The following is a 72,089-nucleotide window of genomic DNA, read 5'->3' as shown; positions in this document are numbered from 1 at the left end:
GTTTTCAAAATCTTTTATAGTTATCTTAATTATGCCCAAATTGAAGAAATAAGTTATGTAATATTTGAATATACTTTAATTTAATTTGTCTATGAGCTCCGATGGTATTGAATTTAAGAGTCTATTTTAGGACCTAAATAATCAACAAAAGAATCGTATTTTGAACAAGTCCTTCTCGTCGATAATATTATAAAATTAAAATGAAATTGATTATTACCAACCAGAACGTAAGGTTGTTATTGAAACAAAATAGAATTAATATATATACACATGTATTATATTTTATATAAGTGAGGGCTATTCGGAAAGTAAGATAACCATCTATGTAAGATATGTAACGGTCCAGGATTCTTTCTTTAATTGTAATCAATTGAAGAAGTCCTCGTCGGGAGCCATATATACAACGATATTGTATATTTAATCTATAAATTACTTCCATTTTTAATTGTAATTATTTTGGGCAACGGTGCTTAAAAGTGAACAATATGTTATGAAGAAGAAGAAGAAGGAATGAAAAAATATATGCTGAGATAGATTGATGTTCATGTAATGGCAGTGGTTATATTTGTAATAATAATAATATAATTAATGTAATTGTTTGTTTCTTATTGCTATGACAACATAAAGATTATTATTCATGGAGTTTTGAGAATAAAAGTTAATTATTCTATATATTTGACGAGCCTAATTTCCCAAGTAATATATGTAACAAAAAAATCTTAAATAACGTTACAAAATTTATTACCATTTCCGGTTGAATTAACTAGAGAAAATATCAACCGTGCAATTTAACTTCTTCGCCTAGAATACACATGACATTGTTACTTTCTAATAACTTTTGTATATTTAAAAGGATTTTTGTATTATGTAATTTATGAAATTAAATGATATTTTAATATTATTTTAAACTGGTTTATTATTCTAATTTTCTGTGGTGGATTTGTTCGATTTAACCGTTTTGTAAATAAACCGAACCATTCAGCTTGAATATTGTCTCACCTGGAGCCACAACACTGCATTATACAAGGTATTCCTTAAATGTCTGAACTGGTTACATTTCTCTTATTCTACTTTTTCCCCTTTCTTTCGTGTGGGGAAATAAATTACGTCACAAACACAGGGGTAAAGGTGAGGGTGAACGAAGATAGACACTGTTAACCTACTTCTAAAAATATTTATGAAGTCCACACTTTCTAAAAAAATATGTATATAGTGCGGAAAGATAAGCATGGGGATGGTGTGACGTCACCATTCCCCAACCTTTCCAGATCCACTTTTACCCCTCGTCACAAGTGAAGCCAAATGTCCCTTTCTTTCAAAAGAGGAAGTGATAAAGATTCACTGAAATGTTTACTAGTATTAACAGAATGTTTCGACTATTGTTTCTAATCATTTGTACTATTCAAACTATTTCTTTACTCGAGCATTTATTTATTATTTTGTTCGAACAAAAATTTCAAACAATTATTTTGTTTTATAGATTATTGAAAAATCCAATGATATTTGAAGAACAACAAGGTACGAGAGAGAAATCAACAATCTATTCTAGTAAAGTTTTTGGAATTCAAATTTACAAATATGACATTCTTCTTCTGCTGCTGCTGTGAAGTGCCACAAACGCGACAAAGAAAATATTTTCACTGTCTTGAACAAAGACTCTTTCAGAGAAGTAGTGCTCCCGGAATTAGGAAGTGACGTTCACTTCTACCCGTGGTATGTAGGAGAAAATTTTGACAAACCCAGCTAAAAGTAGTAGCTTAATGAAACTTCCAAGATAGTTTCCTTTCATCAAGTATAGTAATATCCTAAAGTTACCGAACATCCCTCTTAAGCTTCATTCGATTTGACTGCCATATCGAATTTGGCCGCCACCGTCTACAGAACAATTGATTTCTTACCCTAGGTTCAATTTTATGGTCTTGGAACTTTTAACAAATATATTTGAATCACTGATTGGAAAAAGGGAATAAGTGCATCAGACCTAAGTTTTCAATAACGCTAAAAAACCTTCTAGAGGCGTTGTTTGTATTTGTTGCAAAAAGTGTATAATTGATTACTTGTAGCAAAACAAGTAACAAACACTAAGACAACAAGAAGAATCTTGTATTGCAGCCCTGGAATTGGTTAGAAAAGCTTAAAAATGGAAAAAATATTCCCTTTTTCCAATCAATTAAAGTTGGGTGCAATTGTAATTGTGTGTAGGGTATGTAATGTGCAGTTTGATAGAAAGCTATGAAAATATACATGTTGAATGCAATGTTGTATGTTAATCTTGGATATATGTATTCGAAATATCACGCATATTAGGCTTCTAACACTTTTATTGTCACCGTTCGTTTTTCTGTACAGCACATGTTATTCGTACAGCAAGAAAAGTAATACAATAGACAACTGAACAAAATACGTAGCAAAATACGTTGTCACAGTAGAATGGGTTTACATAGGGTCCTATCCGTCTGCATCTTCTTCTTCTACAGTTTCTTGATCAGTGGTTTTCCATGAACAAATCATCCTATAAAACTGTTTGTATTGGTCAGGTATGTGTTTGATGATTTGTGAAGAATCGTTGATCTTTTTCTGATTAATCGAGACTTGCCAATCGTATGCCTTTGACGTTGGCAGTGCAACGTTTGTGACATTACTTTTGAGTAATCGAAAAATATCAGTTCTTAGTCCATTGATAAACTTATGAGCTTGGACATAACCTGGAGATTCTGCTTTGTAAACAGTGTCTCTATTTACTTACTTGGAATTTCACTGTTTTGTCCACAATGGTACCTGAAGATTTCTAAGGCGGTTACCACCAATGTTTAAAATCTAAGATTTCTTCATTGACAACTTCGTAAACCTGAAATGGAGGATCAGTATTTGTTGCATTCGTAATCATGTGGTTATACTGTGCTGGTAAATAAATGCGATTGTGTCGTTTGAGTTCTGGTTTGATTACAGCAAAATTTCGGTCACATGGTAAAAACTGTGACCTCTGACAGGCAAATATTGGTGTATAGTGGGAACCGTTATGATACGGTCAGGCTGAAAAGCATTCATGTCATTGAATGATTGCAGTTTTGACCACCACTTGTATCACTGAAAACATGTAAATCTGTAACTGATTGGAGCAAAAAGTTCTCCATAGATTGTGCAATGCAAAAACAAGGCGAAGTATCGTAACGAAAGCAGAGGGCTCTGGTGGTTGTCTACTTACACACAGTCTCACAGTTGTGGTCGTGTCCTGTAGTGACTGTAAGAAGGAAATAAGAAACGTAGTTATTCCCTTTTTCTAATCAGCAAGAGATTTTGCCTTCTACATTGGTCACATAGAGTTGCCCAAACATTCCAATTTTCTACTCAACGATGCAACTATCTTAAAGGAACACATCTGCTATCTCAGGTTAAAATCGCAAAAAATTGTACTTATTCCCTTTTTCCAATCAGTGGTTCATTTAGTAAATTAAAATTTACTTTGTTTGATATAGGTATATTTTATCTCTGTAGATCAGTTAGATATAAAGTTACAAATGGTAGAGTAGGCTGGTATCGTTTAACCCTGTGTTTTTTTAAGCGTATTTTTCTGATTATACATATAATATTTACATAAATAAAAAAAATGAAGATAATACGTATGTCAATATGTCATAATTACAATTGATATATGAAAAATATGGTATCTTTGGGTATACGGAATTTCTCTAAACTTTTTTTGCAAAATAATCCGTTAAGAAACTGTTATTTAAGCGAAATACACTTTTTATAAACGATAGAAGTAATTTATAGTACATAAAAGACGAAAATTAACCCATCCTTCGCACAGTATTTTTTGGGACATAAACAATACGGTTGGGTTGGATCAGACCCACTGTTGCTTCAAATGCAAAAGGTCGTTGAAACAACGAGTTTTAAGAAGCACGTTTATATCTTAAGTTTCATATATTAAACTCTGTTTATTTCAGAACAGGAAAGGTACTTATTACACTAAAAATCTAACAAGAAAAAGAATCATAAAGATTCTTCGAAAATTGAAGAACTTCGAAAGATTCATAAAAATAACGTATAATTTGAGAGTAGTTCAACACTAAGACAGCGCCAACATGTCACTTTCATGCAGTTGTTTCTTGATTCCCAAAATGTGATTTTCTTACGATTAATGCATATGTCTGAGTAAAATAATCTCAAATATAAACAGTTATTTACTCAGATGATACACTGCATCAATGTATTATGTCCATTTCTTCTGATTCAAGCCTTCTTTTGAGGTCCACACGTCAATTAAGGCGACACCACTTCGCTTTCCTTGCTTAAGGACGTGTCCCATCTGGAGTTGATACATTGCCATTTCATTTTCTGCTTTCTTCTGTTTCAAAAGATCTATGAATCTGTATATATTTTAGTGCAACAACTTATGAGTATATTCAACAAATCTACTACGAATCCTGAAGAACTAGTGAAAGTGGGATAACATTTCCAATTACACTCTTATACATCGCATTAGGGTGACGCAGGCTTTGTCGATACTTCACATACAGAAGACTTATTTTCCTTATCCCTCAGTTTTACCCATAAGAGAAAGTGCAAGCAGACAACATGTATTGAAGGTGTATAATCAGGAGTAAACTTGGCTGGAACAAGATATTCCAGCAATTGATTGGGGATCGGAGGGAAAAATGAAGAATGCTATCCAATTAGTTGTTGAACATAAAAGCACCAAACTCTTTACTGAAGTTGGTGTATTGCAAATGTACAGCAAAACTTTCATGTACTTAGTCCAACTGTTCATGTTCCAGATTATTTTACTAAGACATGTGCATTAATTGTAGGGAAATCACATTTTGGGAATCAAGAAACAACAGGATGAAAGTGACATGTTGGCGCTGTCTTAGTGTTGAACTACTCTCAAATTATACGTTATTTTTATGAATCTTTCGAAGTTCTTCAATTTTCGAAGAATCTTTATGAATCTTTTTCTTGTTAGTTTTTCAGTGTAATAAGTACCTTTCCTGTTCTGAAATAAACAGAGTTTAATATATGAAACTTAAGATATAAACGTGCTTCTTAAAACTCGTTGTTTCAACTACTTTTTACATATGAAGCAACAGTGGGTCTGATCCAACCCAACCGTATCGTTTATGTCCTAACAATATACCGTGCGAAGGATGGGTTAATTTTTGTCTTTTGTGTACTATAAATTATTTCTATCGTTTATTAAAAAAAAAAGTCAATTTTGTTTAAATAACGTTTTCTCTACGGATTACTTTGCTAAACAAGTTTAGAGAAAGTTCCGTATACCTAAATGTACCATATTTTTCATATATCAATTGTAATTATGACATATTGGCATTCATATTATCTTCATTTTTTTTTACTTATGTAAATATTATATGTATAATCAGAAAAATACGCTTGAAAAAAAAAACGCCAAGTTAAACGATACAAGCCTACTCTACCATTTGTAACTTTATATCTAACTGATCTACAGAGATAAATTATACCTATATCAAACAAAGTAAATTTTAACTTACCAAATATATTTGTTGTAAGTTCCAAAACCATAGAATTGAACCTAAGGTAAGAAATCAAGGAAAACATTATTGTTCTGTATACGGTGGTGGCCAAATTCGATATGGCAGGCAGTCACATCGAACGAAGCTTAAGAGGGATGTTCGGTAGCTTTAGGATATTGCTATATTTGATGAAAGGAAACTATCCTGGAAGTTTCATTAAGCTACTACTTTTTGCTGGGTTTGTCAAAATTTTCTCCTACATACCAGGGGTAAAAGTGAGTGGAACGCGGTGGGACGCCATCCTCCCACTTCGAAGAAATATGAACGGCGTCCCTCCAGTTCCTAAAATAATACAAAGGGTAAACATAAGCATGTGGATCGGCGTGATTTTATGCCGCTACCTACCACCCCCCTACATTTTCAGATCCACTTTTACCCCTGCTACATACTGGAGTATTTAATAAGAGTGCAAAAATGGTTTCAAGAGGAAATGTTAATTATTAATGAGGTGCAGGACTACCAACGTATGTGAGCTAAACAAAGTTTTAAAAGAAATTCAAATTTCGCCTAATAAGAAAATAAATTACTTTGTGTCATCGTTTTGATTGGCGTTTGCATAGCTAGGAGGTATTAGACAAATCTTGAATAGGCGAAACTTGAAGCTCCGGTCGGTGGTGCTCTTGTCCCCCTCAAGCGAAGTCTGAAATGACGCTCCTGAACATAATATGCAACGTGTAACAGAAAGGTCGGGACAGTATACACTTGCGATTGTCGAGAAGTACGCTTGCTTGCAATTTCAAAGAACAAGAAATAAGTTTCTAATAATGTTAAAAGATATATTGAACTAACAAAATAAAGTTGCCTCCCACTCCTAAGGGGAAGGAGAGAGCAACTTTAAAATTTCAGGTAGATACCACCTATTTTCATTGCAGGTTCAGATTATGTAACCAAAAATACGCAACTTTTATTTGAATGTACTTTTCCGTTATCCTTCTAGATGACGCTTTGATCGCAGAAACATGAGTATACGTACTTCACTTAAGGTTGGTAATAAACTAAATATCTCGAGAAATACACTTGCAATTTAAAAGAACACGAAATAAGTTTTCATCAATATTAAAAGATCTATTCAACTAAGTAAAATAAAGCTGACCAATCCCAGTATAATAATGATACTTTGTTTCATTCCAGCAGTGAAATCTTTTTAATTGGCATTACTGACAACTTAACTGATTTTTGTTTGATTTCGAAGATCAAGGAAATCACTTGATAACATTCTCTATTGATAAAAGAAATTTGAGTTTTACGTTCCACGAGTATGCTGGGACGGCTAAAGGAGATAATGATGAGGAACGAAATGACGGAATGAAGAAAGTAGGAGGAAACGGGAGAACCCCAGGAAACCCACGCATACGTTTGTCCACCACAAAAGTTCACTTCGCCCAAGCTGGGATCGAACCAGGGACCCCAAACAACAAAGGTGAACGCTCTACCACTGAGCCACTACGGCCTGCAAGAGCAATTTAACGAATTGTATACATTATTCACATAAAATAATGTAAATAATCATGCAGGTGCTTATCACATGAATGTTTATTAAATGCTTGTTATTTCTTTTATCTTCTTATTTCTCATGTTTTTAGTTTGCCTATGTTTAGTTTACATGGTAAGAGGATTATACCATTGTAAGCCTAAAATTGCATGTTGACACCATTGCTAAGAAAGATGTAGAAGTAAAAATAGAAATACAGATAATTGTGACAGTTCCTAACAGTGTTTCTTCCAGACATGTTTTTGGGGAAGCATAGCCCCTCGGAGCTCTGAGAGTGCCCCCCTCCCCCGGAGAAGACCAGAATAATTCATCTATAATATAATAATAAATACAATAGTACGTATAAAACTATTATGTGAATACTAACATTTTTTTCTGAAAGAAACACTGGTTCCTAATTTAATGCCACTGTTTTCTTGTTATTTAGTGCACGGCTATTCGATGCATTCGCAACGTGTTTCTATGGCTCATCCGTACTCTTGGAATACGCTGACCATGTATTTAAATTTGGATGGCTAATCACAATGCACTGCAAACGCGAAATCAATAATAAAAAAACGAGAAAAATACGTCGGCTCGAGCGTATTTTGTGCGTTTCGGAACAATAGACCACTTGCTGTTTCGGAATCAGTAAAATTGTCTAAAGGAAAGATAGGTTGCCAGGCAAGGGGATTTTTTAGCAAGGAATAGCTGCTTGGAAGACGCTTTGAGCAGAGTATAGGAACTCTGTTATTATAAAGTACGTGCGTGTATGACAAAAGAAAATTCACGAAAATACAAGGAAATTCTGAAAAATTAGCTAATCACAGAAAAATCTATGTAACACAATAGGGTTATTTCTCGTGATTCGCATGAATGAGAATAAGGGTGTGGCAGTAAGGCCTGGAAACCCTGATTGGCTCAGAGGATGATTTATAACTGGCGAAAGTAAAATTACCGAGTAGCCACCTAGGTCGTGTTCGCTGCAGGAGTAACTTATCGGAAATGCATCCTCGTTTAACCATACACTTATACATGAAAGATAAGAATCAAGCAGAATATAGTGAAAGCGTTTTATCTCTGATTTAATTTGTGTTTACAAAACTTGAATATAATGAAATGAAATAAAATCTTTGAGTTTTACGTCCCACGGTTATGCCGGTTAGGATAAAGGAGACGGTGATAATGAGTAATGAATGAAATGATGGAATGAAGAAAGTGGGAGGAAACGGGAGAACCCCGAGAAAACCCACGTACACGGTGTTTGTCCACCACAAATTTCACTTGGCGAGGGCTGGGATCGAACCCCGGACCCCAAGCACCAGAGGTGAACGCTCTACCACTGAGCCACCGCGGCCCCTTGAATATAATGAATTATAGACAACAAAATAATTTGACTACTAAGAAGAAGAATGATCATTAAGATAAATACATATAACTTTTACGAATCACACAGAAGGTTCAAAAGTTTATCCATCATACTCATACTCATACTTTTCTTGACGGTTTTTCTTTGTTGCTTTAAGTACCGGGCCGGAGCCCTTGCCTTACATTTGTTTTGTTTATTGTCGTGTGGTTTTGCGTGCGTATTTGTTGTGAGAGAGGACGCAACTGTCGCGCTCCTCTTTTGCTGTTCCTATGTCATATTATTTGTTGTGCTCTTTAGGGGTGCGGCATCTTGTAGATTTGTCTTCTTGGATTTGCCGTTCCTATGGTGGCTATGTGTTGGTGTGGCGAGGCTCTGATTGTCCTCCAAAAGTTGGCTGTTCGGTAGATTCGGTAGTCATGTAGAAATGGGAGTTCCAAATCTTCATGTAATTGTTCGAGGCGAGTGTCTCTCGAGTGTCCTGTGATGGCCTTGGCTACTCTGTTCTGGATGACTTGTAATTGTCTGAGGTGCGTGTTTGCTGCGTGTTGCCATGCAGGGTGGGCATACATCATGACGGGACGAATGCTCATCTGATAGATGTGGCGTTTGGTTTTCAGGGTGAGGGAGGGGGAGAGGAGTAGCGGTAGCAAGGCTTGATGGCGTTGGCTGGCTTTCTTGGCGATGGAATGTATGTGTGGTGCAAATGTTAGCTTCCTGTCCAGGACTATTCCGAGATATTTGGCATCTTCTCTATTGTGGAGGGGTGTTCCAGCCATGGTGATCCTGACGTGAACCCTTCTTCTGTTTCTCGTGAAGTTTACCACGGAGGTCTTCTGTTGGCTGACTTTAATCTTCCATTCTTCAGTCCATCGTTGGAGAAGTTCGGCGTGTAGGCTAAGGTATAGTTGAGCGTATCTGATGTTTCCATGGCTGGCAAAGATTGCCGTGTCGTCTGCAAATGTTGCTACCGCTGTGTTGGGGGTTGTGGGAATGTCCGCCGTGTACATGGCGTAGAGGGTTGGGGATAGGCAAGATCCTTGGGGGACTCCTGCTAGGATAGGTCTGGGGGGTGTTAGGTGTCCTGCATGGGCAACACGAAAGGTTCTTCCCTGTAGAAAGGATTTGATGGTCCTCAGAAGGTAGTGGGGAGTTCCCTGGAGCATCATCTAGTGGATGAGTCCTTCGTGCCACACCTTGTCGAATGCTTTCTCTATGTCGAGAAAAAGCCCCAAGGTGTGGCCTCCCTCGTTGAATCTGTCACATATCTTCTCTACCACCCGTACCAGCTGCTGTTCCGCGCAGTGCCCTTTCCGGAAGCCGAACTGGTGGTCCGGGATGATGTCGTGATCTTCGTTGAACTGCTGTAGTCTGCTCTGCAGTACTCTTTCAAACACCTTGCTGGTATGAGAGAGCAGGCTGATAGGGCGGTAGTTGGCCGGGTTTGTTCTTGCCGTTCCTGGTTTGGCCAGCATTATGACTTCTGCTTCTTTCCAGGCTTCTGGGTAGTGTCCGGTTCTCATTATGGGGCGTTGCACAATTTACAGAGTAGGACCAAGGCCTTTCTCGGGAGGTGCTTCAGTGCCTGCGGCGTCACTCGGTCTAGACCTGGAGCCCGGTGTGCGTTGATCCTTTTGATGATTGCTTGTATCTCCCTCGGTGTCGTGAGGGCTTCTGGAGGAAGTGGGTCTTCTGTTCGGATGTGGTGATAAGATCTGAATACTGCTGCAGAAGTGATTGCTGAGGTATTGGTAGCGTTGATCTGGAAGGTGGTTTCCAGGGTCTGGGCGAAAAGTTCTGCCTGTTTTTCCGGTTCATGTATTATTCCTTGTGGAGTTTGTAGTGTGAGTGTTCTGGAGTTAGCTGCTGGTCTTGTGATGTTTTTCACTAACTTCCAGAATTGCCTGCTGGGTGCCTCTAGCTCCTGGAGGTGGAGATTCCAGTCTCTGATTTTTATTCGAAGAAGCCTTTTCCTGACCCTGGAAACAAGATGGTTCCAAAGTGTTTTGTACTGGGGAATTCTAGTATGTTGCCACTGCTTTCGGGCCCAACGCTTCAGGTGGATCAAGGCTGTGGTGCGTCGTTCTTCCGGAGTGGTCTGGTGTGTTGGATGGGTCGTTGTTGAGGTGGTAGATGCGATGGCAAAGGGTGAGTTGATTGCTGCGGTGAGGGACGCAGTGGTGGCCTCTATGTCTTCAGTTGTTTCTATTATCCGGCGTGTATCTAACATGTCGCTGAGCAAGGATCTGTAGTGGTCCCAGTCTGTTGTGCGCAGGGTTGGAAGAGTTCGAGCTGTGAAGTGGTAGCTTATTGCGATTGTTTGCAGTACAGGTAGATGGTCCGAGTCGAGTCCTTGGATAACCTGGGGTACATCTAGGATTGCCAGATTCGCCGTCAGTACCATGTCCAGTATGTCAGGCATCCCGCCGTTCCTTGGATAGTGAGTGGGTTCCGTTGGAGCCGTGGGAGTAAAATCTATAGTATTTAGGGCTTGATGTAAGATCCTTCCGTTTGCATTTGAGACGTTGGAGTTCCACGCCGGATGCTTGCTATTGAGGTCTCCTCCTAGCAGAATCTGTTGTCCCAGTTGACGCAGAGCTTGCAGATCCAAAGGGTTGAGGTTATTGTAGTGTGGTTTGTAGGCTGATATTATTATGATCGGTCCGTTTGCTGAGTGGAGGGTGATGCCTGTGGCTTCCAGAGATTGTAGGGTAGGGAGAGGGAGGGGTCATACGGAATACTATTTTTGATTAGGATTGCGGTTCTTCCGAGGGGTCTGTCTGGGCGGTCGGTTCGGATGGTGCAGTAGTTGCGGATTTTAAGGGTGAGGTGTGGCCCAAGTTAAACCATTTTATATAAGCTAGGAGCAATCAGAGTTTTACTGAGACGGTAGTATTAAAATTAAGATACGTAGATACATACTATAAATTATTAAGCAGAAAGATAAAACAGTGATTAACTCTGTCACTTGAAAAAAAAAAAAGCGTTTAGAATGAAATCAATCTGTAGTTAAAGGAATCAATAAAACCGAGAAAAAGATCAGTCAATGAGCACCATCTCACGAACTTCAATTCAATGGAATTCTTACAATCCATTCCCGGTCGATCTATATGTACAGAGTATATTATTCAAATCAATTTTATGGCTGGACTATATGGTTAGCGTATAAACCATTGGTATAGGAGACATAGATTCGATTCTCGAGTCCTCATTCCATAAGGGTCTTCGTAAAATTTGCGAATCACACGCAGCAGCACAACGCAAATAATGCAACAAGTAATTACAATTCCTTTGATAACTATCACATAATTTTCGTTTGTTGGAGCAAAGTACTACGGAATGAGGTCTCCGATGGAAACTCACGTGTTTCGTATGCTATGTTAAGCTGCTACGCTAATTCTAAAAGACATATTTACTCTGCTTCCCTCACCCATTTCAGAATTTTTTTTTAAAAAGTTATATATTGCACATCATAGGAAAAGTCGGTCATTACACCAAAAGTAATTCTCAATGTAATTTTGCGTAGTGATGATCAGGCCTACAAATGTTCTCTTTTATATTAAATTTTGTTGACAATTGAAAGTTGTAAGAAATAAGAACTGGTGCCTTCAAGTTATTTGGTTATTTTAAGAGAATAGCGTAACAGTTTGTTGTACACTAATAACTTGTTAATTAAAAGTTGATTCACCGAGACTAAAACGATTAAAATAAATCATAATATTAAGTCAGCCGATAACGTATTTAGTTATGAATTAAATAACCTTGTGCTGGTAATGTTTTCGATACCTGGGTATTATTAGTGATGATATGAAGTGTGAATGTGAAATAAATGCAAGGATAAAAAGAGTCATATAGAATATATTTTTGGGACGCTGATTCCGTTTTTGCTGGTGGAAAGATAAAGGATCATATGGAAACTCGCTGTAGAAAACAATGTAAGTGCACCTTGCAATTGTTTCATATATTTTATTTTTTCAACGCGTTTATGTTTTAGTTAGATTTTCATACTTCGTTATATGGAAGGTTGTATTTCTAAACAACAATATTTTCTGTTTTGAAACTCTTGGGCACAATTTATGTTTTGTCTCTAGTGTTACAGTAACTATTGTTTTTCACACTTACATTGTTTTCTGCAGCGAGTCTTCAATTACTTTTGCGGCACTAAATCCGTTTTTTGGTAGAGAAATAAAGGGTCATACAGAATGTATTTTTGGACACGAAACCCGTTTTTGGTAGATAAATAAAGGATCATACGAAATGTATTTTTGGGACACTGAATTAGGTTTTCATAGAGAAATAAATTGTCACTGGAATATATTTTTGGAATGTTGAATCCGTTTTTGGTGGAAAAATATAAAGGGTCATACAGAATCTATTTTTGTGGTACTGAATCCGTTTATGCTGGAGAAATAAAGGCCATACTGAATGTATTTTTGGGGCACTGAATCCGTTTTCTGTAGAGAAATGAAGGGTTGCTGGAATGTATTTTTTGGAACGGTGAATCGGTTTTTGGTAGAAAAGTAATAAAGGTCATGCGCAATATTTTTGGGCGCTGAAACGATTCGAAATACGTTTCGCGCCATACTGTACAACTGTTTCTGTTTGAATTTAGTCGTCGTTGAAAGCGGAAATGATTGATTTCTACCACTTCAGGTTTGGATAAACTATTAATGGAGGAAAAAGAACGTTTTCTCTGGATGCTGAATTGATTCGAAGAAACCTCTTTCTCACTAGCCCTATCTCTTACCATTTGATTCTAGTACCTGTCCATTGACAGACGGACAGATATAACCATTCTATAAGACTTCCTTCTCTTATGCATAGCATAATTTGGAAGTCTAAGTGAGTATCTGGGTAGCCATATCTTTTATACGCTGTAATAATAGAGAGTTTAATTAAATGAAATGACATCTTTGAGTTTTACGTCCCACGGTTATGCCGGTTAGGCTAAAGGAGATGGTGATTATGAGAAATGAATGAAATGAAGAAATTGGGAGGAAACGAGAAAACCCACGCACACCGTGTTTGTCCACCACAAAGTTCACTTGGCGGGGGCTGGGATCGAACCCGGGACCCCAAGCACCAGAGGTGAACGCTTTGCCACTGAGCCACCGCGGCCCAGAGCTTAATTAAATTTATTTAAGTACAAATACACATTTTTTAAAAAATAAACCTTATATTCTATACTTACTACGACTATTTAGATACAAGATAATTTTTTGTTATCTTCTAACTAACTGAAAGGACAAATAGGTCGAAGCTAACAGGTAAGGGGAAGCATTTTTAAACTTTTCTACGCTATTCAGTTGCTTATGATAATCTTTTAGAAAAAATGTAACTTTTCATATTCAGCCAAAAATGTTCGTGAAAGCATATAAAGAGAGAGTAAGAGGGATACAAAAGTGCATTATTAATACTACTAGTAAGCCTAATACAGTACTTATAATGAAAGTGCTATTAGTAGTCTTATGTATGGATATAGGAAAAGCGAGAGACCTACTTTACTTTCGTTGCTGACAAAGTCTCTCAATAACTTTTGGAAAGTTTCCACCACCGAAGTTCACTTCTAAAGGAGAATTACCTCTTTCGAACTTCAGCAACATAAGGACTCGAGAAGCAGCTGATTTCAACTTCTTGGCGGAGAGTTATAATGTATGAAGTACACTCTTGTATATATGTGTGTGTGTTACTCAAGTTAATTACTTTGCCCAGCATCTACTAAACTATGGAATAGCACTAAAGAGCTAAAGAAAACGAATATATTCACAGGTTTCTGAGAGAGAATTTGATGGAGTTTGTAAGGTAAAGTTTTCAGGATCACTTTGATAGTTTAAAGCAATATAATTATTTCACACAAATCCATACCAAAACAATGAGGTTATTACAGTGACAATCCGGAAGTAAATATATATATATGCGTTGACATTTCTACACTTAATTGTGATGTCGGTTATTATGGTTACAATAGGCACCTCCGGTGTGGAAGACACAGGTTCGATTCTCTATGAGCTGATGTTCATCAGATCGGATATTTAGCTGCATGTTCAAGCCTCATATACACTAGTCTTGGCACTAAAAAGGAATTCAAAATCAACTAACCATCTGGGTAATGTTTATTTAATATTGTCCGTTCACTCTAGGATGGAAAATTGTTTACAAACAACAATTGTAGTGCGAGCGTCAACACCTTGCTTCTCACCCCTACATGGTTAATTCACATGTTGCCAGGCACATGAATCGCCGAACCGAATGTACCTACTTCTGCACAGTTATAGAACAATTATTATTACTACATAAATTGCTGCTTTTGGGATGACTGAGATATTAACGTTATGACAAATCGAGTTAGTTATTATGTAATACAATCTTACATATAATGCACACTCAATTTTGTATATACAAGTGTTCTTGTTCGAAAGTGTGCGAAAACCTTGTACGCCTGGCAATATTGGAAGCATGCAGTTTGTATTGTAAACAATAAACAGAGATCGCGAAGACCGTTAGGTTCGCTGGACAACGTTGTTTTCATGATAAGGCGACAGAAATATCTTGTACTGATTGTAAACAGAGACTGTGAATTTCGATGCCAGTATAGGTGGAAATATTCTCGCCAAATTATTGCCTGTTGATGAAGGTTTGCAATGATGCAAACTGCCAAGTCTAGAATTTCATATTAATTGAACGAGCTTTGAGAAGGATTAGTATGATGCAATAATTATAAATACTAACAACCAGAGACTTAAAGTGTTAGGAAATAAAGCATGCTGCTGTAAGAAGAATATAATACAGATTGAATTACGTGTTCAAAGTACATATAAAGCGAATTTTAACATGTAAATATTTTAAAGCAGTACGCATTTACCCTGTTTGGGTGCCCTTACCAGACACTGCCCAACACAAAAAAAAGGCATTAAAATAAGTAGATCGAGCGTGGGCATGAACCCAGCTCTGGCTGGTATTTCTTATTAAGGTTTTCCTCAGGACCACGAGGTGAATGCCTAGACGATAAGGACTAGATGTAAGGCAGGAGCGGATTCAGGACGGACTTTTTTTGGTGGGGGGCGGTGGGTTTGAGTACTGCTACTTAGACCTACTTTTAAGAGCTCCAAACTCTGGGATGGGTTTTATTTATATATATAAAATAAGAAATTTTTCTCTCCGGGGGGTCCGATCATCCCTGGATCCGCTACTGCTGTAAGGGCAGAATTGGGCCAAACACTGAGGCCCCAGAATTGGCGGGAAATATATTACGCCAGAATGTTGCCAAAACTTCCACAAATATTTTGGTGGTGGGTTCCGATATCCCTTTTTCGTTTATATGTGTTTGAATTCATTATGAAGTAAATGTAGAAGTATTTCTTTCGTTCTCTTTCTTTCTTTCTTTCTTCTCATCTTTTTCATCCTCGCTCTCTTTTCCCCACCTTCTTAAAATATGAATACTATCCTCCTGTAAGATTGTTTTTCTCCACGACCCAAGGTTTAAAGAGACCAACCTGATATAGTTGACTATTAGCAGAACTGTACCAATAAATTCACATCAGAGACAGCGCCGTAAGTTAGATTTTTTCTGGGGGGCAAGCATTAATACGTGTATTTGGGTTTCCTAGAAAAAGTTTTTTCTCATTCTAGGGCCCTCCTCTTTCTATCTTTCTCTTACTATTTATGTCCCCCCGGCCTGTAGGCCGTCCCTCACGGCAAGGTCTGCGGGGCCGTTACTTACGCCCCTTCCATACATGACAAATTAATTCAGGGGATAATATTGACAAACCTCAAAACCATACGAATAAATGTTATTTCTAGGGTCCCCAATAGTACACGTTTTTCACTGAAGTGGGCCCACGACTCACTTTTGTTTTATTTACCTTTTATGCGCTGCTTTATGTAATGTAGTGAAACAGGGGCGTCATTTAGGGGGGCAGGGAGGGGCATTTGCCCCCCGTGAGTTTGAGATGTATATAATTTTATCAATAGAATAGTAGTAAATCCGTGAAAAACGCGAAATTTTACTTATATCAAGGGGTGTTGCCCCCCCCAAGCAAAATCTGAAATGACGCTCCTGTAGTGAAACTGTTTGATGCTTCATTTATAATTTCATGTTCATATCGTATATGGATTAAGAAACTTTTGCCTCAAAATGGGCCCCTTCGAACGGCGGGGAACCTTCCTGGAGGCCAGTGGCACCTTTCCTGTCCCACACAAGTTACGGGCCTTGATTAGAGAAGAAGTAAACTGTTTCGAAATTTACGCAACTTGCAAATACCAAACCCTACTAGTGCTAAAGTTGATGAGTTAGTACCACTGTTACCACTGCTATAAGGGGAAAGAAGGGGAAGGACTGCTAAGATTCGCTAGCCAGGTTTTGTGTCAAAACACAGCGCCAAGCTACAGTAAACGGACAATAGCATTCAGTATTCTATATACCTAGCTTTCTGCGAATGTTTAACGCTGCCAGGATCGCAGCTATTTATTACCATTAACAGGCAAACTTGAGTAGGAGTTGTGAGGCAGATGAAGTTATATAAGTGTTTCCGAGGCATAAAATCATATGATTAGTGAATCATTTTTTTCTTATTTATTTATTGTTTCATGCAGACTCAATATATATATATATATATATATATATATATATATATATATATATATATATATATATATATATATATATATATATATATATACCTTTCTTCTATTAGCATAAATTTATCTCTAAATATTTAAAGCAAATGGCTGCCATCTCGACTGATACTCGGGCGAGCAACAGCGACTGGTTTTCTAGGTTAAAATAACAATGAATTCTTAATACATAAAGGCTATATACAATAGTTCTCGATGCCAAAGATATTGGCAACTCGGACTAGACTTCATACATAACACAAGTTAGAAGTTCACTAAACTTTGGGGATATGCTGTGCTCCTGCTATTAACGATTCTGCCTTTGTTTTTAAGAAGCGATCTAGCACGCACTCAGAAATTTTTATTGGGAGGGGTCCAAACTTTTGGGAGGTCCAAAACAAGCCACTGTCTATGTAGCATTGAACAGGTATTATTCTGCATCCGAAAACACGATAAGTAATTGTAAAATACTTCCACCTATAAATTCAGAGAAACGTGATAGAACTAGATTGTTTTTATATGAGAAAGAGTACAGATAAACTGTAAAATATTTTCTTGCTAAATCAATCATTTCACTGTCAAACACAATGGCGTATTTAGTGGGGTGGCTTCCGGGCTTAAGCCCCACCCGAAATCTTACTTAGTATAGTAAAGTAAATGAAATATCTTGCAGAATTTTCACATTCCCAGGCAAAGCCCCTCCCCCCCGAAAGTTAGCAAAGCCCCTCCCGAAACACAATCGTAAATACGCCACTGATCAAACAAGTATAGTCTTATTGAGAAAGTGTACAAAATGTATGTCAGGAAATTTTGGGGGTGTTTGGACCCGGTGGACACACCGTGGATGCGCCTCTGGAAGCGATATAAAGAATTTCTACTGTATAATGCAGATTGAAATAAGAAATATATGTAACTAGAGCCCGGATTTCCATGCACAATCAAACCCCGAGATATGCATGCAAATATGCACGAAAAATATCAAAAATATTCACTAAAATTTTTAACATATACACTGAAATATACACTAAGAGAATAAAAATTTCAATTTCTTATAAAAATATCTTATCTTAATCACTTCTGTTGCTTAAATTATATTGTCTTTCTCAGGATTTCTTCTCTAAACCCTCTGGATTTATCAGTGAGAAAGTTTTGTAGATCGAAAAATTAATTGACGAAGTCACTGGTGCGTGTGAAAAACACAAAATGTCTTCCTGTGTTACGTCCTCTTTCAATTCCATGTTTTCACCAATAAGTATACATTTTCAATGTCACAGATTGTTTTGAATCCGGGATTTCTGCCTAATACTCTGCAAAGTTTATCTGACACTATTTTCGCAACACTGAGTTTCACTGGATAAAATCTGCGATAATTCGCCTAAAAAGGAGAGTGAATGCTGCAATGCATTGTTACGGATTCCAACTGTCTGATAATTTCAGTTATTCTTGAGAAGTGGTTGTGTTTCTACTTTTAGAGAAACATTTTTGTGACACTAAGTAGTGGCTGCATCATCGGGATTTAGTGAGTTTACAACTGTCTTCACTTGTTTAAGTTATTTATATAATACGACACAGCTTTTAGCGACGAGCCTCATCGGTTAAAAGTAGTAGCGAAGGTAGCTGGTAGCAGAACATTTTTCAGAACTTCGGGGGGGCGCGATGGCTCAGTGGTAGAGCGTTCACCTCCGGTGCTTGGGGTCCCTGGTTCGATCCCAGCTCGCGCCGTGTGGACTTTGTGGTTGACAAACACCGTTCTCGTGGGTTTTCTCGGGGTTCTCCCGTTTGCTCCCACTTTCTTCATTCCACCATTTCACTCATCATCACCGTCTCCTTTAGCCTAACCGGCATAACCGTGGGACGTAAAACTTAAAGATTTCATTTCACTTCATTTCATTTTTTGCAACTTTCAGAAAGATACGTACGTGCGATGGAGCTTTCGCCAATACTTTCATTACATTTGGTACAAGTGCGTCTACTTTCCGATTTTGGCATCTGATTGTTTCTGCTACGCGATGAAGATAGTGTGCAAGACAAGGCAGGTGGCCTAATTTAGGATATAACACTTTATTCTGTTATTCTATGCATGTTATTCTACATCTGCGTTTGTAAAGTAATTCAGTTCACTTTAAATATAACCTATTTTCTTGTGATATACCCTGGAATATGCTAGTATGTAGGAATAAAGTTCGGAAATATGCAGTATCCTGCAAAGTTTACGAAACCTGCATGCACATTAAAATTCACTCAAAATATGCACTTATATACACTATTATATGCGTTTCAAACGAACCCTTACAAGTCCATAGAAAAGATAAAAATACTTTCCATATGTTTCTGGGCATGCCCACGGAAACAGGGAGAAAAATTCATGAAAGAAATGTAGTTATAATTTTTAGTCAAGTTGTTCTTTTGAAAAAATATAGTTGTATGTAGCTGGCTGGCATCATTAAAATTTTTTTCAGAGAATTGCTATTTTCTTATTTTTTTCGTAGGTTACCTTTCATCTACTAAGTTTTAATGTTGATTATATTATACAAGCTGTATTTATTATTACATAGGTCTTATTTTTTTCTGTCGGTATCCCAAGTAAAATTTCATATAACTGATGAAACCTTTTCTTAAAGTAAAGTTCAATGTTCAACTTAATTAAACTGTGCTTATTTCAAGTTACTATAAATGTATGTTGCTTATACTTAATAATAAAAGATCGTTGACAAATGTAACGTGAGTTACCCGAGTCTGTGCATATTTCACTAAAATAAGTAATCATAAAATGTTAATTAAAATTTAATATTTTTGCCATAATTAAATTATGTGTGTCCCTATCTTACATAGTAATTTCATGCACATAGCTATGCCAGGACAAAAGAAAATGTACTGAAAAATCACAGGTTCTGAATGTAGGGAAAAATTTCTAACGTGTTACTATAGTATTTTCTTTTCTCCGAGGTTTGCTGTATCATATAAAATGACGCTATTTAGTAATTATCTGTATAAATATGGCAGCTTACTTAAAAAAAAAAAAAAGCGGAGCTTTTAAGTTTATTTGTGGTTAGTATTCTTCAAAATATACGTCCTTACGTAACGTGAGTTACCATGGACATACCTCTCTGCATATTACTATAAATATGCATTTTGCATATAAATCCGGGCTATATATATAATAAAGAGTGAAAATAGTATATTTCCAATTGAATTAATTCAAGGATTAAACCTATAGTCGAAATGATATTATTTTCATTTACATCAATTTTTTGAATTTAGAACCTTAAAGCTCTTCCCGCTAGCCTACTGACTAGCGACTGTGCCATTTGTATATGTGGTTCGATTCTCGGTGGGAGAGCACAAAAAGCCTAATTTCAAAATCATTCATTCTCTTTAATAATCCATCTCCTGTAAATCCAGAGAGAATAAGGCATAACCATAGGACGTTAATTTTTTTTTTTTAAAAAAAAAGACAAAACTAGCTTTCTTAGTCCATTTTTAAGTTAAATAATTAGTATACAACATTAGACAGATTTTGCCATACTTATCACCCGGATAGGTAGCAGGTAAACGTATATATGTATTTTAAACTTAGCACCGGTAGGTACTAATCGAATTTATTATTATCGAGAGCTTGGGCTTGTTCAATATTGACTTAAATGTTGCAAGATAACTGGAGAACTACTTTTAAGAGGTAACGAATTCCAATCTTAAAAGCTAGAAACGCCATTGCGACCTATTGCCCTGACTATTCTTTACTACTACACATTCGCCATCCGGCCAGCCATAGCACTTCGTACGTTGGAGCCCAGGGAAATTTTGTTATTGTTATTAAAGTAAGCTATTAGTTTGAAGAGAATGGTGGAGTGCATACCTTGAAATATAATTCTCACTCATTTTCTCTGTAGTAATCTAAAATAATCCACATATTCTTTACTACTAATTTTATTACTGTACTAATTATTATTTACAGTTAGTCTTCTCTTCAAAGTTTATGGTATGATTTTTATTTTCTTCCTGTTTATACACAGAAAATTCTTAAAAAGTATTTATAGTTGAAACTGTCGATAGAAAAGAAAAAGCGTAGTCCTCTTAAACAATATTATTCTAATTGAGATGTTAGTTAATGCTTTGGCCCTGCGCATCGGAGTCGCCACCCACTATTTCTATAAAGTAGGAAATATAAATCAACCAGAAGAAACACGACTCTTCATGTGTTGTGAGGTAACATATGAAGGAAATGTATAGTTTACAGTTTACGGTAAGTATCAATTCTAACATAACTTCATTTATTAACAAATCCATTATTTATTTATTTTCTATATTTCTTCTTTCTTTCAGGTTCAGCCTAGATTTCGCACGACGTGTCCTTTGAAGATCCCGTTACATACGTGGTAAGTATACGACTTCCTGTACTTTCATCAATTATAACCATATTTCATAATTCTCATTATTTTCCTCAATTATAACCATATTCTATATTTCTCATTTATATTCACATTAATCTAGTTTCACTCTATATATGTATAAACTATTTAATCTATATATATATTTCACCCATTTACATTAACTAATATTTTATTTATTTTATTTTCCAGGTCAGTCGACTCCCACTATATTTGGTAAATGAGCATCTCCAGAAACAAAACAACGTACGTGGATAATGAACCTTATATGTATATTAATTAGTTTAGAAGACCATGGTTTTATTTTTTAATGAAATTATTAAATGGATTTCTTCAATTTACTACTGAATTGATAACTTCCAACTGTAATTTCCCGATTGTAACGTCCACTTTAATTTTCCGTAATTTTATTGTCGTTATAATGTATATTTATCATTTCTATGATCCAATATTGTAGAGTCTGATATACACATGAAAATTTTGAACAGTTTGATTATATCTGTATATTTTATATTTCAAATTCCATATTTATGGTGGCAGAGAATATTGGGAGAGGAAGAAAGTCTCTCCCGACCTAAGTTTTCAGTTAGGATTTCATAGCGTATTGCCACATTTCTTCCACAAAATAACAATTAAATAATGTATACATATTATCTGTTACGGTTATTTTTAAATAAGCATATAGTAGCTTATATTCTGCTGGAATTCGAAAACTTACTACAAATATCAACATCAAATCGACACTTTTAAAATCAGCAACCTATCTTTTTTTATATATATATATTTCGCTTCGAAAAAGTTTTCATTCTTTAAATTTAGATCATATGTTACAGACCGGAAAGCTTATCACCACACTTCGAAATATGTAATGCGACGGCGAAGGTTAAGAATAGCGGCGCATTACAGACTCCCCTTTGTCTAAAAAAAATTTTGTCGTTGGATAAAATTTTCTGAAATTCAATATTCACATTTGTCTTCTGAATAAAATTTAGAAGTTTGTAAACATTTTCGACTAATCCGTTGGACATACGACTATTTAATTATAAATTACCCTTTTAAAGTTATCTAGTTCGCTTGGCTTGCAGTTAATTAACATTCACAATTGCAAATTTCTGAATAGTTTGCTTTTCCATATAAACAATAACAGTTTGTAGAACTACCAACTTCGATTATAAGATAATAACTACAAAAATTAAACATCAAACTATCAATAATGAAATAATATTAACTTTGGCACATGTCAAACACAACACCACTTCAAAATTTGTAAAGTTCTTCCCGAATCATTCAACCGGTATCAAATACAAATTCAGACAACCTTTCCAATCGCAATGGTTTACTGGTATCTCTGTTGCTGTGTCCTCTTTTGATTTTTATTTCTCCTTCCTTTTTATGTCTCTCATGCTTCCAGTTTGTTCTCAACTTCTTCCTTGTCATTTTCTTTCTTCCTAAGTGAATCCTTCTCTTTTTGACCTTACTTTGTCTTTTATTTAACTTCATCTTTCTCTTCCTCCATTTCCAACTTCGAATTTCTTTCTTTTCGTTTCGTCTTGTTTCTCTATCCTGGATTCCGAATCCTGATTTCTTTATTTCTTTATTTCTATTTCGAATCCTTCCATTTCTGTGTTTTTCCACTTCATTTTTCTTTCGACCGCACGGATTGCACATTACCACAGATGGGTTACTCATACCTTCCATTTCCTCTAAGAGGCACTTCTTACTCTGTCTTGTGTCATTTTTACATTGAATGACCGATTTTCTTCCACGTTCTTCTTGCGCTTTGACTCGGTACTCTTCTATTCGCTTACCATATGTTAACCTTTTCCTTTTCTTCTTGGTTTTCCTCTCATTTCTTCTCCTCATACATTGATGTCTACCATTTCTCTTTCGATGACATACCGAACAATACAATTTTCTTATATGATTACTTAGCTTTAGGGATTTTCCGGAGTTCTGATGATAATATTCTATTTTATATTTTCCAGTACTTTCGCCTTTCTCTTCTCTTAAACTCTTTTGAATGTTTACACTGCAAACTTGTTCTTCTTCTAATGGCATGACACATATATTTTCTCCACATTTCCTTTCTTCCTTTCCAACACATTGGTTTGCTACTGGAGTCTCCCAATCATCTCCTAACAAATCATTAACTAGTTTGGTATCGTTCCTAGTTTTGCTATCTTCAATATATTCTTCCTGATACTCAAGCGCTTCCATTTGATTTTTACTTTGTTGTTCCACTTTATCTACCACTTGTGTTTGTACTTCATTATGATCGAACTCTGCAATCTCCTTCCTTAAATGGTTTCTAAAATCATCTATGATACTATCCAATTTCGTTTGTAATCGAGACGCAAGTTGTGAAAACGCTTGGTCCATATACATTTTTATTTCTGTATGAACTTGCGTGTTCTCTTCAGCAAGACAACACATCATCTTTACGGTACCAAGATCGGCTTCTTTTGTTTGTACATTACCTCTACCATCTCTATTATTTTCCTTTTTAATCTCATGGTATTTCTCTTCTATACTTTTCTTTTCTTCTTTCTGTCTGTGTCTGTGTTTTCCATTGTCTTTCTCCTTTGGTTCACTTCTACTGTGACCTTCGTGTCTTCTTTCCTTCTTTTCTCTTGTATCTTCCTTATTTTCACTTTTATGTTTTCTCTCCTTTTTCCTATCATCTGTATCACTTTTACTTTTCTTTAATTTCTTCTTTTCCGTTACATGTTTTGTTACATCTTTCACCACTTTCTTCTCTTTCTTCGTTCTTTTCTTCTATGTGCCTATAATTTCTGTTTTCTTTATCTTTTACGTTTTCTATTTTACTTTTTGCTATTTTCTTCTCTTTTTTCTTCTTTTCATCTGTATTCTTCCTTATTATTTTCCTTTCCTTTTTCTTCTCTTCGCTTTCAATAACATCTTTTATTTCTCTGATTTCTTCTTCCATATTTATTTTATTCTTCTTTAATTATAGTTCGGAAGAGCCTCATCTTCTTCCCCTCTTTCTATCTACCACCTTTTATTATTTTTTTCATAATAAAATATTCACAAAATTCCTACAGGTTAGTTTCACATTGTTCCTTTCCCACAACGTTGTAAATTAAAATCCTGTAGACTGGGTTCGCCATTTTGTAGTAATCTAAAATAATCCACATATTCTTTACTACTAATTTTATTACTGTACTAATTATTATTTACAGTTAGTCTTCTCTTCAAAGTTTATGGTATGATTTTTATTTTCTTCCTGTTTATACACAGAAAATTCTTAAAAAGTATTTATAGTTGAAACTGTCGATAGAAAAGAAAAAGCGTAGTCCTCTTAAACAATATTATTCTAATTGAGATGTTAGTTAATGCTTTGGCCCTGCGCATCGGAGTCGCCACCCACTATTTCTATAAAGTAGGAAATATAAATCAACCAGAAGAAACACGACTCTTCATGTGTTGTGAGGTAACATATGAAGGAAATGTATAGTTTACAGTTTACGGTAAGTATCAATTCTAACATAACTTCATTTATTAACAAATCCATTATTTATTTATTTTCTATATTTCTTCTTTCTTTCAGGTTCAGCCTAGATTTCGCACGACGTGTCCTTTGAAGATCCCGTTACATACGTGGTAAGTATACGACTTCCTGTACTTTCATCAATTATAACCATATTTCATAATTCTCATTATTTTCCTCAATTATAACCATATTCTATATTTCTCATTTATATTCACATTAATCTAGTTTCACTCTATATATGTATAAACTATTTAATCTATATATATATTTCACCCATTTACATTAACTAATATTTTATTTATTTTATTTTCCAGGTCAGTCGACTCCCACTATATTTGGTAAATGAGCATCTCCAGAAACAAAACAACGTACGTGGATAATGAACCTTATATGTATATTAATTAGTTTAGAAGACCATGGTTTTATTTTTTAATGAAATTATTAAATGGATTTCTTCAATTTACTACTGAATTGATAACTTCCAACTGTAATTTCCCGATTGTAACGTCCACTTTAATTTTCCGTAATTTTATTGTCGTTATAATGTATATTTATCATTTCTATGATCCAATATTGTAGAGTCTGATATACACATGAAAATTTTGAACAGTTTGATTATATCTGTATATTTTATATTTCAAATTCCATATTTATGGTGGCAGAGAATATTGGGAGAGGAAGAAAGTCTCTCCCGACCTAAGTTTTCAGTTAGGATTTCATAGCGTATTGCCACATTTCTTCCACAAAATAACAATTAAATAATGTATACATATTATCTGTTACGGTTATTTTTAAATAAGCATATAGTAGCTTATATTCTGCTGGAATTCGAAAACTTACTACAAATATCAACATCAAATCGACACTTTTAAAATCAGCAACCTATCTTTTTTTTTATATATATATTTCGCTTCGAAACAGTTTTCATTCTTTAAATTTAGATCATATGTTACAGACCGGAAAGCTTATCACCACACTTCGAAATATGTAATGCGACGGCGAAGGTTAAGAATAGCGGCGCATTACATCTCTAAACCGCTATAAGTCTAAACTTATTAAAGCAAATTCCTTTGAGGGGGCGCGGTGACTCAGTGGTAGAGCGTTCACCTCGGGTGCTTAGAGTCTCTGGTTCGACCCCAGTTTGCGCCGTGTGAACTTTGTGGTGGGCAAACACCCTACTCGTGGGTTTTCTCGAGGTTCTCCCGTTTCCTCCCACTTTCTTCATTCCATCATTTCATTCATTTCTCATTATCACCATCTCCTTTAGCCTAACCGGCATAACCGTGGGACGTAAAACAAAGATTTCATTTCAAATTCCTTTGACGCCACTGAGCTCCTCCGTGGCTAAGCTGTTAGCGTACGCGCCTTTGGCGTGGGAGACCCGGGTTCGATTCCCGGCGGGAGCTCATGTGGTTCGGATAGCCTCGCTGCTGAACGGGACGTTAAACTCAAAATCAACTCAACTCCTTTGACGCCACTGTTTTTCTCATTATAAAATACAGTTGAAGGGTAGAAGGGAAAAACATGCTAAGTCCAAATCACGTGATTTTGAGATATTTGTCCCTTCAGACAGCTAAAGGCGGCATCTTACCAATACTATAACAACACTGCGAAAGTAACAGTTTGATCCCATTTTCTAAACGATAAAAGAAATCCCATTTAAGGAAGAACCCGCCTTATCCATGCTTTAAACCGCTCTCCTGAAAAATTTACGAAATGTGACTTAGCGTGTTTTTCCCCTGTACCCTTCAGTTGTTGAGAGAGGTGTGATTTTAAATTGAGAGGTGTGTGCTGGTTAAAGGCTGACTGCCCAAGAATTTGCCCAAGGTCAAGGAAGACTTGCTAGTCATTCACGTTCTCTCTCTCTCTCTCTCTCTCTCTCCCTCTCTCTCTCTTTTTCGTCTGCGCTCTTCAATCGACCTATTTTGTTGTCCTGGCAAAGGTTTTTCTTCTTATTTATTTGTTTGTTAAAAGTGTGTGACGTAATATTCCAGGAAGGGGAGTGGTGATTTCAGTCGCCAGGCCAGCACACGACCAGAACGGGAAATTCGTTTCCTGCAGGCAGATAGATACAAAACAGTTGGTATGCTACATCGGCAAGGCGTGTGCTAATATTGTTTGTTTTAAAAAAGAATCGTTCGAAAAGAGAATTTCGCTCAATTGGACACCTGTTGAAACGAAAACTTATGTTTTGGTGCGGTTCAGCATTTGAAAATCTAAACAAAATAGTGTGAAGTTAGGTTCTAAATACAGTTATTGCTAAGATATAAGCGTTGTGACAACAAATGTGAAGTGTTTTGTTTGCATTTAATATAAATACTGTATTCAATCGATGAGGAAATCAGCTGACAGAATGACGTAAGCAATGAAATGGAGTTGATTCCTAAAAACAGGAGGAGAATGAAAGAAATCATCAATGTGGAAGTTGTACGCAGTGTAAGTTTAATTTGCAGTTATGTAATGCTATAATTTTATATAGATATACACTTGGCTCTTGTTACGACTCATCCTATTTTAGGATTGTTATTTTGTAGATTTAAATGCGTATATGCTGGAGTATAAAAGTATTAGGTGATTACACCCAGTGGTCGAAGTAAGACGGTATACGGTGGTATGCCATACCGTCTCTGGTTTTTAAGTGATCAAGACATATCGTCACTGGAGAGTAGATGCTAAATGCCTTTAACAATTTTATTTTCATACACAATAATTGACCAATAGGGTTATAGTTAAGGAGCCGTACTTCACATTTAGGGAAGGACGAGAAACGCCATACTTTCAGGAATTATTCATTGACTATCTAGGATGTTAAAAAGTAGGTAATAGACTGAGCTCTTGCCCTTGTACTTAGGGTGTTTAGGTAGTGCAACAGTAAGATATATCCTCGTGCACGGGAGATGAGAAGTAGCTGTTCTTAACTATTACCGATGTGCCATGTTGAATTGTTTGTTTTTTATGTATGTGTGTGTCTTCTTATCTTAACGCATATAAATGTCGTGTTTTGAGCATGAGCGGATCTTCCGGGGGTTTGGAATACTCCTCAGTCGAGTGTGGATTCCCCGAGTTTTCTCGCCTATAATACAACATAAGAGGATTTTTTTTTTAAATATTTTTCAGAAAGTTGTTAACAGGGGATCAGTCTCGCAATGTCCCTCTTCCTCGCCATGTCCCTCCACAGAGAAGCTCCCCAATGGTTTTCGGTCATTATGTGAATAGAAATACAATCTTTTGGGCAACATACCCGAGTGTAGGACAACATCCAAGCGGACAAAATCCAAGAGGACAAAATCCAAGCGGACAAAATCCAAGAGGACAAAATCCAAGCTAAATTCTGGTAAGGCGGACAAAATCCAAGCGGATAAAACCCACGGAGCAGTATCATGTGCGTAGCTGTGGTATGTGCCTGTGAACACTCTAATTAAATTTTATGTTTGTTTCTTTCTTCAATTGTAATTCATTCTAAAGTTTTATCTTTAATTCTTCAATGTATTGAAATAATATTTCATTTACATTTAAAGAACTGAAAATCCAATAAAATATGTAAGATTGACACAGTAAGAGTGCAGATGAGCTTTAATTACTCATAAAACAGTCTGGTCACTGCTAGGATGCCCAGGTGAATCCAATTTAGGGTGATCAGAAATATTTTGACTAAAAAGAGTATACTCACATAAGTTAACCAGAAAATGAAAGCACTGGCTAATATCAGAGATAACAAATAACAGCAAAGCAGCCCAGTCTTAAAAAAGAGTACACTACTTACTTAATTCTATTATATTTATTGAGAATTAAAGTAAAAATAAAATTAAAAAGATATAATTTAGATATAAAAAATACTTCTCCACCCTCAAAGTATCTACTTCAGTTACAATTGTTAAAATAACCAATAATATATACATTTTCATTTAGTTTGTCTAGACACATTTTCACATTTCCATTTTCTAGATAACACTCTTACATTATTTAATTCACATACATTATTACATTATTAAAAATACACACTTCATATTTCAGAATTATTTGTTTCGAAATATACATAAAACACTACCAACAAACAAATCAAGACTTCAGTATTCCACCTCATAAGAATTGAATTAAAATACTCCAATGATTGGTCTCACAATAATATGATGAGGTCTTAAATGTATTATACTGTATATATATTGAGAAGAAAATACATACTTTTATAATGTATTTGTACACATATAATATTTTTACATACTTTCATATGGATGTGATAAGTAATTAAAGCTCATCTGCACTCTTACTGTGTACATATCACAGCTGTAAACATGATACTGTTCCTTGGATTTTATCCGCTTGGATTTTGTCCGCCTTGTCAGAATTTAGCTTGGATTTTGTCCTCTTGGATTTTGTCCGCTTGGATTTTGTCCTCTTGGATTTTATCCGCTTGGATTTTGTCCGCGCCCCAACATACCCTCACTGTATTTCAACATGTAGATAGCTGGTATGTCGAGTCAAAATCTTAATAAAACATACCGCCTCTGCTTGTTTTCACCACTTCGAACACTGATTACACCTCATTACATCTGTGCTCATTTGCTTAAACTGAACAAATTTTTTTGTTGAATATTGTGTGAAGATTTTTTGCTAGCTTCCCTGAACCGAATCCATTACTTTGTTGTTCAATAATTATTTTTTTCTTTTTGCCTTCCTGGATAGACACCAGTAGTGTAGGCGACGCAAATAATCACGTGGACTTTCGTGACAACAAGGGTATAGGCAAAAGGGGGCGGCTCCGAAATTAAACTGAAAGGCAATTTCTGTATATCAAGGCCATTGAAGACGATGATCAGTGGCGGATCCAGAAGGTAAAACCTCGGGTGGGACAGCCAGAACCCAGACTATGATAGCTATATCATATCATTCGACCCTTGTCACCTTCCGTCCCCGCATCTCCTGTAGGAGACGTAACTAAAGTAGGAGACATTTTTGACTCACTGAGTCCCAATGTCGCCTACAAGAGACATAGATCGACACTGGATCCATCCATCGGTGTCCACTGTAAGAACTACAAAACTACTGAACGCAACACAAACACCAGTGTTGCCAAAAAGTTGACACAAAAAGTCGGTAAATAGTAGATGACCCCAATTTCCGGTAAAAAGTCGCTAAAAACTATTCCTGGATTTAACGTATAATCTGATGTAATGAGGTGTAATCAGTGTTCGATATAATATTAGATTTATGATTAGTTCAAGTTATAGTCTTATCGACGCTACAGAAACGTAGCTGAATGAATTATATGTAACTAACAGTGATAAGTCATTTACATTACAGTACTTGAATAACAATTTTGTTTTCAGCAATATATATAACTTTATGATCAATTTCACTTCAATGAAGTCAAAACTGAATTTAGAAACACGAAGAAAAGCATAAGTCTAGAAGATTTAAAAACCCTTATATCCACTTCCCTTTTACTTGTACTTCTACAGATATTCAACTTACTATCGGTAATGTATTGTTTGTTCTAAACGGAAGCTTTCAAATTAAGGAGTATTCATTGAATGTTGGAACTGGTTTCTATTATAGGGCAAAGGGTAATAGAAATCAAAGTGGGATTCTGTAGATTTGGCTACATACTAATACTTGTTAAGCTTTTCGACGGTTGTGCTGATTCAAGTAAACGAAAAGAAAACAAACATAAGCCCTATATATCTAAACTTCTTCGAGCTAAGAAGAATAAGTTATTTGCAACACAAAAGTCGCTAGATTTTTAAGTATGTTGCCAAATCATTACTTAAAATTCACCAAAAAAAGTCGCTAATCGGAAAAGTTATTTTTTTGTCGCTATTATGGAAGTGAAATCTAGATTTAGCGACTTTTCTGCTAGATTGGCAACACTGGCAAACACTGCAAGAACAAACATGTGCGCCAAGGCTATAGATGGAAACAAATACAGAAATACATGAAATTCTCATCAAAAAATGTGCTCAGGACCGAAGAGGGTAAATATTTGTTATACTGTACGTTTAAGCATACAAACATATTACACTCACTAGCATCATCACTGCCGTTTCGTTCATAATTTGTAAATATTTCAGGTTTTGTTTTCATTTTATCAACATGAGTACGTATTTCTACCATCTGGCCATACAGATTTCATTTTTCAAAACATTTTTCCACATTCAACATTTTAGTGATGAGCGCAAGAGTCTTGTTCTTGAAGTTTTTGCAAGAGTCTTGCATGCAAGACCAAGACCAAGATCAGGAATGCCGTTGAAAGATCAAGGGGTGCAAGACCAAGAGTCTCGCACAAATAGAAGTACTACTTGAATTCTTTGATAGAATGTAAAAAGGAGAAAAATCATAACATTTTTCAGTTGAATTTCTTGGCTTCAGTAAAAATGTCGCTGGAATGAATGTGTTCCTAGTAATTTGTGCAATCCGTGTGACTCGATCTGCTCCTATAGCATATAGCTACAGTATGTCGTTTTCTGGATCGGTTGTTTGAGTTCTCTGTAGTTATTACACGTTTTCAAGCGACACAGGTGTCCCCGGTGGGGACACTCGGTCAAAAAGTGTAACAGGTTTTTTCAGGCCAGCCATCTTGACTGGGCTTTTTCTTGGGTTTCCCTCATTCACACCAGGAAAATGCCGGGATGATACCAAGTCTGCTGCCAATAGTAGTCCCAGGCTGCTTCCTTCCTTCCCTTCAATCGGATAGTGTGCTCGTCGAGGGACGTCACCACTCAAATACATGACGGGCTAAATGGTATTAGACGCTAACAGCCCAGAAATCTAATTTCTAATCCTAATCCCCACAAGTGTCATTCTAATTAAAGCTTGTTGCACACAAAGAAATGGTTCATTGGTGCTGGATTACGATGCATTCCTGCGTTTATAAACTATGAGAATTAGTTATCGGGAAATCAGACACTATTCTACAGGTGTGTGTTATCTGGAGTCTTAAGCCTTTGACCATCCAGCTCGTAAAGTTTCTCGGATCGTCCTGGGATATAGTAACTAACTCTATGGCATGTGGAACACGGAGGTGCAATGCCGCGCTCACAGAAGCTCTACACTGACTTCTATCCTTAGCCAATTGGATCCAGTTTGTACTTTGTATTCCTATCTCTGCGAGATCCATCTTAATATTGTCCTCCCATCTGCGCCTAGGTCTTCCTAATGGTCGTTTTCCGATTGGTCTTACAGTCAAGACTTTGAAAGCGTTTCTACTTTCTTCCATTCTAGCTACATGACCTGCCCACCTAAGCCTCCTAGACTTGACGATCCTAACAATGTTGGGTAAACCTTATAAATTATGTAGTTCCACGTTATGAAGTTTCCGACATTCCCCGTTCCCCATTCTCGTTCCTCTTGGGTCCGAATATTCGTCTCAGGATCTTGTTCTCAAATACTTTCAGTCTATGTTCTACCCTCAGAGCAAGCTACCATGTTTCGCAACCATGCAGAACAACAGGCATGATATAGTAAAAGAGGGAAATGTTTTTCACCCTTCAGTTGCTTTGCCTCAGGCAGTCTGCTGTCGAAACGCCACAAACGTCCAGTAAGAAATTGGCAAAATAAAAAACGAAAGTGGCGAGCGCAAAAAGTAAATTTCATGCGTATTTCGTAGTTATTGCGGGAAATGGGGAGTATCCTTAGTGGTCGAAGTGAGACGGTATGCTGTGGTATGCCATACCGTCTCTGATTTTTCAGCAATGAGGACATACCGCCTCTGGTTTTTCAGTGATCAAGACATACCGTCACTGCAAAGTCGTTGCTAATATACTTTTTATAAGTCCATTTTTATACACAATAATTGAAGAATAGCTTCGCAAGTAAAAGTATACTATTTCTTATGTAGAAATAATTTCTAAGATGCCAACACCGATATTATTTGTTACCTTTTTCCTACCTTTTGTTTTAAAAATGAGCCGCCTTACGCATAGTCGTTTTAATGTAAGATTAGCGTCATATTAAATGCCTGACTACTGTAGGAAACATGTTAGTCGAACTCTTTAGTATGGCACTAACCACGCGTCAGAACGACTCTGCATAAGGCCCGAGGTGTCTACAAAGAAATTTGCTTAGTTTATATCTTGTTTTATAGTTTGTTGTACCATACTAAATTGTTTCTTTCTTATGTATGTGTGTCTTCTTCCTTTAATGCATATAAATGACATGTTTTGAGAATGGGCGGATTTAGAGGTTGTCTGCTGTGGGGGCGGACCTCCCGGGGGTCTGGAATGCCCCTTAGTCGAGTCAGGTGTTCGGAAGTTCCCCTGTGGGAAATTGTTTAAAAATTGTTAATATAAAAAGTCAGTTTTTGAGCATTTTCGTAAATACCTAGATAATTATCTATAATACAACGTAAGGGGATATTTAAAAAAAATCTCAGAGTTGGGGGCGGGGCCAAAGCCTTTCCCAGCTCCCTCCACATAACTGTGGAAACTCTGCCATGGTTTTGAGTCATTATGTAAATAGAAAAACAATCTTTTAGGCAACATACCCCCACTGTATTTCAATATTTAGATAGCCGGTATGTCGAGTCAAAATCTTAATAAAACATGCCACCTCTGCCTTTTCTCCCCTTCGAACACTATGCATCGCTATGGGCAGCGGCCCAAATCTGTTTCCGGCGCAAAGCAAGACCGTTTTCTTTCCTTTCTTTCTTTTTTCTTTTCTTTTTTTGTTAAGCAATGCTCAAAATAATTGTGAAGTTAAAAAACAATCCTGTGGGGGATCAGGGAGGAGAGTTGTCTTTAACATTGGGTGGCGGGCAGATTTGAGGCTTATTCTGGGGGAAGGGGGGGCATCCATTTCATTTTACTTTCCTTTGTGGCAATCGGACACAAATCATCACATTTTTTCCCCAAACAACACATTTCAAATCGGATTATTCGGGTGGAGACAGTCCCCCCCAGTTCCAAGATTGGAAAGGACATGTCCCCCTCATCCTCCCCGGGATTTGCGCCAGTGCCTATAGGTTACGCAAACTGTGCAAAAATCGAAGAATAAAGTGGCAATAAAACTGACAAACAGAAATATTTCATGTCTGAAAAACAATATTTTATCAGTGCGTAAGAACGAAGCACAGGAACTATTAACCCCTTGCCATATTTTGACGCGCTGGACGCGTTGCTTTTCACTTTTCACTTCCGTATTTTGACGCGTGTCACGCGTTTCGATGTTTGAGCGGCTGTATCCCGCTTGCTATCAATAGAAGAGAGAAGCTTACAGGTTTCTTGTGCTTTGTGAAAATCTGTTAGTTTAAGTAAGCGCCAGAATAGGCATAGATGTTTACAGCATTGCAAAAAAATTCCCCCCCCCCAAAAAAAAGTCATATGTGAAGGGGTTAAAGCAGCAGCAAACTCGAAATATTGCAGATTTCTTTAAACCTGGTTTGATTATAATCATTATTATTATATTTTTCTCTTTATTTGGTCAATGTTGCTGAACATATTATCACCATCATCATTATCATAGCTATTCTGCCATCATTGGCAGGTCACTTGCTGCAACTGAGAAATTTCGATGTACGGTGGTCCTCAACTAGTCTCTTTGTCTTGACGTAGAAATTTTCTGTTTCAATACCTTCCTTCAACGACGGTCTCCTTCGCCACTCCCTTTCTTTCCTTCCACCATACTCTCTAGCACGTCCCTCATAATTCAATTCTTCCTCAGCTAATGTCACAACCAGTTCCACTTCCTCCTCTTAATTACATCTAAAATTCTTCTTTTCTACCCTACTGATACAGTTTCTAACACCTTCTCATCCGTTTTCTGTTCGACCCACATAATTCTCTCCTTTCTTTTCCATGCCCAAGTTTAGGAAACCTCTACTTTTTTCACCGCTTTTGCGTAATGTCCATGTTCCTGCCCCATAGAGTGCATATTGGAATCAGTAAAACAAATTCTCAATATGTAATTGGAAGTTTGTTCAATACAAAGATCGAGGCAAATCGAGGTTGAAAACAAAACAAATCTGACGCCTTTAGAGTGTAAAAATAATTTTGCAATTCATGGTATTTCAGTAATCTGTGCCGTCTTGGTTTTCTTTCGTGCATCTCAGGGGTAGACTTTCCAGTTTGGAAATTAGTGGAGAATTCGATCTGTTAAAAATTATAAGAAGATTACGAAACGTTTGATTAATCTTATAAGTAGTGAAGCGTGGGCACCCATTGAAAAAGAATAAAGGTCATCGCGTATGTTGTACACTATCATACTTACATGAATGTAAACTATTACATTTAGAAACATACATTGTGTTTCCGTTATTATTAGCGCATTGTAGAAGTTATTATCCCTTATATTCAGAGTAAAATTTCCCTATGAAAAGCTTGAGATTTCTTAAATGCAAGACTTGCAAGACTCTTGCATGCAATACCAAGGATTCCAGTTCCAGTGCAAGACCAAGACTGGATGTGCGAGACCAAGAACACCCCAGTCTTGGTCTTGCATTTGCTCATCACTACTTTGAATCCTGTGTTGTGCAGTTAACGGGTGGGCAAATTCTCATAGGTTGTTCCTCACTATATTATCTCGCCTCCCAAGATAATTGAATTACGGTATCACGCCTTTGATCCAACCGGGAACCAAAGGCACATGCGCTAGCCAATAGATCAATAAGATGATAATTTACAAAAAAAAAAAAAAAAAAAAAAAAAAAAATTGATAATACGTAAATTGATCTAGGGAATATATTACTGTTTCTAGATGGATGGATGAAGCAAGCAACAGACCCATACTCAGTATTATTAAAATAAAAAAGAAATAAGTTAAAACACAATGAGGAATATAATTTAACGCAAAATAAAAGAAGTAAAAAATAAATAAATTAAATTTACGGCCTGAATTAAAGTTTAGGTGTGAGGCAGTAAAAAATTTAAATATAACCCTCACCTCAAGTTATTGATGATTAATAATGCCAAAAGTTAGAGATTGATTTAATTTGATTGATTTTTAGTTTAGCGACCCTTTCAGCAGCGAGGCTGTATGAGATGTGGACCTACACTGATATTCTTGATCTACATTTTAACGTGGGATCTGGATCACATGAGTTCCTGCCAAGAATCGAATCCTGGTGTTGCTACGCCTAAAGCACGTACAAAACTTGGGAAAAGAGAGATCACAACAGAAGAAAAGATTTCATTAAAATTGTTTGGGGCAGAAGCAACTGACAAGCAAATTTCTGCGAGGGGAGAGTTAAAGCCTTAAGAAAAGAATAATTATATATATAATATGTAGAAAAGGGGAAAGTAAGCCAGATATTTTCTAAAACATGTTGTTAAATGAATTAGTAACTGGACCCCTCCGGGGAGACCAAAATAATAATAATAATAATAATACAGTAGAGCGTCGATTATCCGAAGTAATTGGGGGACATGGGTGTTCGGAAAACTGGTTTGTTCGGATAATCGAACTGTACATGTTTATTTGCCAAAAAGAAGTACTGTACAGTAAATTTATTCATAAAAAGGCATCTACAAAGTAACGTACAAAGGCAACTTTAGTAGGAATATATAGTATGTGGTACAGTTTATTAAACAAAAATATGTACATATTACGTACGTATTTTGCTGGGCGACTTGGCCGGTCAGCAGCGCCTTATGAAGGCCCCATTAGAAGCAATGTTCCGCCAGCTGTGGCTCAGTGCGGCGACTACTGTGGGAAACTTGGTTTGTGAGTGAGGGGAATGATGGACGGTAGGGTGGGAGAGTAACAGGTGCAAGCGAGTACACAGTTCGGTTAAGCGGTCGTTCGGTTGACCGACGTTCGGATAATCGACGCTCTACTGTACGTCTATATAATGATAAATAAAATAGTACCGTGTGAAAATATATGTCCCTTCGACCCCACGAACACTTATTTCTAAAAAAAAAAAACTGTTAACAAAGCATTGTGGAGCTATTGGAAAGACGATTCAATTGACTAGTAGTTTTGTGCATTTTCTACATCAAAGTTAGATTAGCAGAGCCATAGGTTATCATATTCCCAAAAGTTTGTAATGATCCACGTGAGTTATTGTTACATCTATTCATTTAGAAGGATATATATATATATATGTATATATATATATATATATATATATATATATATATATATATATATATAGGGTGTTTCAAAACAACACCGACAACGTTTGGGAGGTGATTCTTGACACAAAGATAAGACGAAAAGTGAACCTGGGTGCACAAATGCTTCCTTTCGGAGTTATAGGCTGCCGAAAACATGAAAAAATGAATTTTAAACGTCCATAGCTCCGAAACTATGGGACCTACAGTAGTCGGGTCAAGACTTTATATAGGAACTAATATGTGCCCTATCTAAATATCCATGTTTCAGAATCCTGCGGTACTTCCGTAACAATTTTTATAAAGATGGTTTTTGAGTACTTCAAATCATAAGACCGTAGCCAAACTCCTTCTCCAAAACTTGTGTGTACACCTTAGGATTCTGAAACCTGTATTTCTGGATAGCCAACATATTAGTTCCTTAAGTGAAGTCTTGGTCCGACTACGGTAGGTTCCATAATTTCGGAGCTATGGGACTTTGAAGTTCATTTTTTCATGTTTTCGGCAGCCGTTAACTCCGAAAGGAAGCATTTGTGCACGCAGGTTGTATTATACTTTTCGTCTTATCTTGATGTCAGGAATCACCTCCCAAACGTCGTCGGTGTTGTTTCGAAACACCTTGTATGTATATACAGGGTTTTCATAAAGTATGGACGGATTTAATTCGCTTATAATTTACATAAAAATGCTCATATTGAAATCAAATAAAGTGCAAACGGTAGCGGAAGGATTAAATTTTTGCCTGTAATCTGCACCAGCTCAGTTCATTCACCACCACACCTCCAACTGGGCGCCATTCCCAATCTATCGGTTAAGGAATTTCTCGTCAAGGAACTGTCTCACCTTGATTGCATAGTGAGGGGGTGCCCCGTCCTGTTGGAACACGATGTCGTTCTGGATTCCACGTGTCTCCAGTTCCGGAATGAGGTATTTCTGCAACATATCCAGGTACGAATCTCCATTCACGGTCTCCTCTTCAAAAAAGAACGGTCCAATCAGATAATCATAGGACACAGCGCACCAAACGTTCACTTTAGGGCTATCTCTCTCAGAGTTGCCGCTTATCTAACAGTGTTGCCAACTAAAAAATTAATCCTTCCGCTACCGTTTGCACTTTATTTGATTTCATTATGAGCATTTTTATGAAAATTATAAGCAAATTAAATCCGTCCAGACTTTATGAAAACCCTGTATATATATATATATATATATATATATATATATATATATATATATATATATATATATATATATAATATTATATAACTTTCTAAATTTGTATGACCTCTAGAAGCCACTTTTATGATAAACCTTATTACAAGTGTTGACCTTGCATGAATTGTACGTTTTGTGTTCTGTTAGTGCAATTGAGATTTCCGACTTGACGTCTGATGGGAAGCCACCCTTCTCTAACGCAACCAAATAGGACTGAGGTCAGTTGTACGACGTTGCCAACTCCGCACATATTCAGAATATAGCCCAGCCAGTTAGGAGTCAGTTTATTGTTGAACAGGAACGTATGAGAGTGCACTGTGAAGAACACACAATTGTAATTGGTGCTCCTTCAAACTGAATCATTCTGCACATTTAGTTACACGAGAAATGTCAACAATGCATTTCATTCAGGAGTAGTGAATGAACGCATTATGCGCCGTTGATTTGTGGAATTTCGTGCCGGTGACAATATTGAAACAATGAGTCCCGTGGCTGAGCTTCTGAAGAACTACGGAAGCGAACATAATAACCCAAGGGCGCCCATGTTGTGGTTTCAAATGGGGGGGGGGCAAATATGAGCGACGTTTCAAAATAAGTTTCAAATTTTGCTGTAACTAATGTAAAAATTATATAGGATTTTCGATATTCTGAAGTACAATTTCCTCTAGTAAGGCAAGCTCCCCACCTTGCCTCCCCCTGATGGGCGCTCTTGTAAGTGGTAAAGAATAGTAAGAAACCATTTACGTAATTAAGAATGTAATGTTTAAGTAACACATTCAGGGCTAAAGATAAGGCAACTTTTTCGAACGATCAAGACTATAAAACGATCTTTACGTACTAAGAATTTTTACAATATCACATTTACAGACTACAAACAACTTACTTGCAGTCGAAGAATAACATAAGACCATATTTACAAAGTAAGATTTTGTAACGTCACATTTAAATAACTTACTGACGAAAAAAGTATAATACCATATTTAAAGACGATCATTAATATAGCATTATGTATGCAGATGAGGGAGAGTATACCACCATATTTACAGACAAAGAAGACCATTATATCATCAGGGCCGTGCCGGGGGGTTGGGGGAGACGGCTTCGGGCGCCAAAGTAAGGGGGCGAAAAATTCGAGAGAGAAAAGGAAAAATTGCTTGGAATATATGTATGGGGGCGCCGCCGTATACTCTCGCCCCAGGCACTGATTTTCCACGGCACGGCCCTGAATATTATATAATCTTCCTTGTCTGTGAATATCACCAGATTTACTGACCAAGATGATTATACCTAGGTAATATTTTCTGTATAAGTGTTCCATGTATATGTGCTTTCCATATCAAAGAAAGTGCTGCATATAGGCAGTAAGGATCTCACATGCAAATGGGACATATAGGACAAATAGCTGACGTATGTAACATATGTTTACGTATGTAATATACGGAAGACTGTTAGATGTCATACATCCTGCAGCGGCGTGATGTAATATATAAGTGGGAAAAGGCAATAGGCCTAGGTATGTAGATTAGGTAATACTATAACACGATATTTTCGGGCAAAGAAGACAATACCAGATTCACGAGCTCCTTCGTGGCTAAACGGTTAGCGTACGCACCTTTGGCGTGGGAGACTCGGGTTCGATTTCCGGCGACAGCTCATGTGGTTCGGATTCCACGTTAATCAGTACGTTCACGTCCTATAAAAAATATAGTCTTGCTACTGAAAGGGATGTTAAACTGAAAATCAACTCAACACCAGATTTACGGAAGAAAAATACTATAACATGATGTTTACAGATTACATTTTTATAGACAACGAAGATGATAACACCACATGTACAACTTGTGAAGGCCTTATCGAATTTTCAGACCAGGAAACTACAGTACCACATTTATAAATTGAGGAATACTATAAATTCATACTTACAGGCAACGAAGACTGTAACACCGAATTTATTGACGAAAAAGGCTATAACACCATATTTAGCAACGAAGAATACCATAACATCATATTCACGGATTGGGAAGAGCATAAGACTCATATACAGATAAGGAACATATAACAACACATTGAAAAGGGAAGAATAGTAGTAATATCAAAGTTACAGGCGAGGAAGAGACGATAACACTGCATTTATGGACAAAGATTATAACATTAAATTTACATTTAGGTAAAATATATATATTTACAGCAATTATTTACATCACACTTACAAAGGACTTCTCATCTCTTCAGAATTAAATAAAAAGCAAAAAAATACAGTTTGAACAATTGTCTTTGTTGAAATTTTTTTCTCGCCTGTTACTTGAAAGAAAAAGAAAGAAAACCATACATACCATTCATATCTTGTAGAGTAAAATTGTATTAGAATGCTATTAGGCATATATATATATATATATATATATATATATATATATATATATATATATATATATATATATCAGGGGTGCCCACAAGGGGGGGGCTATGACGCAAACTGCGTCATTGAAATATTTGGGGGGGGTTAAAAATCTATATAAATATGTTTGAGGGGGTGTAAAAATTAATCGAAAAGATTTTTTTTCATGGAAGAACACCTACGGATAGACAATTGAGAGAGGGTGCGTCATGGACATGACGGGGGTGGGCCCCACTTATATATATATGCATATATATATAATATGGTGTCCCAGGAGGAAGAGGCTATATTTTCAGAAGGCAAGAAAAGACTTGCAAGATGCAAGAAAAGACAAGAAGTGACTTTTTGATGTGGTTGCAGCGTACGAAGAATGTTTTATCTCATTCTTCTGCAGAAACTGAAGATATATAAACCTACTGAAACTCCATGTTTCAATATTGGTTCCTATATAGTAATAATAGTAATATATAGTGAGAAACTGTTTTAGATGTGGATTCAGTGTCCGAGGAACATGTTCCATCACTGATCTTATCTCACTTGTTTTTATTTCACCAAATTCTTCCATTTCACCATAAAACCTAGTGAAACTCAAGTTTCAGTATGAATTCCTATAGTAATAATTATAAGTGAGAAACTGCTTTTAATGTGGATTCAGTGTCCGAAGAACATGTTCTATCACTGATCGTATCTCACTTGTTTATATTTCACCATAAAACCTAGTGAAATTCCAATTTCAATATGAATTCCTATATAGTAATTACTATGACATAGTGAGAAACTATTTTAGATGTGGATTCAGTGTCCGAAGAACATGTTCCATCACTGATCTTATCTCACTTGCTTTTATTTCATTAAATTCTCCCATTATCTCCTATCCGTCTTTCATACAGCTCTTTAACCTTAATGTCAGTATCAAAGGGCGTTAAAACTCTGTCATTTTTGCTAGACATGTAACCGAAATGTTTTTTTAATTGCACGTGAAAATAAACTGAGTCAGTGAGCAAATTAATTTAAATTTTATATTTTATCTTCCTACGGACCTTGATGGCTACTCGTAACCAATACTTAACTTTCATTACCACAGTTTATCTAATCTTGTCTCTTAGATACGGGCATCAGATATTACAGCATTTTTTTTCTTTTTTTCTTTCCTTTTAAACTCAAGAGTTTGTGAAAATACTAAGAGAACAAGTTTCTTTACAAGCCTCGAAACAGCACTAAACTATTGAGATGTTACAAGACGTTGCAAAAGCTATTTTAAAATTCTTTGCGCCGTGTTTGGTATATTATTTGTGACACTAATTTCTGTGGATGTTGTTTGATAGGTAGATGGAAAACCGTGAAAACGGAGAGATGACATTATAATTTTACACAAGAATCCCCGTTATAATGGACAGATACAGCAGAGTGGATGCTATTTCTGATGTCGAGGTATCAAAGCTGAAAATTACCATAATTCAAGTAAGTGTAGATTTATAGCGCAGTTTTGTTATAATTTCTATACAAGGATGGCAAAATGTAATTTATGTACTTCTTTGTGCAGGAAAGCAAATCATAATGTGTATTAGCCGTATTCGAGAATGTGAAAATCATAATATATTACTACTTTTTGGCCATTTTCTGGTTTTCGCTCCGGTAGTTAGTCACATTGAAATTTATGTGCTGGAAAGAAGTGATAATAACTTAATTAAAAATTCCTTATTTAGCAATACACATAATATATTGTTTTCCCAGTCTATTGAAAGTATTTTAAACTTAATTAGAAAGATTATAAAGAACTCATTTCTAAAAATGTATGTCATGTTCAGCATACTCGCATAAATTTTAACAATCTATATTAATCCAATGATTCTCGTGCTGTGCCATGGAAGATCAGCGCCCGAGGCGAGAGTATAAGACGGCGTCCTCATAGATATATTCCAAGTAATTTTTCGTCTCTTTCTTTCCTCCCGAATTTTGTGCCCCTCTTACTTCGGCACCCAGGGCCGTCGCCCCACTAGGGATGCGCACGAGACAAGATTTGTGGCTGTCTCATCTCGAAAATGTACTGTAGAAGTGATGTCTCGACTCGAAAAATGTATATTTTTCTATTGGAAGAGCCGTGTCTCGACTCGAATTTTGTAAGGAAAATCCTGTCTCGACTCGTCTCGTGCGCATTCCTACGCCCCACTCGTCCTCCTCACGGCATGGTACTGTCTTTCTATTAACTTTATTACTTAAATTTAATCTTTGATCTGTTGTCCTGAAGCCAAATGTGTATATATATTTGTATATATTTAAATTCAAGTTTCCTATCTATGCCATAAAATTTGAGTGAAGTTTACACTTGTTAAAGACATTTTTGATTTTCTGCAAAGATCTACTTTTCATGTGTCCTGCAAATTTTACAATAATGAAATTAACATTGGTTTTGTATATAATCTGGTGAGTACATTTATTAAATACAAAGGGAATATATAAGCTGTTTCAGATATAAGACAGGGGCATCATTTCGGAAAAGTATGGAAAAGCAATTCATCCTTCTTAAGTTTGAGAAACATATGAGTTTTATTAATCTGTATACTCATTAAAAAGAACGTGAAAATCTCGTCTCCATATAATAATAATAATAATAATAATAATCTAGATTCTTCCTGTACAAGTATGAAGGTGTCATTTTTTTGTCAACATTGAAAATTATATTTTAAAAAGGAAGTCAATGGCTACAGGCCGGTAGCCAGCCCAAAAATGTAGGGGTGTATGGGTGATCCAACCATATTATAGTTATTTGCAAGCATATCGTGAAGATTGTAGGGGGACCAGTAAAAATTTAAGAGGTCCGCCCCCTTAACCCCCCCGTGGAGACGGACCTGAGTGGCTATCGCCTAATATTCATCGAAACATATGAAAAGCAATCAACTTTGCAATGGATCATTTAAATATGGGTCTGCAGACGCTTAAATAATTTCCCGTATACCTTGTACCAAAAGAAGTTACTGGACTAAACATACACTAATACGTAGCTTTGTTTGTCGGGTCAAAAGAATCATTCACCAGAATAGCTTGATTATATAGCATACAATATGTAGCTCATCTACATAATCTGGAAACTGGAACATATATCTTTTTGATAAAATTAGATCAGCGATGGGGGCCGCGGTGGCTCAGTGGTAGAGCGTTCACCTCTGGTGCCTGAGGTCCCGGGTTCAATCACAGCTCCCGCCAAGTGAACTTTGTGGTGGGCAAACACCGTGTGCATGGGTTTCCTCGGGGTTCTCCTGTTTCCTCCCACTTTCTTCATTCCATCATTTTAATTCATTTCTCATAATCACCGTCTTTAGCCTAACCGGCATAATCGTTGAACGTACAACGCAAAGATTTCATTTCATTTCGTAGATCAACGGTGATTTAGTTGGTACTCCGACTACGTACCAACAGACTGCACGGGTTCAATTCTTGATAGAACGATTTGAACTAATGTTATCCTCGTTCAAATATGGTTCTGTGATTCACCTAATCTGTCAAGTGGATAACTGAGAAGTTTGGAAGGAAAAGATAGCCAGTATGTGGTGATACCCAGTGACCTCTCAGTACTGAGGTTATGGAAGTGTAAAGCCATGCTTTATACCGATCGTTGGCATTTGGCCTATCCCGTGAGGATAGCTTATCTATTCTTTCCAATTCATCGTGTACCACTGAATCCAAAAAATAAGTTCATCATAAACCCATTGTGAACTTTAACTACTGAATTAAAGATTGACATTATTAATATTTTATAAATGCAAAAAAGTTTTAACGAGGAAGTAATAGTACGTAATTTAACTTTTTAATATTTTAAATCCTTTGTAGCACTTTTATTCTTTGTTTTTCTAAACAGAAATATTAATATACAGTTTTTTATTTACTTGTGTTTGGTTTAAAGTGCTGGAATCTTAGTAGTTCAAAGCAATTCTCTGGTTTAACATGATGCGCTCCCTCTTTCCATGATCTTGGGTTATCTTATTCCGGAATACCTGCTCTTACATTGGGAATTGAGATGATCTGAGTTTGCTTCATGCAATGAGTTTCGGAATACGTTGGCAAGTATGCTCTTTGAGTACATTTGTAAAATAGTTGGAAAGAGAATAAAATATATTTGAACCTCATTTCAAAATTGTTTGCCCTTTGAAACACGTGCGATAGGTATATCAAGCGATCAGAACTGGCATTTACTTCTCCCCAGGGCCGTGCCGTGGAAAATCAGCGCCCGGGGCGAGAGTATACGACGGCGCTCCCATACATATATTCCAAGCAACTTTTCCTATCTTTTTCCTTTTTCTCCCGAATTTTTCGCCCCCCTTACTTCGGCACCCGGGGCCGTCGCCCCGCTTCCCCCACGACACGGCCCTGCTTCTCCCTTTGTTTTCCTTGTGTATACACCTATGACTGCGGCTATTCTAGAACAACCGTTTCATTATAGGGGTAAATTTGGATAAGGGCGTAACTAGCAATTCTTAAACTTTTCAGAACAGGAAAACAAACACCCTTATCCAATTAACCAACGTATTCACATACTATTTTTGCAGACAGGCGTTCGCTACGGAGCAGATATTATATTAACACCACCTAGACACATGCCGACGTTCTCAAACTTGCAGAAAATATGTATATATCATTTTACCGGAAATAGGTCGATACGCCCTTATCCAAATTACCCCTTAACGAATTTTTAATGAAGGAAATTTCACTAATTTTTGTCAGTATTTGAGACGAAACTTTAGATATTGATATTGCTCTCATCTCGAATCATAAGTGTCTGTGTTGATACCGGTTTTGTCTCGAGAAAGCCTCGATACGTTGAGTCTCGGTCGCTTAACTTATAAACACTTGTCTCGATCTGTCAGTACCATCCCTAGTGTCGATCGTTGATCTTTTGGAGACGGAAAGAAATAACCTCGGAGCTGACGTTTTTATTAAACATATCGATTAATCAATAAATTGTGTTTTCATTCTAACACTTAGCGTAGGCATATGCATATTGGTTGTATTTATTCTTAAAAATACAAAATAAAATGCTTAAGGAAGGGTTCTTATGTAGGTTGAGTTTTGTACCTTCATAATTATAACTGATTTCCAAAAACGCATATTTCTGTTAATTTGCCCCGAACTTTTCTTATCTTACTATTGCACTCTAAAATCACTACTTCTGTCTCTCTCATATTAGTGTTCAGCAAAATTAAGGAAAGGCAAAAGGACTATCTCCTGAATTCGACACTACTGTATTAAATCGTAATGCTATTGTTTCTTCTTTCTGATAGTTACCTGTAAAATAAGTTTGCTCGAATAGAAACGTAACTGTAAGCTCTGGTGTAAGATAAAATTATTACTTAACAAAAATAAGCACATACCCCGAGATTACACTTCATATATATATATATAGATTGTCAAAATATGCAGTACATATATACAAGTAGTAGCGTATAGAGGTCTGCACGGGCCTAAGCCCGACCCGGCCCGCGGACCGGACTACGGCCTACAAAGCATATATCACTTCGGACCCGGGCCGGGCTCGGGCAGTAAATTTTTAAATATACAACCATATTTCTCGGGCTTTTTCGGGCCTAACTTTGTAAATATACTGTACAATGATATTTATAGGGCCGATCCTTCTGCAGAACTTTTAAAGCATAACTCCAAAATTAAATTTCTAATTGCTGTAAATAAAAATAAAAAAAAAACAATTTGCGTTAATTATAAAGTTTCTGTAATTCGGGCTTATTTCGGGCTCATTTGATTATCTCACGAACTCAGGCCGGGCTCGGGCCTAAATGCTAAAATATATTTCGGACTCGGGTCGGGCCTCACATTATAAATTCACGGGCCGGGCCATACCCGGGCTAAAAATTCCGGGCCGTGCAGATCTCTAGCAGCGTAACCACGGCGATATCCTGTAACTTCAAGTGAGAGAGTCAACTTCTAATTTCTTTCCACGGCCTAACCAGGAATCGTGTTTAAATGTTGTGATATATGTGTATGAGTTTAATGTAGGTCGACCACTGAAGCTTCCTGTAAGATTAGGTTCTGGTAGCAGACCTTGAGATTTGATACGGTAAAACATGCTTCGAACCGGAGACTTGATAAGTTATTTCAGAGAATGTCGGACTACAAGATTTCTCATTTAAGGCTGGCTGGTCACTGGACAGCTATGAAATCTCGGATCGGGTAACCTGATAGAGAATGTTCAACTATTGATCTTTCAGAGGAGGTCTTGAAAGCAACGCGACCACCGTAATTAGTCCTGGAATGATAAGAGCTAGCGAAAATGGTGTCCAGCCATTGGAACACCTCTTACGTGTTAATACAAGTTTGGGAGGTGAAAAAGGTTTCTAGTCAGCCACAGATAAATAAATATTTGTTTGGGCACTGTCACACCAATCCCGCAGCATCCGGATCTGGGCATAGACTTCAATCTAGATCTCTGGTTACTCATACAATTATTCTGCAAGGATAATGCAGAAGTGTCGAATTCTTAATTCCTGGCTTCTAGCACACGTTACAGGATATTTATCAGGAAATCAGAAAACTGCAGCTAATAGCAACAGTAAAATTGGAAGGGTGTAGATTGATAAACCTCAATAAGCTGAAAATAATCTTACATCTAAATTCTAACATCTGATAAAACTACAATTTCCGACTGGTGGCTGATCAGCAAGGGTCTGAAACCCTGATGTTCTATTGCTGATTATAAAGTGGATTCACAGTTAACGGAACCTACTGCGGGCTACTTCGGAAAGTTCAATTGGAAAGTTCAATAGCCATGAGATAGTTATTGAGTCTTGTTTAATATGATAAAGCATACAGTTAGTAGGAATCTACTATTTCTTGAATCTAAGTCATGATTAACGAACGAACGAACTCGCTCTATGACCTATGAAACCCGGAGGTTTAATTTCGTATTCAGGAAAGCTCTTCATTGACCTCTGTCCTTAACAATATGGATCCAGTCTCTACTTTGTAATGCGATATCACTTTATATAGCTTTCCCATCTGCAGCTAGGTCTTCCTAATAGTATTTTCCCGATTGGGTTTCTACTTACAATTTTAAAACCGTTTCTACTTTCCTCCATTTTGTCTACAAGACTTGTTCATCGGAACCTCGTATACTTAATGACCCTAACGATCTTAGGTAAACTGTATAAATAATACCGTTTCTTGTTATGAAATTTCTATTATTTCCTATTTGCATCTCTCTTGAGTCCGAATATTCGCCTAAGGATCTACTTTCAAAATACTTTCGGTCTGCATTTTCGCTCAAAGTAAGCGACTATGCTTTGCAATCACAGCACAACAGACATAATTATCATTTCATATATTTTAAGGTTCAAATTCTTCGGCAGGATTCATGACGAAAACAAAATAAATAATCTTTAAGTTTTACGTCCTACGATTATGGCCTGTAGACTAAAGAGACGGGACGAAATGAAGAAAGTAAAAGGAAACGGGAAAACTCCGAAGAAACCCATGCCCACGGTGTTTGTCCACCACCATCTACTTGGTGCAGTCTGGAATTGACCCAGGAACTCCGCGCATCAGAAATGAGCAATTTACCACTGAGCCACCGTCTACTAAAATGAAGACAAAAGACTTTGTACTGAATAACAACACGAATTTTCTATTTTTAGTCGACATTCAATGAATATGGTATTTTATCTGTTAACGTTGATCCTAAATATTTGAAAGTACTATCTACTTTGTCGAAAGTATTACTTTTTTTTTTTAACGTATTCATACTTTGTAATATTATATTGGGGTCACGATAGTTTTCTCGGCATTTACTTCTAAACCCCTGTCCGGCCTATGTTTAGCAGAAGGGGTCCAGCTCTTTTCTCTAAAAAATGTTAGAATTTTGGTAATTTCTGTTCACATTCGGTTAGTTTAGGGTAGAGTTGGTTAGTTTGTTAGGTTAGGCTAGTTTAGGTTACGTTAGGTTAGTTTAGTTTGTTATATTAGTGTAGGTAGGGATGCACGCGAGACGCGAGAAGTCTCGTCTCGTCTCGCGTCTCGTCTCGCATTTGCGAGACGAGACACGACACGAGACTGAAAATTTTATGCGAGACGCGAGACGAGACTAAACCATGCGAGACGAGACGCGAGACGAGACTCAGTTAAGTCTCGCACGAGAAGTCTCGCGAGACTTCTCGCAGTCTCGCAACATTTATGAATTACATTTAATTGTATATTTAGTGATTTTACATCTATTGAGTTTTCTAAGTTGACCGTTAATGCCTCCAGGAACAAAAAAGTGATTGGGACAATAGACATTTTATGAGATTTATTATTATTCAAGGTTGATTTTCAGAATTAAAGCCTTCTTTAGTTTCTAAATAAGTAAAGTTTTGTAAATTGGAAATTTATTACAGCATCGATTTAGGACTTTATTTTGCTACACAAACACACACACGTGGGCGCGTACGAATACATAAACTTCTGTTTTTGGTCTGAAAAGCGAAACAGACTCCCTATTGCTGCGAAATGTGATATTTCTGTTGTTTCGGTCTTTTTCACATTACTACTAGCGATTAATGTTGGGGGATGGCGGGGAAATCCCCTCTCGTCAAAGTTTATCCCCGGCCCGGCTCGCAGAAATAAAATGATAATTTTACATGGAATAAGTATTTTCTTTCTATATATTTATCAAAAACATCCCCCTCTAGTTCGGAAGTTTAATTCAAATACTGGTTTGGTAGGATAATCCTATAGGTTTGGTGGGAGATGGTAGGAATGGACCTATATCTGTCAGTAATTTTATTTTCTAGATCTAGCAACACTATATAAGTTTACAACGATCACTGGTTCTTTATCCTTAATATTGAGCCATTAAAACATCTTTATTTATCTGTTTTCACACTTTGTTTAATAATCATAACTGAGAAGTGTACATTTTACGTTTATACACTTTTTCTTCAATATGTCTACCTCGTTAAACTGATTTAACTCTAACTCTTATGGCCTATGGCAGAGATGGAGTCGGTCAGTGGGTCAAGTGGGTCAAGTTTTTTGAGTGGGTCAGTGGGTCGTGGGTCAACAGCATGTGACCCACTGAGACCCACCACCCACCGTGACCCACTGCGACCTACCACCCACCATGACCCACTGTGACCCACCACCCACCGTGACCCACTGCGACCCACCGACTCAGTATGATCTACCGACCCTCTCTGCTCACTACATTGTAGACAGTATCTTCTGAAGACTTTAAATTTGTCTCCGTTTTACTTTCAACACCTTTATTTCCCTTCCTTTTCCACTTGTTTCTGTCTACTTACCTGATGTGAGTATATTTAACCAACTGAAAAAAGAACTTCAGGCATTTTTGGATATTGATATTTTTAATAGTAATAATAGCAATAAGACTTACAGTACAACTTGGCTTTCGAGATCTGTGAGTTTTTAGAGCTAACTACTGGAAAAAAAATACATTTTTGAATCACTGTAATATATATAAAAAAATGCATGTAACTATGTGTGCCTGATCATCACGGTCAAATTGCCAAGTTAAATGAAATTACTTTTGGTATATAGTTAGGCCTTAATCCAAACTGGGATGTTATATTGCTTTTATTATAATGCATAATATCCTAAGGAGGTAGTAAGGATCCGAATTTTTGCGAAAAAAAATGAGTATCTCGCAAGCCGTTAAACTTACGGATATGAAATTCAGTGTATTAACTCTTTATTGAAAATAAACAGTGTGTGTCCTAGAATTTTTTAAAATTCTCCTTTATGTGGAGGGGGGGGGGCACTTTCTATATATGGAAAATTGGTAGTGAGTTGGTTTGTAAAACTGATCGAAAACGATCGATGTTATTTAAGAAAAAATCAGAAACAAAAAATACAGTGCTTGGCTTCATATATCCATTGCTTTCTGCTATAATAATTGCTGAAGATTATGTTTATTGTATAAAGCGCTTACAATACAGGGCAATCAACATATAAAGTTGTGAGAAAAATAGGCATAAAATTTGTACTGTAAGCTTAATTACACGGAAATTTTGAAGTTTGGATTGTATGCATAATTTATGGAAAATTTTACACTTTTTCTCCCTTTACGTTGGTCTACTTACTTTAATTTGGAACTTTCAAATTTCATCCTTTTTTCCACTGAAAAGTATTGATAATTCAACAAGGAAATAATTATACTATGATAATTTAATTGAAATTCATCGTAATTTGACACATGGCAAACAGCAGTGTGGTAATTGAAGTTGAAGCAGGAGGGAAATTCCCATTCACCTCTGAACACTTCCCTGGAACCTCGTTCGATTTCGCTTTCTAGACGGGGGAGGGACCTTGGTAATGGCATCAAACCTTCATGTGTAATTACAAAAATTAAATTTATAAACAAATAAGAAATCATCAGTTTATCAGGCTTTAATTGATAATTTATTCACAAGATTCCCTATCGAAGGCGCGGTAGATGAAGTTTCTGTTCTCCATGAATCGACATTGCCAACTGACATGGTCGATATGGAAAAGATGTTGTATGGTGATAGAGAGATGATACTTCTTGCTGAGTATTTCAAACCTGACCAAGAAAAATCGTTAACAGACTTAAGTCTAACAAGTAGATTGTCGATGAGAAGTTGCAGAAATCGGGTAGAAGTATTATCAATTTCCATGACAGAGTGCGGACGGGGATTTTCCCTTATGAATTTACAGATGACTGATATTAGAAATAGCCTAAGTGCTCAAACATCGTCTAACTTTTTGCTCATAATGTTAACGGCCCACCGCTAGACAAGCTCAAAGTAGACGAGTTAGAATATTTCTTGGCTGAAGGATGGACACCATTCCACTGCGGATGATTTACCGCCAAAAAGTTACCAACAGGAAATAAATCCGATTTCAGATTTGTTTTAAGGTGGAAAATTACGAGTTACGGAAAATGTATACTTGTATTACTAATGGCTTATTTGTGTTATTCAACTTTGTACCTAATTTTTAGTAAGTCTCTTCTTTGCTTTAGGTAAACTACTTTGAATAAATATTCATCATAATTGCAATTATGCATATTTGTAAGTTAAATTTAACGTGGTGTTTTAGTGATTACACAAATTACAATTATGAGGATACTTTATGGAAATGCTCTCATATAGGGTACCCGAGCACCTTTATACCCTATGAACAGGGACGTACGCAAAGGGGGGTCACGGGGGTCCGGACCCACCCTAAATTTCGACTTTTTAAAAAAATTAGCCTAATTTTAGGGGCAATTTTAGGAATTTTAATATAGAATACCTTCATATTTAGTTTGGACCCCCCCCGAAATAAATTCCTGGGTACGCTACTGCCTATGAACAACTGATTTTTCAAGTCTTTTGTGAGAAAAATACTGTGAACTGAGAAACCATAACCTTTTCCATATTGTACAGGGGTATTTTCCTGCGAATAGAAGTTTCTCGTGGAATGCGTTCAGAAATTAACACTTGCAAGAATACTCTCTTAGTACAAGTATATTTTAGGCACACACTAATTTCCCCCCACCTCGAACTGTTTCAATTTCCTCACTGACAAACACTTTACCATTTTATATCGTAAAGGTCAGATCCACCGTTATTGTAACAGAGTGGTGCTTGAGCGATTGACTAGAAATTCAAACTCCGATTAGTGACAATTTCACAGTCTTGTTTTATTACAAGTGTAAACTCTGTAGTCAGTTCAGAAGAGGCCGTGGATCGTGTTCAGAGTTGATGAAGGTGGATTTTGGTGAGTCAGAGTAGGTCAAAGTGGATGAGAGTGGTTCATGGTAGGTGGTGGGTCAGAGTAGGTCACCGTGGGTGGTGGGTCACGATGGGTGGTGGGTCATGGTGGGTCACAGTGGGTCATGATGGGTGGTGGATCAGAGTGGGTCATGGTGGGTCACAGTGGATCATGATGGGTGGTGGATCAGAGTGGGTCACGGTGGGTGGTGGGTCATGGTGGGTCGTGGGTCAGAGTGGGTCATGGTGGGTGGTGGGTCAGTGGGTCATGGGTCACGGTGGGTGGTGGGTCAGTGGGTCGTGGGTCAAGTTTTCATTGACCCACGCCAACTCTGGCCTATGGAACCCGGAGGTTCAATGCCGCGTTCACAAAAGCTCTCCACTGACTTCTATCCTTAGCTAACTGCATCCAGTTTCTACTTGGTATTCCAATCTCTACGAGATCCATCTTAATATTGTCCTCCCATCTGCGCCTAGGTCTTCCTAATGGTCGTTTTCCGATTGGTCTTCCAGTCAAGACTTTGAAAGTGTTTCTACTTTCTTCCATTCTAGCTACATGACCTGCCCACCTAAGCCTCCTAGACTTCACGACCCTAACAATGTTGGGTAAACCATATAAATTATGTACTTCCTCGTTATGAAGTTTCCTCCATTCCCCATTCTTGTTCCTCTTGGGTCCGAATATTCGTCTCAGGATCTTGTTCTCAAATACTTTGTCTATGTTCTTCCCTCAGAGTAAGCGACCATGTTTCGCAACCATACAGAACAACAGGCATGATTATCGTTTTGTATATTTTAAGCTTCAAATTCCTCGACAGAACTCGCGACGACAAGAGATTTTGACCGATTAATAACACGAATTCCCTGCTTAAACATTTAATTTCTTCGTGAATATGATTTTCCTCTGTTAATATTGGTCCTCGATATTTGAAATTATCCACTTTATCAAAACTATTATTTAATATTTTAATGCATTCATAATTTGCTGTATTCCGGTCCCGACGCACTTCCATGTATTTAGTTTTCTCTGCATTTACTTCTAAGCCCATGTCCCTGCAAGCGTTTAATAAGATCTCTGCATTTCTTTCTATTGTTCTCCTATCATCCCCTATTAAATTTACATCATCAGCATATGCCATAACCTGGTGAATACCGTTCAACTCTAGGCCCTGGTTTCTATCTTTGATTTTCCTTCTAGCGTATTCCAGAACAAAGTTAAATAATAATGGCGACAACGCATCTACTTGTTTCAGGCCATTTTCGACGTGAAAGCTCGTGGACAAAAATTTTCGTACCGGGACTTTACTTTGGGATTCATTTAAACATATCTTAATTAATCTAATTAGCTTTCTCGGTATTCCAAGTTCTGTAAGAACTTTGTATAATGTTTCTCTCCTAACCGAGTCGTACGATTTTCTAAAATCTATAAATAGTTGATGTACCGGGGTATTGTATTCCCACTTTTTTTTTTCGAGTATTTGGCGAATGGTAAATATTTGGTCGATAGTTGATCGATTTCGTCTAAATCCACACTGATAATCTCCAATAATTTCATCTGCGTATGGGGTCAGTCTTGCTAATAGAATATTTGAAAGGATTTTATATGATATTGACAGAAGAGAAATGCCTCGTGTCGCCTTTCTTGTGAATCGGAACAATGATTGATTCTTTCCACTCTTGTGTAGCTCTATTTATTTTCGGTTGTCCTGACAACGACGTCCAAAATCATATTATTTAAAACAATTGAATATCTTTTTATATTGACATTATAACTAACTTATTTCTTTTTCTTTCTCTTTTTCTAATAGTAGAATCAGCCTAGTACATATTTAAAATACCTTACGGCCCAAAATTACAAGAAAATAACGATTTACAAGTATATATATATATATATATATATATATATATATATATATATATATATATATATATATATATATATATATATATATATATATATATACAACGTACTGTTGTAAGTTGAAAGCGAAAGTTTATAAAATGCGATAATGCAACATTGCTACAAGCGCTTTTGGTGGTATAAAAACATCTTTATAATGGAAAATCACCCTTCAAGAAAACGACCAAAACGTGTAAATGTTGATAGTGGCGACGATATTTTAGAAGAGCCAAATATTGCTAGAGACCTCTAAGCTGGAAAACAATGTTGGATCGAGCAACAATTTATGCTGTTTTTTTTTGTAAATTATGCTATTAATTTGACGAAAATTAATGGTCCAGCGATCAAATTCCAGCACAACTTTTCTTTTAATTTGGAGCGGAGGGGACACAAGTTCGGATACCATGTTGAACTCTAGGTTCCGTCTCCTTAGGATGTTATGAACATTCATCCCATGGAAAGCAATGGCAAACTACCATGGATTCACCTTGCCAAGGGACTTTTAGGTCAAATACATGCCTTCGGACAGGACATCACATCATCATTCATTAACAGCCATAGAATAACACATTGCAAAATTTTGACTCAGAATATATGCGAGACTGCGAGACCATGCGAGAAAGTCTCGCGCGAGACGCGAGACGAGACTCAAAATTTTATGCGAGACGCGAGACGAGACTTCACATTTGCGAGACGAGACGAGACGCGAGACGAGACCAACATTTGAGGCTGCGAGACGAGACGAGACTTTTCAATTTCTCGTCTCGTCTCGTCTCGCGTGCATCCCTAAGTGTAGGAGTCCCGCATAATTTTCTAAAAAATGATAGAATTTCGCTTATTTATACTAATATTACGTTAGTTTAGGTTAGTTCAGGTTAGCTTACGTTAGTTTATGTTAGGTTAGATTTGGTTACGTTATGTTACGTCTAATTACTTGCATCACTCATTTCTCCTGTAAATTTTGTGTTTTTTACGTGCTTCTGGACCCCTTGTACTAAACATACCCCCCATGTCCTTCCAGATATTCTTAAAATCTCTGCGCATCTTTCTGTTGTTCTCGTATCATCTATAAAATTAACATAATCAGCGTAGGCCATAACCTGGTGATTGGCATCCAGCGCTAGTCCCTGGTTACCATCTTTAATTTTCCTTCTAGCATATTACAGAAAAGAAAATTGAATAATAAATGGCAAAAGTGTTCGCTTGAGGTCACTCTGAACGTGAAAACTTGTGCACTAGTATTTTCCTACTCGTACTTTAGTTTATGTTATATTTAAATCCATCTTTATTGATATAATTATTTTCAACTACAAATCATGTAAAATAAATAATAATAATGATGATAATAACAAAAAATTGTAGAGAGAACATTGTTAAACATACGTCACAATTATATATTATTATATATTTTAAGTGTTTTGCTGTGTATTTATATATATTTACTGTTTTTATGTTTTGTAATATTTACGTATTTTTGGGATTTCTTTTAATTTATGAAGATGATTGTACGAATGATCCCTTTAATTTAAGATAGATGGGTTTGAATAAGTGAGCTCATGATCGATGAATCAACAGTTCATACACAGACTTTTCAAACTTTCAACACGTGGCAATTATGTTCTAAGAAAAAAATTAAGCTAAAAGTTTATATAAATATTGTTGTAAAGTAGATGTTTGCTGAAAAAGAGAAACAATTAAATACAACCTTATAGCTTATATGGGCCATTCACAGCACAAAGGGTTCATGTCCAACTACGCTGTTAAAACGAACAAAAACTTTCTTATTTCTGGAGAGGATATTTGTAATTCTTATAAATATTTGAGATCTGAATTCAAACATTAGTTTAGTTTTTCTGCTTCAAGGATAGTTTTCAACAATTTCCAGTAATTCCATAAATTGTACTGTAATTTGAGCATCTGAATGATATCAATGAATGAAAAGGAATTTACAGAGGTAAATTATAATCTGAAATCATCATTTTGTTATTAGGTTATTGTCCAGCAATTTCCAGTAATTTGCAGTAAGTACAAGTAACTCCAGCAATTTCGAAGTTAAATATAGGGATAATATGAATTTATTCACAGCGGCAATTTCAAATCTGAAATAAGAATTTCAATGTCAGGCAGGCCAGTAGCCAGCCCAAAAATTTAGGGGAGGGGCGGTAGAAATTAGAGGGGGGGCGATCCAACCATATTATAGTTCATCACCATATTATAGTTAATTAGCAAGCCTACCGTGAAAATTTTAGGAGCCAGTAAAAATTTAGAAGGGCCCAGCCCCTAGACCCCCTTGGATACGGGTCTGCTGTCAGGGATAGTTTTCCAGTAACTATAGTAATTTGTAATTTGAATATACCGATAATACGGATCATTGTTATTTCCAACGATAGTGGATTTGTGGAAAAAGTTGATAACATTACATTTTCCTTTCTTACCCTTTCCTAGATGTTGACATTACTGTTCAAATAGGTTGTATCCAACGATCAACCAGGAAGAAATAGTATGAAGTTAAGTTGATACCTACTAGAGCATTGCAAACAAATAATTTTCGAATGTTCCTTGAGCATTTTTGCCACATTGTTACAATTACTGAAACCTAATCCCCTGCAAATGTTGATATTCGATTTTTTTTGTATCGAGCACCGCTTGGAAAAACTATTTTCTGAGATGTTTATATATACAGGGTGTGTCAAAAGCCCCCTAGCATAGGGCAACTCCATTATCAGAGTTACAAAAAAATGTAAGAGGGAAAACCGTCTCCAAATACATTTCAATCTAAAGTGAAAAAAGTTTTTAAATCGGACGAGCCGTTTGGGCTGTACATTCTTTATGCGCCCAATGTTAAATGAAAATGCAACGTTGCCATTTACCTGAACCCACAACAAGTCAATGGAGTTACTGTCTGTTAAACGTGTCCATTACCGGCTACCATTTCAAACATGCGACCATTCATCACACTCTTACAAAATTTATCCACCTCCCGTTAAATGGCAACGTTGCATTTACATTTAACATTGGGCACATAAAGAGTGTACAGCCCAAACCGCTCCTCCGATTAAAAAAATCACTTTAGATTGAAAACATCATCTTTGAAGACGATTTTCCCCTTTACACTTATAACTCGAATAATAAGTTATCCTATGTCAGGGGACTTTTGAAACACCATATATATATATATATATATATATATATATATATATATATATATATATATATATATATAGATAGATAGATAGATAGATAGGGTGTTTAGGGTGTTTCAAAACAACACCGACAACCGACAACGTTTGGTAGATGATTCCTGACAGCAAGATAAAACAAAAAGTATAGACCAACCTGGATACACAAATGCTTCCTTTCGGAGTTATATGCTGCTCACGCAACTCCTAGGGTACTCACGCAACAATTTTTATGGAGGGGGCTTGGCTACAGGCATATAATCTGAAGTATTCATCAACTACCTGTATAAAAATTGTTGCGGAAGTACCTCAGGATTCTGAAACATGGATTTTTGGATAGGGCACATATTAGTTCCTAAGTGAAGTCTTGACCCGATTACAATAGTTCCCATAGTTTTGGAACTATGAACCTTTAAAGTTCATTGTTTCATGTTTTCGGCAGCCTATAACTCCGAAAGGAAGCATTTGTGCACCCAGGTTGGTCTATACGTTTTGTCTTACCTTGATGTCTTACCTCCCAAACGTTGTCCGTGTCATCAGGCCCGTATGCAAGGGGTCTAGGAGGGGCGCCCCCCTAAATTTTTATGCCCCCCCTAAAATTTTCACAGTAGGCTTGCAAATGAACTATAATATGGTGATTAAATATAATATGGTTCGATCGGGTCTCCCATAACTTCTACCGGGGCCTCCCTAAATTTTTGGGCTGGCTATCGGCCTGTGTGTCGTTTTGAAACACCCTGTGTAAATGAACCATGAAATTGGTTTACTACTTCACAAAAACAACATAAAAATCTCTTAAGTGAAATGAAAAATGTAATCTAGACATTTCAGTAAAATGTCTACTGTTAGGCCCCAGAAATAATGTATGTTTTTAAAGCTTTAAGTTGTGTCAAATATTGTCCCCTTAATTTAAGTAATGAAGCATGGAATGGGCCCATCAGTGGCGTATTTACGATTTTGTTTCGGGGAGGGGGACTTTGTTAACTTTCGGGGGAGGCTTTGCCTGAAAATGTGAAAAATCAGCAAGATATTTCATATACTTTACTATAATAAGTTAGTTTTCGGGGGCTTAAGCCCGGAAGACCCACCTAAATACGCCACTGGGGCCCACCATACACTTTCGAAAAGAATATTATCTGATATACATTTACTTAACATAAAGCGTAAATGTAATGGAGTCCGACCTTAGTAAAACTACAAATAGTACCGTTAGACATAATAAAAATATTTATTAAGATTTTAAATTTTAGCCAGGCTAAAATTTCGTCTTTCATATTATTCTACGAAAGACTAATACAATATACCGGTATTTGTCTGGGAGGGCCAAATATTAATTTTTTCCTCTCCCCCCTCCAAGAAAACTTCCAAATTAGGCGCTTGTGTTCACATTTTTTAGCAGTTATTCTGAAGGAATATTTACAAAAAATAGACAAAATTTCCATTTTGTGTGGGTGTCTTTCTTGTCCCGAATTATATTCTAACAATACTCTGCCAACATTTTTTTACATTATAAAAATTCTTTAGAATAAATGGGCATGAATCTTTCAAGTTCTGAAAGGAGCTTCACGTAGAGGTCTCAGTGGCGTATTTAGGGGGGGGTCGGGCTTAAGCCCCCCGAAATCTTACTATAGTAAAGTATATGAAATAACTTGCAGAATTTTCACATTTTCAGGCAAAGCCCCCCCCCCCCGAACCAAAATCGTAAATACGCCACTAAGAGGTCTTAAATATGTAATATGCCTTAAATGACCAAAATTGAACTTGAATCCCTTGTGCACCGAACGCTTCATACATATGTATGCAGTTTCATCTGATCAGCTTACTGTGTATAAAGAAAATAGTGTCCTAATACGCTTTGATGTAATATAAAATTCTTGCTTTCAACAGCTTTTGGTCGCTGCTGCAGCCAATGTTGCAAACTTGTCACCGGGAATGAATTTGGGGTTTTCAGCAGTTGCTTTGCCCCAGCTCCTTTCACTTAATAGTACCATACCTATCACAGAAGAAGAAGGATCATGGATAGGTGAGTATAGTTCATGTTCAGACAAGTAATGTCGTTTAAACATACACCTGTAGCCACTTATGTTGTCTACAGAGTTGAATTCAAATTTGTTTCTGTGTCTGAAAGGAGAGCGCTTCAGGAACCGTTAGACATCATTGTATTAAAAAATTATAAATTCAAAAGTAAAAACTTATTACTCGAATTTAAAAAAAAGTAAATCTGTGTTTTATATTGTGAAAGCTGGATGAATTTGCAAACTTTGGCGGTCAAATACTTCCGGTTTCAGCAAAGAGTAAGGTTAGCCCATGAGACGAGACGATACAGCATATTCGTGACGAAATGAGGATCTTGCAATAGAAACACACATACTTTTGAGACAATATATCACTTTCACGAGCCCTTCGTACTAGCTAGTGTGCTCACTTTTGGTAACGGGGTCCCAAGTTTTTATTCTCGGAAGGAGAGTATTTGAACGCATTACGATGGCAGTCTCGGATTTCATATTGAGCTGTAGATCTACCTCTCGTATAGCCTCAGACACTATACTCCAACCAACTAACTTAAATAATTTACACGACACATTTTCGAGACAAGACTGGGCTCAAACATTGTGTCGTATACAACCCATAAAAGATAAGGGCGGAGATGAGATGTATCCTTGAGACGTTACTCGCTCTCTTACCATTTATTTTTCTTTGATGCATCGGACCCGGTAATCCAGTAAGATTTCCAATGTTTATGTATAGCATATTTTAGAAGTTTTAAAAAAGAAAGTTAAACGCGAGGATTGCCTGTTTCTAATTTGCATTTACAAATTTAATACTCATCACAATAACTCACTCATTTACTCTATGGCCTCTAGAACCAGGAGATTGAATCCTGCGTTCACAAAACCTCTCCATTGATTTCTGCTCTTAGCCACCTGAATCCAGTTTCTACTTTGTATTCCTATATCTGCGAGATCCATCTTAATATTGTCTTCCCATCTGCGCTTAGGTCTTCCTAATAGTGGTTTCCCGATTGGATGGTTAAAATTTTGAAAGCGTTCGTACTTGCCTCCATTCTGGCTACATGACCCTCCAACTTGAACCTCCTACACTTGATAAACCCTAACAATGCTTGGTAAACGGAATAAACTATGCAGTTCCTCATGAAGTATCCGCCAGTCCCCATTCTCGTTTCTTTAGGGTCAGAATATTCGTCTCAGGATTTTGTTCTCAAACACTTTTAGTCTGTGTTCTTCCCTCAGAGTAAGCGACCATGTTTCGCAACCATACAGAACAACATACACGATTATTGTTTTATATATTTTAAGCTTCAAATTCCTCGTCGGAATTCACGACGACAAAACATTTTGAACTAAATAATAACACGAATTTTTTGTTTTTAGTTGACATTTAATGTCTTCATGGATGTGGTTTTGGTCTGTTAACATTGTTCATAGATATTTAAAAGTATGTAATTTTTCATTTTGACGTATCCATATAATTTGTAGTTTTAAGATCACAATTTGAACACAACAAACGGAAGTTTATAGTTACGATAGTGGACTTCAGTTGAAATTTGTCAATCTAAGCACAGGCAAAGCTCAGTTTTATGCTAAGCGACAGCGCTCCGAATTTCCTTCAGTCGGGAAGGTTATAATATTGCAATGTTTTTATACATATTCAGGTCAGTCTACGCACAAAAGGAAGCGACTCAACCATTCACACGTGTCTGTTTCGGCACACCTCTTTCTTTACACATGGCAACGTCACGCCACAGTGTTAGTTTTATTCTAGTCCACACGCCATTAACTGTGTCTCACGCTTTAGTTTCCTTCCTTATCTTGCTTTGGAGCAAGGATGTTATAAAATAGAGGATCTGACCATACGTATCTTCATCATATGAACTCAATAAAGCCGAAAACCAATCGAGCATCGTCTCAGCTGGCACGTCTGATTGGCTACTCTCGTTTCCGCCATGATTGTTGCCTCGAAACATTGTGATCTTAGTGGGGCGGAGTGGGCAGAGTAGATGTGGCGAAGCTGTGACGTATGGCTTCACGATTTTGTTGTATGGACAGATCCTCTATTTTATAACATCCTTGCTTTGAAGACTCTCGAATAACATCTTTCAAAAAGGACTAGCTCAGGAGAGTAATGCTCCCGGAAGTAGGAGGGAAAACACAGTTCTGATTGGTTGGCGTTATCTATGTCTTGCCACGTTGCGTTCAAATAGCAGAATTCAGACGATTGCTGTTGGTCCTCGTGGCCGAGTGGGCTAGCGCTGTATGCTAGTAACGAAAATCTCTTTTGGTGTGAGTTCAAACCCGGCCCGACGAAAGTTTTTTTAACATTTTTTTTTCATTTTTATAACACTTTTTAAACTAAAATAATACGAAAATAATACTCAAAAATGTGATTTACTTACTTTTGTGCAGATAAGTAGTAGTAGTAGAAACGGGTTAGAAGCCCCGCAGGGCTCGTTTTGTTGCCCTTGTACTCCATGATATAAGGCTCGTTTTGTTCCCCTTGTACTAAATGATATAGATTTTGTGACCAACTTAAAAAAACTGACTAGGATAACGCGTAAAACAGCTGGCTAGAGTAGCGCGCGAAAAAACGTAGTTCCGGGAGTATTACTCTCCCGAGCGGGTCGTGTTCAAAATATTTACTGTACGCAGCAGACTACTAAACATTGGTAAAATAGTGGTTAATCTATGCCAAACAAACAATAACGCACGTGGTAACAAACACAATACAACAATAATAGTGACATTCTCATACAGAAATGAACCATTGAGTGTTTTTTGCCCTTTGTGACTTGCCACATAATTTCTTCTTGACTCGTAATTTCCCCCCCGCAAGATAAGAGTTTGCAGTGCATGTGTTGTACGGATGTCTTCCTGTTCTGCCTAATGTCCCTCCAGCACTTTGTAACACATTTTCTATCTAATGTTATTTTTAGGCAGAACAGGAATTCCTGTTCTGCTTAATCCTCTTTGTGCATCTTCGCAGAAAGGGATATTTCGATTTAAGGGAAATTTAATACTAATTATTTTCCCGACAATTGCTGTTGCTTTCAGGACCTCTTCATTTCCTTATATCATTTCAGCTTCTCTGAAATCAAATTAGCAATGTTATGCTATGATTTAAATTCAGCATTATAAGAAAAGGAAAGTAACAGAGCAACTAAACGTTCATGATAATGTTGCAGTGACAAAACAGAAACCATATTTTTATTATTTCTGTTTTAGTAAAACGAAACCTATGTAGAATAAGTTATTTAATTGGTGTTTCTTATTAAGGCATTTTCCATTATTCAACAATGCTCTATATAAAGTTAACAGTGCGCTTTGATGATGTACTTGTCAAAAATGAATTTTTTTTCAAACATTTTATAGTCATTTTTTTTATTAATGCAGCATTTTGGTAAGTTAGCACAAGCGTATTTACGTGAGATTTTAATTATTTTTGATTATTAAAAAATATATTAAAATACCGAAAAAAATCATCGAACAGCTTTAAGTTATAAGGATGGGAGAGGGAGAATATTCTTATTCAATGGTCAATGATTAATCTTTAGTATGAAAGGTCGCAGACTCAAATGTAAGTTCAGAGCTCCTCCGTGGCTAAGCGGTTAGCGTACGTGCCTTTGGCGCGGGAGACCCGGGTTCGATTCCCGGCGGGAGCTCATGTGGTTCGGATTCCACGTTAATAAGTAGGTCCACGTCTCACATAGCCTCGGTGCTGAAAGGGACGCTAAACTGAAATTCAACTCAACTCAACTCAAATGTAAGTTCAGGATGAAAAAACATTATCGTTCGGGACTCGGTGGCTCAGTGGTAGATTCTCACGTGTCATACGAGAAGTACGTGGTTCCGTCCCTGGCAGCATGAGATTGTGGTGGACAACATCGTGTCTGTTTTTTCGTATTATCTCACATTCCCATTCCACCAATTATTTCATATTCGTTCATTTCATGACCACTCTTCTCTTTAAGCTTAAATGGTATAATAATAGAATGTAATGGTATTTCAATTCATTACTACTCTATAACACTTTGTAATCTGTGAAAAATCATGTTCTGAAATGGTTAGTATTTTGTTAGTGTTAACTTATGTTAAGAAACATCATTTCAAGGTCTTATATAGCAAAATAAGACAATGAACAGACATCTTAATTATAATAGTATCAAAATCAATAAGAATCTCTGAAATATTGAAAATTGTAATATTTTAACAGAAGAGGGCAATCCACATTTGAAATAAGTTATGGATTAATCCATATGAAGTGGTCCAGAGGTGGTTGCTCGACCATTTCCGAAAATTATAGAAATTCGAGTGTGGTGAACCTTGTATATGAGAAGGTCAATAACACTATTCACGTTGTCGTACGTACTGTACAAGTGTTCCTGAATGGCGGTCATCTTTGTTGTCGGTGGAGTGCTTTTTTTTTTTTTTTTCATTTGCAAGCGTTTTACGAAAACTACAGTTGCTTAGGAAAAATAAACACACTGCTGAGCAAGACTGCACTTACTTAGTATAAAAACACATTTACACGTGACGTTTCGATCTTCTAGCCAAGATCCTCATCAGACATACACTACGTCTACGACTATGAGTGTACGTCTGATGAGGATCTCGGCTAGAATATCGAAACGTCACGTGTAAATATGGTTTTATATTAAATAAGTGCAGTCTTGTTCAGCAGTGTGTTTATTTTTCTGATTTGATTTGCAAGACGTATGATTATGATTGTGTGTACAGTTGCTCAGGAGGTACGACTTAGACGAACAACAAACAAAAACGAATGTTTAGAAAAGAGACTGATGTACATGGAGATCATACACTCTTGTTTCTAAATAAATATGCACAAAAAAAATGTAATTCTATATGTGGATAAACTATTCCAAGAAAATCATGACTGATATTACATGGAGAAAAAAGTGAGGACATGATAAAAACGCGAAGAAAGCACTCGCTTGACGATGGTCGTAGCCCAGAAAAATTTAAGTGATTGGATATGTTTTATGCTAGATCTCAAAAACTACGCATGATTCAGCAATTAGGTCCGCTTTTGTTTCTGTTCAGCTGTGCTAAAGCTTGCGAGTGGCGTTTGTTCCACCTTTCTTCCTCCATGATCATTGCCACGTCTACAGGATGAACAAAGACAAACCAAAAGAGAGTAGACATTTTCTCCACATCTCATTCTGCTTCCAGTTTAGGGTTCCTAATTTCATTTTACCATATGAGATGACCCCCTGAATTTGACATTTATAAACTGTGAGAGGGGAAAGGTGATAAGCCTAGATCTCAAGAGCATGCCTACTCTGTACATTGTGCTGCAGAAGCAATCATTTATTAACACTTTTCTATTGCACTGATGTTATACAATGAAATTTCATAGCATTAAAAAAAGTCTAATTGTCTTTGTTTCTTTTTGTATTTCTAGCTAGTGTATCAGCTTTGACAACACCCATAGGTTGCCTTGTGAGTGGCTCTCTGATGGATCGATTTGGGCGCAAAGTGGCTATCCTAGCTATCAACGTACCATGCATCTTTGGGTGGCTTCTCATTGCAGTGGCACAAAATTTGCCAATGATCTACACAGGAAGAGCTCTTACAGGTTTCGGGCTTGGTTTGGCCAGTGCACCAGGACCAGTATATGTGGGCGAGGTTGTACAGCCGCAACTGAGAGGAATGTTAGTTTGTTGGTCATCCATATCTATGTCATTTGGTATATTAATTGTGTATATCATGGGTGCATACCTTGATTGGCGAACAGTATCTGGAGTAAGTACATTGTTCCCATTGGTCGCTTACATACTGATGTCCTTATGTCCAGAAAGTCCCTCATGGTTGGTGTCCAAAGGACGTATAGAAGACGCTGAGAAGGCAATGCTTTGGCTACGAGCTGGTAGTTCCGTTGCAAAGACTGAATTCGAGGAAATACTTTCTCACAGGTCAAAAAACAGAAAAGATTCAACAACTCTCAGAGAATTGATTGAACTGTTCACTCGTCCAGAAGGATACAAACCGTTTATAATAATGAATATGTTCTTTGTGTTTCAACAGTTCTCAGGTATTTATGCTGTGATATTTTACTCTGTGAATGTGGTTAATGAAGCTAGTGAAAATATTGATGGATATTTGGCAACTATTTTCATAGGATTATCCAGACTTGTGGTATCAATATTGGTTAGTTTTGCGTTAATGAAAATTGGAAGAAGACCACCAGCTATAGTTTCTGGTGTTGGAATGACAGTATTTATGGGAATTTTAGCCGTTTTTACGTACTTAGAAAGTATTAATGCAGTGGATAAAGATAATGTTTCCGTCAATTGGATTCCAGTAGCAGCTATTGTATTGTACATTTTTACAAGTACCATAGGGTTTCTTACTCTTCCGTGGGCAATGATTGGTGAAGTTTTCTCCACGAGGACACGCGGAGTTGCTGGAGGAATTACAACGTGCCTTGCTAACCTAATGATATTCGTGGTAGTGAAAACATATCCAAACATGATAAACTCTTTCAAAAACTATGGTGTATTCTTTTTCTATGATGCTGTATCCTTATTAGGGACAATATTCGTTATATTTTTTCTTCCAGAGACCAAAGGAAAAAGTCTTCAAGAAATTGAGGATTATTTTTCAGGCGCTGATAAGAAGGTTGAAGATAATCCAAAACCAATTCTGTTAACAGAAGAGAGCACTTTGGGTACATAAAAGGAAATCATTCTATACCTAGTATATGTATTTTTTATATGATGATGGTATTATTTTTTATTAAAGATATAGTACAGAAGTATTGGAAACTATTTATTCGATTGAACTGACTATAATTGTTATGATGATCCATGGCAGCGTTTCCCAACCGGTGTGCCGCGGCACACTGGTGTGCCGCAAATGGGCCGCTGGTGTGCCGCGAGGCAATCGAAACATAATTATTAATTCTATTGCAATTGTGAGGGAAAATGCTTTCACATTACTTTGAGCGTCTACTATGAATCTACAATTTTAAGTTCCATACTGTGTTACTATTCTGTACATTTTTAATGTTAAAAAGGTATTTGTTGTAATTGTTATCACCATTATTGCTTCTTTATTGTTGCAGACAATTTCGTTACTTGAAATTTTAAAATATTATTCAATCATTTCGAGAAAGCAAACCTCCATACAAATTACCCTCATTTGTGTTTTAAAAGTACAAGAGATTTGTTTGTTCGTTTGTTATTTAGTAATCTTCCTTCTTAGTGGAAGGTTGGATACAATTTATAAACCTGAGTCTTATATTTCATTGTAATTGTTTTCTATTTTTAAATTAGAATGGAAAATAAGCATAATGATTTACCACGGATTGAAACCAGTGATCGAACCTTCTTGTCTGTGAAAAAGATATCAGTAATCACAGAAAAAAATACCAAGGTGTTTTATGTTTACAAATAATAATAATAATAATAATAATAATAATAATAATAATAATAATGATAATAATAATATTTTAATGAGTGTGCCGCGAGAATTCAAGTTACACCCGTAGTGTGCCGTAAGTTGAAAAAGGTTGGGAAACACTGATCCATGGGATATGCTAATACGCCCAAAACGAAAACTTACAATATACAAATCGTCTATTAGGTCCTATTTCGTCTATTAGGTGTAACATTTAGCAATAAACAAGTCTATACAGGCTACACACATACGTGGAGTACTATTAGCTTCAAGAGTAGAACCAAATGTTCCTTTCGTTAAAACTAATGATGCAAATTCTATTGTTTACTAGCACTGTTAGAATTTTTCAAGTATTGTTCCTCATTATTAGAATAATTGTCAGGCCTGTAACCAGCCCTAAAATGTAGGGGGACTCGGTAGAAGTTAGGGGGGCGATCCAACCATATTATACTTCATTTGCAAGTCTACCGAGCCTCCCTACCGTGAAAATTTTAGAGGGACAATATTTCCCGGTAGCATGTGTTTCACTGTTGTAAGACAGTTATTGATACAATCTATGACTTAGCAATGCATGACGGGTTCAATTCCCGGCGGGAGCTAATTTGGATCGGATTCTACGTTAATCAGTAGGTTCATGCCTCATATAGTTTCGCTGCTAAACGGGACGTTAAATTCAAAATCAACTCAACTCAGCAATGCATGATTTACGAGGGTGGATCAAAAAGTAATGCCTCGCTATAATTTTGGTTCTGTTACAGCTACTGAATTATCTATGCATATTATAGAGGTAACCTTACTCGACTATAATGTAATATTTTCTTCTTTTTAGATTTACCGATTAGAACCACGGATCGCAAGCTAAGAGAAAGAATCATCATTGAATTTCTGTCAAAAGAAGGTTGTCCACTTTAAGAAAATCCATAATCGCTCGAAAAAAATGTTTTAAGGAGACGCCGTAATGAACAGCAGAAATGTGTGGAGTTGGATGAAGAAGTTTCGAAACGGGAAAGCAGAAATTGCAGATACACTGAGAAGTGGCGGGCCGCCAGAAATCAGTCATAGGTGCAAATCGAGAACATGTTGAATTTATTTGAGACAGGGACATTACACTTCAGAATGTTATTGATCCATTGAGCTCCTCATATGGCTCTGCATAAGGAACAATTGCTGACTTGGGATATCACAAAATTTGTGCTGAAACAACTTTAAAATCATGGTTCAAGAAGCAAACCGCTAAAGTTTTCCAAAATGGCTTTGATGCCTGGGTTCGACAATGGCGCGCGAATATGTTCAAAATCATGGACTCTATGTTCAACGGCAGTTTTCTGTACAGAACAGGCTATGATCTGTAATACCTTTTGCTGTTATATGTTCCTTAACACAATTTTATGCCACAGGAGGCATTACTTTTTGGTCCGCCTTCGTACATATAAAGTACAATACATAATTAAGTAATTGAGATGGAAGACCCGGGTTCGATTCCCGGCGGAAGCTCATGTGGTTCGGATTCCAGGTTAATCAGTAGGTCAGGGGTGTAGCCAAAGGGGGGCCCATCGGAGCCAGGCACCCCCAAATGGTTTCCTTCTCCCCCAAATGGCCAGCTTTTAAAACATCATAGTAAAAATATCTCGCTTCAGTCATTTAAAAGTAACAAAGTTTATTGACAATTAATAATTTATGGTAAAATAGTATGGAGAAATATTGCTTTTTTCATACCGATCGAAAAATAGTATAGTATTTCTTCCTTATACTGATCGAAAAATAGGATACTTTTTTGAGACAGCAGATTACACAATTTACTGCGATTTATATTTGACAGTTTGAAGATAAACGTTTTAACAAGGTACTACAAATACAGCCATAAAACAAAGGTACTAAACTGATTTGTAAGTACAGTATATTTTTATATGCTTTAACAAGTGTTTTAAAAGACATAGAGGATGGAAAATTTGGTGAAAAACAATGTTTTTATTCAATTTGGATTTCATTCGCTCTCTTTTCTTTCTACTCAGTGTAATAAAATAATTATGTTTTTCTTAGTCACGAATAATAAATAAATATTTTTGTCAGGAAACCGTGAAAACAAAATAAGTGAAATTACAAAGAAAATCAATCTTGTGTAGATAGGTTCTGTATACAAGGTCTTAAATTTAAATAGAAAGGTAACCAAGAAAAGTTTTGTTGCTTGTTCACCCACCACCTTCGAACATCGATATGTCTTTAACCTGGAAGATCAAAAATAGTCCCCATCAGCATTGACGACCTTCTGAAAATATTCTGGAAGACCATGGAATCCATCGCGGTTGGCCGTGAAACGAAGAAAGTATTAGGTGCATTTTGGACTTTTACTAGGGGTTTGAACTGGCGTCCTCTAAGGTGATTGTCCGAAGAATGGAACAGGTGATAATCGAACAGTGCAATACCCGGGGAATACAGTGGTTGCAATATTGTTTCCCATCCAAGGTGGAAAATGGTGTCCTGAGTCATCCTAACCACGTGGGACTTAGCGTTGTCCCGTAAACCAGGACACATTTGCAATTCAGAAGTGATGGCTCCAGAGTTTTAGTTTTTGTTGAGCACAGCTCAACTGCTGACACTACACAGTTGCATTGATACTCTGACCAGCTGGTAGTAGTTCCCGATGCACGATGCAAAAAAAAAAAAAAAAAAAAAAAAAAAAAACAGAAGGACCTTATTCTGGTACAGTGCTGGTTTCGGCTGTTTTGAAACCGGTTCATGGGATGCTAACCAATGATGACGGCGCCGTGGAGCTTCGTATAGGACACACTTTTTATCACTTGTCAACGCCCTGTCCAGAAATGGCTCCGAAACAGTAAATAAACACAGGCGACTGCCGCGTTGCCTTCCGGCCCGGAGTCAAAATATGTGAGACCCATCGACCTAACTTGTAGTGCTTCACAAGTTGATGGAGGTGCTACCGAATGGTTTCTCCACACACTGAATTGTAGTCCCAGTTCCTCTTTGTACCTGTGTTGGTCTTCTGCCACGTGGTGTTTTCGGGAGTTTCTTCATCGTCCTTAAACTTGTTAAACCATCGCTGCAATGTCCGCGTCGTCACGACACCCTCACCAAAGGCCTGGCATATCTTCTGTCCCGCTACAGCGGCGTTTGACCTCCATTTGAACTCGTTCAGCATACATTCTCTTATGACGCTCTGTGGATGTCCCATGTTCCCTCTGTCTTTACGCAAGTTCACGGTGTATCTGAATTGCCAGAACCAGGCAGTATGTTGGATATACCTACACCAACAACTGACGTTCGCCTTATCTCCACTCGCATTCAACTCACGGTGTGAGGTCCAATTGAACACAGACCTCCACGAAAAGTGACAGAACTTTCTTGGTTACCTTTATAGTTATGCACGAAGGTATAGCGTTTGGTCCCGGGCAGTAGTTCTTTATTAAGCATAACAAAAACTATCTTGAATATAATTTATGGATAATAATAATAATAATAATAATAATAATAATAATAATAATAAGAAGAAGAAGAAGCTAAAATAGTGTTTTTAGTTTTCCAGAAGAAAACCAAAATTTTCCTTTCTTTCAGGCCTCAAAAACACTAGCAGTAATACTTTTTTTTTTACTTTGTACATTATAGCTGCCTCCCCTCAAAAACGACGGGCCCCCCTACACAAACCTGCTAGCTACACCCCTGCAGTAGGTCCACATCTTATATAGCCTCGCTGCTGAACGGGACGTTAAACTCACTATCAACTCAACAAAAAATTCAGTAAATAGTCGGTTACAGAATGTTCAAAATTATCGCTTATCATTATTTACAATAACCATATACTATCTAGTAACACAAAGATTTGTTTTTATCGATTTACTCGAAAACGTGAAACGCTACAATTTACGCTAGTTCGATTCTATGGCCGGGTAGCCAATTTGAAACGTTATTACTTTAAATTGTATCCGTAGCTGACATTAAGGGAAAGGAAAGAAAGAAAGAAAAAAAATTTGGGTCGCCGACATTATTCCTTTCTTACGCTATAAACATAGACCAGTAAGTACAACGCTATTTAACTCCAGGCTCTTGCACACTAATGGCATCGTCGACACTGAGGGAGAAAAGATTAGAAGGGAAAAAAATCATTTCAGAACAACACCACATATATCACAACTCTGTTTATTTAACTCTCTTGTAATAACGTATAATATTGGAATTAGCATTAACATTAGTGATCATGGACAGCTAAACTCAATTGTCAGAAAAAAATCATATGTATTTAGTCTCAAAAGATTTTAGAGAACTTCTAGCGCCAACACAACTCAAGATAAGTAACGACAATATCTAAACAGTATCCTTAATAACAGTAAGAGAGTTGTTTACATTCCTCGACTAAATATTAGTACACAATCTTCGGTAGGTTACTTCACAAAGAGGAAATTACCAATTACATTACTGTTCATAAAACATCTCATTGTAGAGGGAGTAAACATGTGGCTGTGTCGATTAACCTTCCTCCCTAGGCACATAACGTCTCCACTACTTCCGCAACCAGCTGTTAAGAGGGCATTTCCCTTGATATAACTTACAATTAACAGCGGCGGTAATAACAATACATACTGCAGAAACATTATAGGAAGTACAAGACCAGCCAGTAAATTGGACTCTACCCCTTAGCCATCGCTAATCAATCTTTACTTCATCAAACGTAGTGCTTGAGAAAATAGACAATACGGAATGCCCGCTACTGGACGAACACGGGCTAGATGGTAGCAAGTGATACATTATACATTTACACAACTCGGGGAAATGATTCCATTCAAAGCAAGAGAGAAACGGTGTTGATATCAGACTACCCCGCAGGCGTATGATTCGACTTACTGGATAGAGACTCACTTTCATTTACTCGGACATGTTACGGACAAGATTTACTTTAAGCGATATTATAGACCTTGTAGAATTGATGCACATATATGTAAATACACTGAAGAACCAATGCTTAATAAATGTATGTATGTTGTTTTGCTTTATAAAAACGATGTGAGACAATAAGATAAACACACGATGGTAATAATATAACGTTTAGATATTATAAACAGAGACAACTTGGACGAATTATATGAACGGTGGACAATTTCCTTCACAACTTCCTGGACGACATTACTTCTTTCGCAGGATGGAATAGAGAATACTGAAACATAGTTACCTGGGACGGTGACCAAAGCTCACCCAACCTTTTTCCCCCTTTACGAGTAGACAACATTGGCACCATGGGCCAGTGCAAAGGGCTCCATTCGGGACAGCATCCTAGGGTGGCGACCGGTT

At 36.8% G+C, this 72,089-nt stretch overlaps 1 protein-coding gene across 4 annotated transcripts; it reads left to right on the top strand.

Annotated features, from left to right (window-relative positions):
* Positions 1-26,713: 26,713 nt before the first annotated feature.
* Positions 26,714-66,150, top strand: LOC145676132 (facilitated trehalose transporter Tret1-like). 4 transcript variants are annotated; one of them, XM_081747037.1, is made up of 4 exons: positions 26,720-27,343; positions 41,891-42,022; positions 59,245-59,380; positions 64,795-66,150. In XM_081747037.1, exons 2-4 carry the CDS (start codon positions 41,951-41,953, stop codon positions 66,066-66,068), a joined length of 1,482 nt encoding a protein of 493 aa, XP_081603163.1. In that variant the 5' UTR covers positions 26,720-27,343; positions 41,891-41,950; the 3' UTR covers positions 66,069-66,150. The 4 variants fall into 4 exon arrangements, with proteins under 4 accessions (XP_081603165.1, XP_081603163.1, XP_081603162.1 ...); XM_081747036.1 differs by having other exon boundaries at positions 26,722-27,343; positions 41,887-42,022; XM_081747038.1 differs by lacking the exon at positions 26,720-27,343 and adding an exon at positions 27,598-27,726.
* The last annotated feature ends 5,939 nt before the right edge of the window (positions 66,151-72,089 follow it).

Source organism: Thermobia domestica, chromosome 18 (assembly GCF_964235325.1).
Source record: "Thermobia domestica chromosome 18, izTheDome1.hap1.1, whole genome shotgun sequence".
In the NCBI taxonomy this organism is placed as follows: domain Eukaryota; kingdom Metazoa; phylum Arthropoda; class Insecta; order Zygentoma; family Lepismatidae; genus Thermobia; species Thermobia domestica.
Note: the sequence above shows the minus strand (reverse complement) of the source record. Positions and strands in the feature narration are given on the sequence as shown.

Coding starts and splice junctions, on each gene's coding strand:
- LOC145676132 (XM_081747037.1), top strand. CDS start 41,951: ATGGACAGATACAGCAGAGTGGATGCTATTTCTGATGTCGAGGTATCA. Junction 42,023..59,244: donor TGAAAATTACCATAATTCAA/GTAAGTGTAGAT, acceptor TGCTTTCAACAG/CTTTTGGTCGCTGCTGCAGC. Junction 59,381..64,794: donor AGAAGAAGGATCATGGATAG/GTGAGTATAGTT, acceptor TTGTATTTCTAG/CTAGTGTATCAGCTTTGACA.